Genomic DNA, 72,089 nt, shown 5'->3' with positions numbered 1-72,089 from the left:
AGGGTATGAAAAAAATCAGCCTGGTACTAGTAACGCCATATCATAAACACAGCACTAATTATGGTAACAGATGATCTGAGATATGCCGAAGACAACCAACAGAAAAGAATATTGAAACTACTGGACATGAGTAATATCAGATGCTGCTCAGGAAATTACGACAGCTGGTTGTGAATGATGCTGGAACTGTCGTCCGAATGTGGGAATGAAAATTCGTCCTAAAAGTATATTCTCTCTGAGTGCCACAGGGATCATTTCTGCCCCCCCCCCTCCCCTACCCCTAGTGTTCTCCATGTATGTGAGTGACATATCTTCGGTTCTGTCCTGTTTATTTCTATGGCGACATCCAATATTTTTACTTTAAGACCGTACTTTAAGATGTCAATAATTCATCGTCAAGATAAATTCTGATTGCATACAGCGTTCAAATGACCAAAAAAAATGAGTGTTGTTTTCTTCAGTGCTAAATGCTGGTTTCGTGCATCTCTCCACGCTAGCCCACCCTGTGCAAGCCACTTCATCTTTGGATAAGTACTGCAGCCGACAACCATTTGAAATCACTTGCTGGCTGCTATGGCCCGCGTTGACTGACGCTGCAATCAGCAGAGCTGTTCAGTCGCTACTGGAGTACTCATTATTCTTCGTGTTTTAATTTCACTGTAAATAAACATCGATAAAATGAATATCACACTGCACTAATTTTGGACGACTGTATCGAATAAGCACGTAAAATTCTTCTTTAAAAATCATTTTGTATGTAACAGGAAACAATCCGACGCTTTCCGTCGACGCTGGGCGTCACGTGAAAGGCATGATGAGCAGTACTTGTTTGCGCTGTCTCCAGGTACACACTGCAAACGCGAAATGGCAAATGTCTATCGAAACACCAGCGTAAACGCACCAGACGAATCTTTGTATAGCTGGATAAAACATCGTTACGTTGTTTCATAAATTATTACCATACGTTGCAGCTTGCATATTTCCATTAGTGCTTTTGAGGAAATACACTCCTGGAAATTGAAATAAGAACACCGTGAATTCATTGTCCCAGGAAGGGGAAACTTTATTGACACATTCCTGGGGTCAGATACATCACATGATCACACTGACAGAACCACAGGCACATAGACACAGGCAACAGAGCATGCACAATGTCGGCACTAGTACAGTGTATATCCACCTTTCGCAGCAATGCAGGCTGCTATTCTCCCATGGAGACGATCGTAGAGATGCTGGATGTAGTCCTGTGGAACGGCTTGCCATGCCATTTCCACCTGGCGCCTCAGTTGGACCAGCGTTCGTGCTGGACGTGCAGACCGCGTGAGACGACGCTTCTTCCAGTCCCAAACATGCTCAATGGGGGACAGATCCGGAGATCTTGCTGGCCAGGGTAGTTGACTTACACCTTCTAGAGCACGTTGGGTGGCACATGATACATGCTGACGTGCATTGTCCTGTTGGAACAGCAAGTTCCCTTGCCGGTCTAGGAATGGTAGAACGATGGGTTCGATGACGGTTTGGATGTACCGTGCACTATTCAGTGTCCCCTCGACGAACACCAGTGGTGTACGGCCAGTGTAGGAGATCGCTCCCCACACCATGATGCCGGGTGTTGGCCCTGTGTGCCTCGGTCCTATGCAGTCCTGATTGTGGCGCTCACCTGCACGGCGCCAAACACGCATACGACCATCATTGGCACCAAGGCAGCAGCGACTCTCATCGCTGAAGACGACACGTCTCCATTCGTCCCTCCATTCACGCCTGTCGCGACACCACTGGAGGCAGGCTGCACGATGTTGGGGCGTGAGCGGAAGACGGCCTAACGGTGTGCGGGACCGTAGCCCAGCTTCATGGAGACGGTTGCGAATGGTCCTCGCCGATACCCCAGGAGCAACAGTGTCCCTAATTTGCTGGGAAGTGGCGGTGCGGTCCCCTACGGCACTGCGTAGGATCCTACGGTCTTGGCGTGCATCCGTGCGTCGCTGCGGTCCGGTCCCAGGTCGACGGGCACGTGCACCTTCCGCCGACCACTGGCGACAACATCGATGTACTGTGGAGACCGCACGCCCCACGTGTTGAGCAATTCGGCGGTACGTCCACCCGGCCTCCCGCATGCCCACTATACGCCCTCGCTCAAAGTCCGTCAACTGCACATACGGTTCACGTCCACACTGTCGCGGCATGCTACCAGTGTTAAAGACTGCGATGGAGCTCCGTATGCCACGGCAAACTGGCTGACACTGACGGCGGCGGTGCACAAATGCTGCGCAGCTAGCGCCATTCGACGGCCAACACCGCGGTTCCTGGTGTGTCCGCTGTGTCGTGCGTGTGATCATTGCTTGTACAGCCCTCTCGCAGTGTCCGGAGCAAGTATGGTGGGTCTGACACACCGGTGTCAATGTGTTCTTTTTTCCATTTCCAGGAGTGTAAAATCTGATGGACATTTACACGCCTGACAAGTTTATTTTATTTTATTTATTTATTTATTTATTTATTTATTTATTTTTTTTTTTTTTTTTTTGCCCTATGTTCTCGACACTTCAGTAATGTTTGATCACAAAGTCACAGAAAATTTTCTTACATTTAATTCCGTCTTACAAAATTATATACGAACACTTATCATAAAAACTACCACTAACGAGAAGAGAGTCGCGACACCAAAATAAATTAATGTAGAGGAATATCATTTCGGAATACTTTTCTCAAGGAAACATATTTAAGTGATTAAAATTGCAAAATCACAGCGCGAGATAAGCCATTGTACATGTGAACTGCTGTTTCAATAACAACCGGTGTAACCGCCATCATGCTCAATGCAAGCTCGCAAACGCGCATTAATTGTGTCGTATAGCTGCCGGATGTCAGTTTCTGGGATGGAGTTGCGCGCCTGTTGCACTTGGTCGGTCAGTACACGCATAGTTAATGGTGCTTGTAAACGACGCTGGAGTTGTCGTCCGATCATGTCCCACATGTGCTCGATAGGAAAATGTCTTGTAAACGAGCAGGCCAGGGCAGCGTATCGATACTCTGTGGAGCATGCTGGGTTACAACAGCGGTATGTGAGTAACCGTTATCCTGCTGGAAAACGCTCTCTCAAATGACGTTCATGTATGGCAGCACAATCACGTACAGTTTTGCAATCAGGCTGCGATGGATAACCACGAAAGTGCTCCTGCTGCCATACGACGTCAGCCCCAGAATCATAACTCCAGGTGTGGATCCATTGTGTTTAGTACGTAGGATGGGTGCAGGTTCTCAACTGGACCCCTATCCAAAATACGGCCATCACTGGCAACGAGGTAGAACCAACTTCCGCCAGAAAACACAACGACCTTCCAACCTGGTCTCCATAAAGCTCTCCCTTGTCTCGCTTGACACCAATGGTGCTGGTTTGGTGTCAATAGAGTGCACGCTGGATTTGAGCTGCCCTTCAAGTAACCGGTTTGTAACAGTTCTTCGTGTTAATGTGGCGTTAGCTGCAGCTCAAATTGCTGCTGCAGATGCAGTACGATGTGCCAGAGCCACAAGGGACCACAACGATCTTCCCTCTCGGCAGCGTCACGTAGCAGTCCGAAGCCCAGTCTTCCTGCGACCGTGTATTCTCGCCATCACCGCTGCCAAGTCTTTCTGCAGAATCGCTGCGTTCCCCTATCAGACAACACCATTCAGACTCAGTAATGTGTTGATAACGCAGTTTTTGTCGCCTCAAAGGCATTCTTGACTAACATTAACACACAATCTCCAATGTCCGGGGCAGATAACACTCACGACCGATAAAGAGCGTATTTAACGCAAACTTTATTTGTGCCACTCTTATGCGAGTGCCACGAAATTTTAATAGACATCATCTTTCAGATGTAGAAACACGCCTGCCAACAATATGTCGTATAACTCCGTCTTTCTGTTGCGACTTTATTTCGTCAGTGTCTAAAATCTACTTTTAGAGTGACCAGCCTTTATAATATGCGCCATTTATTAACTAGAATTCTAAATCTATGTTACAGTGATTTTATCATAGAACTGTGTTAATTTACTAATGAGCCGGAATACATTGTAAGAGACACGACAAATTGGATGGATCTTTCCACAATCTGCGTTTGGTAGTTTTCCTCCAAAAGCGATGCTCAATTTACTGTCAACAATTTTCGCCATTGTTGTGTTCTTAAAAAGCATTCCAATCACCGGTGGCGCTATATGCCCCAACTTTATCAGCTTAGCCCACAACACACATCGAAAATTATGGTCCGAAGTGCTCTTGCGGCTTTGTGCATATGAAGTTGCCATAAATTGCACCATCTGCATGAGAAAAACAATTTCACTGAAAATGCTGATCAGTAGTTGCGGTTTGTCTTCTTCCGTAGCTGACACATAAAAATTCTTTCCAGCATTTCACAAACTTGAGATAGACAGCTTCTCAAACTCTCTTGCGCTAATTCCTAAAAAAAAACTTAAATTACAGTACATTGAGGATAATATACGACAGAAACAGCAAAAATTATATGGAAATTATTAATTTTGCTACGGGTTATGTGAGCGTACTCGTAAAGAAAAGGAGTGAATTTGATTACCGCTGTTTTTGGCACCCTCTATGGTGCAGGGATAGTATGATGGGACATGCACTGATGAGCCAAAGAAACTGGTACACCTGCCTAATATCGGTTGGTTGGTTGTTTCGGGGAAGGAGACCAGACAGCGAGGTCATCGGTCTCATCGGATTAGGGAAGGATGGGGAAGGAAGTCGGCCGTGCCCTTTCAAAGGAACCATCCCGGCATTTGCCTGGAGCGATTTAGGGAAATCACGGAAAACCTAAATCAGGATGGCCGGACGCGGGATTGAACCGTCGTCCTCCCGAATGCGAGTCCAGTGTGCTAGCCACTGCGCCACCTCGCTCGGTGCCTAATATCGTGTAGGGCCCCCGCGAGCAAGCAGAAGTGCCGCAACATGCCGTGGCATGGACTCGACTGATGTCTGAAGTAGTGCTAGAGAAAACTGAGACCATGAATCCTGCAGGGCTGTCCACAAATCCGTAATAGTACGAGGGGTTGGAGATCTCTTCTGAACAGCATGTTGCACGGCATCCTAAATGGGCCCAATAATGTCGGGAGTTTGCTGGCCAGCGGAAGGGTTTAAACTCGGAAGAGTGCTCCTGGAGCCACTCTGTAGCAATTTTAGACGTTTGGGGTGTTGTAACGTCCTTCTGGAATTTCCCAAGTCCATCGGAATGCACAATGGACATGAATGGATGCAGGTGATCGGACAGGATACTTACGTACGTGTCACCTGTCAGGGTCGTATCTAGACGTATTAGGGGTCCTATATCACTCCAGCTGCTCACGCCCCACACCATTACAGAGCCTCCACCAGCTTGAACAGTCCTCTGCTGACATCCAGGATCCATACTCGTACACGTCTGTCCGTTCGATACAATTTTAAACGAGACTCATCCGACCAGGGATCATGTTTCCAGTCATCAAAACGCCAATTTCGGTGTTGATGGGCTCAGATGAGGCGTAAAGCTTCGTCAAAGGTACACGAGTGGGCCTTCGGCTCCTAAGGCCCATATCGATGATGTTTACTTGAATGATTCATACGCTGACACTTTTTGATGGCCCAGCATCCAGATCTGTAGCAATCTGCGGAAGGGTTGCACTTCTGTCACGTTGAACAATTCTCATCAGCCTCGTTCTTGTAGGATCTTTTTTCGGCTGCAGAGGTGTCGGAGACCTGATGTTCTTCCGGATTCCTGCTATTCACGATGCCCTCGCGAAATGGCTTTACGGCAGAATCCCTATCCACCTCGGGGATGCTGTTTCCCATCGCTCGTGCGCCGACTATAGCACCACGTTCAAGCTGACTTAAATCTTGATAACGTGGCATTGTAGCAGCCGTGACCGATCTAACAACCGCGCCAGACACTTGTCTTATATAGGCGTTCCCGACCGCGGCGCCGTATTCTGCTTCCTCTGTATTTGAATACGCTGGTGGAGGCTTTATAATGGTGTGGGGCGCGAGCAGTTGGATTGATACGGGACCCCTGATACATCTAGATAAGACTCTGACAGGTGACACGTACGTAAGCATCCTGTCTAGTCACCTGCATCCATTCATGTCCACTGTGCATTGCTTTTGCGCTTCAGGGTATTAAGCCGTCATGGAATATCTTCCTCCATACTGGAGGGAGCTGTTGAGGCTAAAAACTGTAGTGTAAAACATAAATTGTAATATATCCGACTAATAATCGAGGAAGGGAGGAAGGTGTTTCGATATGCTGCTCTGAGTCTAAGAGGTCGGCTCACGAGAGGAATTCATGGCTGGGCGCATCAGACCAGTCATAAGACTGATAAGATGAAAAAAAAATGGCTCACAGATGAAAGTAAAATGTGGGTGTGATGAATAAATTCATATCAAGGGACCGAACAAGGACACCTTTTAGTGAGAGAGCAGCAATAATGAAAAATTCCGCGACAGCTTACAGACTTCCAAGAATATTTCGACGAGGATAAGGCTTTCCCTCTTTCCATAATTCCTAAATTAAAATGTGATGCAGCGCGACAAGATAAAATTGAAATTCTTCAAATACGATAAAAAATAAGTGTTGGCAGTATAACAGTTATTTCAGGGAAGTATCATAAACAATTAATAGGATGTTTCAAAATTGAATTAAAAATAGTATTAAGCGCAATAAAATATTTGTTGGCTATAGTTGACGTTCGTAGACCCACTGTCCATTGCCACCGTCTCACATCATGGTGTACATGCTCTGGAGATGCTCACATTTTGACTGAAACTGGTTACCGTTGCCAATTAATATTTTTTGCTATTAAGACTGTTCAATTTTAAAAATCAAACTAAGAACAGCCGACCAGTTGCAAAGGATAAAGCAATCTTTACCTAGGTTTCAATAGATATAAATCTATCTTCTTCAGAAGATGCCTGGGGACAATGAACATCGTAATATATATTAAGGTATGAAACATGAGTCAAGAATAAAGTTTAACATATATTAGGAAAATATTGTATTACAAGATGTGAGAAAGATTCTTGGTACTTACAGTATTATAACAACATGAAGTGATATGTCCTTATCGTTTAGGCAAACATCTGCATAGTTACATTAATCATATAAAATATAGCCCTGACAACAGGGTTTGTCAAACAAATAAAATAGGTACATAGAAGTTGCAGAGCGCCTAAGCGACTGAGTAAAGTCGGCCAGCGTAGTAGCACAGCGGCCAGGGCAGGTGGCGCTCATGTCGCGAACTATGTGCCGATAGGCGTACTGAAGTAACATTTGAAACATCAATTTTAAATGCGTTCTTAAATAGAGTGATAATAAATAAATTGGCAAGCATTTGACACTCCCGTTATGACATTGTGGGAGGTATAGGAACAATAACGTAGATACATACATCAAAAAGACAGGTGGCGCTTCCGCCGTGAGTTACATGCAGTGGTCTATATAGCCAAAATATAAAGTTATATTACCATATTAGTGAAGCCCATAGAACGTATATAAGTCAAACCATCAAGAACAATCAGTAATGGCTTTTAAGAAAATTACGAGACCTGGTCTACAATCCAGTTACTACGTAATATAGAATAAGAGAAAATTACATGGGGGCCGCTGTAGTGGCAGCCATATATCGTGAAAAGAACACATTATATAAACGATAGTAAACTGGAGGATTTGAAAGTGCATTATAGCTTCCTGAGGAAATAGACTACTGAGGTTACTAACATTAATGTTATACATTACACAGTACGGGTTTAAAGCCTTCAAAAAATTGTTTACAAGCAAGGTTCAACTGATCATTCAGAATATTGCCGTCTTTGAGCTCTAGATGTTTAAAAATAAATAGCTCTTCCCACAGATCTAGTCTCCGTCCTTTGACCTGTCTATGTAGGATAACCGTGTCTTCTAACTGTTTAGGCGTATGGCCGGTTATCAAGAGGTGTTCAGCAAAGGTAGAGTTGCGAATATTCGTTCCTTTTTTACCTAACAGATGTTCTTTATATCGTGTTTTCACAGCTCTGCCGGTTTGACCAATATAATAAGAGGGGCAGTTATTACAGGTTAGCTTGTAAATACCTGAATTAGAAAACCAATCGCTGGCAATCTCTACTGACTGTACAAGATTTCTTTTTAAACTGTTATCTGTAGAAAAGGAGACGTTACAGTTATATTTTTTATTCAGAAGACGTTTAATCCTATACGATAAGTTACCCAGGAAAGGGATGGAAATAAATTTTTTAGTTTCTGTGGTATCCGTGGGGAGAGTATTTCTCAAAGTCGAACATTTTTGGGAGATTTTCTTATTGAGCAGGTAATCAATCATATTCTGGTTATACCCATTATTAACCGCAATCGCTTTGATGACATTCAATTCCTTTTTTTGATCCGCAGGTGATAAAGGAGTGGTTACCATTCGGTGAATGGCGGAATGAAAAAATGCCAATTTATGAGCTTTTGGATGGGTTGAGTCAGCAGGAATGACATTATCAGAATATGTTTCCTTGCGGAAGATATTAAAATGGAAGGAATTATCTTCTATAGAAATTGTTAAATCGAGAAAATTAAGTTCACGTTTATCATTTTGAAGTTCTTTTGTGAAGGAAATTTTTTCATGTAAACCGTTGAAAGTGTTAAAGAGATGCTCTAACTCATGATCAGTGCCATCAAAAGCAATGAAAATGTCATCAACATACCGTGCATAATAGCGGATTTTGTGGCGTAATTCTGAACTTGAATTGAAGAACGTTGTTTCTAGGGCGTTAATGAAAACCTCTGCTAGAATACCGGCGAGGGGGCTACCCATTGCTAGACCATCTGGTTGTACATACATTTTCCCGTTAAATGTGAAGTAATTGTATTTTAAAATGACCTTGAGCAAACCAATGAGTTCGGCAATCTGAGTTTCACTTAATTTTTTGTGTTTAAGAAGATTCTCTTTTACAAGGTCTATGGTTTCATCAACCGGAACATTTGTGTAAAGGCTGACGATGTCAAAGGACACCAGTCTAGTGTCAGGTGTACAACTTATAGATTGAATATTGTTAATTAATTCCTTACTGTTTTTTACAGCGCCACCTGTCTTTTTGATGTATGTATCTACGTTATTGTTCCTATACCTCCCACAATGTCATAACGGGAGTGTCAAATGCTTGCCAATTTATTTATTATCACTCTATTTAAGAACGCATTTAAAATTGATGTTTCAAATGTTACTTCAGTACGCCTATCGGCACATAGTTCGCGACATGAGCGCCACCTGCCCTGGCCGCTGTGCTACTACGCTGGCCGACTTTACTCAGTCGCTTAGGCGCTCTGCAACTTCTATGTACCTATTTTATTTGTTTGACAAACCCTGTTGTCAGGGCTATATTTTATATGATTAATGTAACTATGCAGATGTTTGCCTAAACGATAAGGACATATCACTTCATGTTGTTATAATACTGTAAGTACCAAGAATCTTTCTCACATCTTGTAATACAATATTTTCCTAATATATGTTAAACTTTATTCTTGACTCATGCATCTCCGGCGGTACACCGCAAGGTTACCGCCCTTCGATAGTGCCATTTTCGCGCTAATCGAAGTGCTAGGGGTGCCAGCCAGCCAGCCAGCCAGCCAGCCAGCCAGCCAGCCAGCCAGCCAGCCAGCCAGCCAGCCAGCAGTTCCCGGTCCCGGCCTGCAGCAGTGGTCCCGCAGCCAGCCAGCCAGCCAGCCAGCCAGCCAGCCCTCCGGTGGCAGCAGCAGTCCAGCCAGCAGCAGCAGCAGCAGCAGCAGCAGCAGCAGCCGCCGCCGCCGCCGCCGCCGCCGCCGCCCCGGCCCCGTCCGCGGCAGCAGCGTCCCTGCCTGTCGCCGTCGCCGTCGCCGTCGCCGTCCGTCGTCTCCCAGTGTGTGTCCTGTCCTTTTAGTGCTGTGTTTTTCTTTCTTCTTCTTGTCGTCATGTCCGCCCCCACCACCACCGTCACTACTACCACCACCGCCATCGTGTATACGTCCCCTTCCGCCGCCTCCACCACTATCACTTGGTGTGCCCAGTCCCACCCCCCTCCTTCCATCCCTCCCCTCCTCACTATCCCTTCGCCCTCGCTCTTTGTCGCCCCCTCTCCCGCCTCTTCCTCTCGTTCTGATCCTTTCCCCCCACTCCCCCAGCCTGTCACTGCAGCTCCGGCTAGGGTGGTGGCCCGTCGGGCCACTGCCCACGCCCAGCTCTCCCCGTCGCCGTCGCCGTCGCCGTCGCCGTCGCCGTCGCCGTCGCCGTCGCCGTCGCCGTCGCCGTCGCCGTCGCCGTCGCCGTCGCCGTCGCCGTCGCCGTCGCCGTCGCCGTCGCCGTCGCCGTCGCCGTCGCCGTCGCCGTCGCCGTCGCCGTCGCCGTCGCCGTCGCCGTCGCCGTCGCCGTCGCCGTCGCCGTCGCCGTCGCCGTCGCCGTCGCCGTCGCCGTCGCCGTCGCCGTCGCCGTCGCCGTCGCCGTCGCCGTCGCCGTCGCCGTCGCCGTCGCCGTCGCCGTCGCCGTCGCCGTCGCCGTCGCCGTCGCCGTCGCCGTCGCCGTCGCCGTCGCCGTCGCCGTCGCCGTCGCCGTCGCCGTCGCCGTCGCCGTCGCCGTCGCCGTCGCCGTCGCCGTCGCCGTCGCCGTCGCCGTCGCCGTCGCCGTCGCCGTCGCCGTCGCCGTCACTGCCACATTCGCCTGCACCGTCACAGTCACTATCTCCGGCGCCGACTGCTGCGTCCGTGCCGGGACCTGTCCCTTCCCGCCACCTCCCCATCGTTCCTGTCCCTCATGTCACCACCCGCCCATCTGCCGCTGTCAAACGCCCTAGTGGCGCCTCCACTTCCTCTGCTCCTAAAAAGGCTCCACCCCGCCCCCCATCCCCACCCCAAAATGCCATGGACATCTCCCCACCAGGCCCCGCTCCCTCCTCCTCCTCCTCCTCCCCACCCGGTCTCTACAAATATCTCCTGTCCCGTCCCGATCCTTCCTTCCTCGAGGCCCGGAATCTCTCCCTCCTCCTCCGCCAACATTTCCCTGGCGCCCCCATCTCTCTCCTTACTCCCAGACGGGATTCTGTTCTTATCTCCTCCCCCAGCCCGACCCTCCATACTGACATCCTCTCCCGCCTCCCCATCACCCGTTTTGGTCCTCACGCCACCCTCACCCCTGCTCCCTCCCCATCTCCTACCCGCCAACCCCAACCCCCGCGTCGCCCGCCGACCCTCACCGCCGTGATCACTCGGCTTAGCCCGTCGATCACGGAGGAGGAGGTGCTGGCGGAGCTGAAGGCCCATCCCACCCTGGAGGTGCGGGCAGTCCGCCGCATTTTCAACGCGACCGGCCCCACCCGCCTTATGCGGGTTTTCTCTGAGGACGCCCCCTCCATTGACCGTCTCCTGAAGGAGGGTGCCCTCCTCTTCAATCAGCGGTTCAAGGTCGACCCCTCCCGTTCCCCCCCTCAATCCCTGCACTGCCAGAGATGTCTGCGCTACAATGCACATCCAACAGCAGAGTGCCGCGAGGCCCCCACCTGCCCGCATTGTCGGCAAGCGCACTTCCTCCGGCAGTGCCCCAACCTCCAATCCCCTCCCTCCTGTAATACCTGCAGCCTCCCCCACCCCACCTACTCCCAAAAGTGTAAAGCCCGACCCCCTCCCACCACTCCTGAACTCACCGTACCTGTCCGTCCCCTGGACGCCCCCACCCCTCCTGGCAATTCCCTTCGTCCCCCTCCCACTGCTGAGGACATCATCAGGTTCCTCACCATTGTCCTCCAAAACGTCCATCCCTTTCAGCGCCCCCACACCTTACAACAGATCTCCCTCGCCGCCCGTTCCATATTCCACCTTAAAATGTACGCCACCTTTTCCAATAACCAGGCCCATTTCACCTTCTCCCGCCTTGACACTCTCGTATAAGTCCTTATCATGGCGCGACAGCATCGTATCCTTTTCAACAATATCCGCTCCCTTCCCGCCAACAAGAACCTCTTCCTGCACACCCTTGCTACCCACCGTGTGGATGCCTTCCTCCTCAATGAAACCTTCCTCCAACCCCACCACTCCATCCACACCTCCCCCTATCTCCTCCACCGCTCCGATAATCCCCTCCCAGTTGCGCGTGGCGGAGTTGCCATTGGCCACCACCGCCAGATCCCCGTTCGGCTCCAGCCTCTCCTTCCCGACCCCACCGACCACCTGATCCTTAGTCTCTTCTTCCCTGGCCTTACCATTACCTGTGCCACCATCTATGTCCGCCCCAACGCCCCTCTTCCTTTCGACTTCCTCTCCCACATCGACCGTACCTTCTCCTCCTATGTGATCGCTGCCGACCTCAACATCCATAGTCGCTCCGCTGCCCAGTTACGGCGGTGGCATCAGTTCCTCTCCTCCCTTCAGGGCGACCTCATCCCCATCCCCCAGCACACCCGTCCCGAATCCAACTCCACTCCCGATGTTATCCTCTCCTCCCCCAACCTCCTTGGTCGCATTACGGTGGATGTCCTGGAGCCTATTGGTAGCGACCATCTCCCTGTCCTCCTCACCGTTTCAGACGGCCGTCGCCCCCGCCCCGACCCTCGTCATGACCCTCCCCCTAAGTACATCCATGACTATTCCCGTGCCAACTGGAATGCCTACCGGGATACCCTCTCCACTCAGGTCGATGGCCACCCTCTCGCCTACCGCCGTCCCGATGATGTCACCCATGCCGCCTCCTTTCTCCAGCAGACCTTGTCTGAGGCCGTGGAGGCCCACGTCCCTACTGTTGCCATCCACCCCCACCGTCCTACCTTACCACCACAGGCCGTCCTCCTCCTCCGTGAATCCCGTCGTCTCTACCGTGCCTTCCTCCGCACGCGTGACCCGGACACCCTACGACGCCACCGGCAACTACAGCGACACATTCGAAATTTGCTCGCGGCCAAGAAACGCCGGGACTGGCGACAGACATGCACCCGTTTAAATGCTACCCTCCCTATAAACTCGTCCAAGTTCTGGACCGCCTTCCGTCGCCTTACCGGAACTAAACCCTCCCCCTACTATCCTCTTCTCCACGATGATCACCCCTTCCCTGACGCCATTAGTAAGGCCAATCACTTTGCCTCCTACCTGTCCGATGTGTTTTCCATCCCTGATGATCCCCAGTTCGATTACTCCCTCTTCCCAGATATCCGCGATCGAACTGACACCTCTGTCCCTCCCCTCGCTCCTGGTTTCCAGTACTTGGACAACATTCCACACACGGCCCTTAATGCCCCCATCACCACACAGGATCTCATCAATACACTCCGCACCAAACGCAACACCGCTCCTGGTCACGATCGTGTTACCTACCGTCACCTTCGTGAAGCTCCTGTCTCTTTTCTCTCCACCCTGACCAGGCTCTACAATGTAGTCCTGTCCACCGGTTACTACCCCGACCTGTGGAAAACCTCCCGTATCCTCATGTTCCTCAAACCTGGCAAACCGCCGTCCGCCGTCTCCTCCTACCATCCCATCAGCCTTACCTCGGTCTTCAGCAAGGTCCTGAAATCTATCCTCACCCGCCGCATCCACCAGCATCTCCGCCAGCACCGCCTCCTCCCCGTTACCCAGTGTGGCTTTCGGCCGTCCTTCTCTTCCGACGATCTTCTCCTTCACCTCACTCATCTCCTTTCCGAACAGCTCAATTCCCGTCGCTCCGCAATCTTCCTCTCTCTTGACCTCGAACGCGCATATGACCGCGTATGGCATTCCGGTCTCCTCTTCAAGCTCCAAACCTTCGCCCTTCCCATTAACTACGTTCGTCTGATCGGTTCCTTTCTCTCCCGCCGTCCTTCCCATGTCACCATCCATAATACCGATTCCTACACCTTTTTCCCCTCCGCCGGTGTGCCCCAAGGCTCCGTCCTCTCCCCCCTTCTGTACCTTTTGTACACGGCGGATATGCCGCCGCCGTCACCCCCCGTCCACCTTCTCCAGTTTGCCGATGACACCGCCTTCCTTGCCCTTGCCCCCACCCTGCAACGCTCTCAACGCCTTCTCCAATCCCATCTTGACCGGTTCACCGCTTGGTGCAACCAGTGGTTGCTCAAGGTCAATCCTTCCAAAACCCAGGCGATCATTGTAGGCAAAACCACTCCCTCCTTCCGCCTCCTTGATTTCTATCTCACCGTTTATGGCCGTCCCATCGCTCTCACCCCCACCCTTAAGTACCTTGGCGTCACCCTCGACCGTCGCCTCTCCTGGACTCCCCATCTCCAGACAATCCAAGCCAAGGCACGTTCCCGACTCCGTCTCCTCAAACTCCTTTCCGGCCGAACGTGGGGTCTGGACCCCTCCACCATCCTCCACACCTATAAGTCCCTTATCCGCCCTATCCTCTGTTACGCCCTTCCAGCCTGGATCTCCGCCCCCCCCTTCCTTTTATAAATCCCTCCAAATCCTTGAACGCCATGCTCTCCGCCTTGCCTATCGCATCCGTCTCCCTTCCCCCACGCGGATCCTGTATGACCTTATCCCCTTCCCCCACCTCCTCCTCTTCCTCGAAAGGATACGAATCCTATACACCTCCCGTAAACTCGATCCACCTCACCCGCTCGTCTCCCCGGTCCTCTCCCACCCCCGCCCGCTGCCGCGCCTGTACTCCCATGTCCCACCCGGTCTCCATCTCTCCACCCTCCTTACCCTCTCCCAAGGTGGCTTCCGCCAGCTCCCCCTCCCTGATGATGTCCTCCTCCCCTGCATCTACCCCTCCTATCCACTTTGATCCTCCCCCCCCTCCTGTGTCCTTTCCTTCAGGCACCCTCCCTCCCCCCCCCCTTTTCCCTTCCCTTCTCTTTCCTTTCCCCCCTCCCTCCTACCCTCTCCTCCGGGCTTCACTCCCCCTTCCTCCCTCCCCCTCTCTCCTTTGCCCATGGCATCTCTGCTCTCCCCTCTCCCATTTCCCCTTCCTCCTCCTCCACCTCCTCTCTTGGCAGGTCCCCGGACTCGTACACGCTGAGTGGACATTCGCGCGCCGGAGATCATCGCCATCAGTGTCTCGTGAGTGCCGTCGTGTTTCGTGTTCAGTGTTCCCGTCATACTCCATCGTTCACCTGTGCCATCGCCATCTTCAGTGTTAGTGCGTCGTGACAACAGTTTGTAGTGAATTTTCGTCAAGTGTGAACAGCTCCGTGTTTGTCTTTATGTGTCTGCTGTTTTATTACCCACCGTTATGTCACATTTGTGTATTCTTTCTGTTCTATCTTTCTCTCCTCTACGGCTGAAGAGCGGCGTACCATGCTGCTGACAGCCTGCCTGTTTGTACGGGTTTGAAAATAACAATAAAAAAAAAAAAAAAAAAAAAAACTTGACTCATGTTTCATACCTTAATATATATTACGATGTTCATTGTCCCCAGGCATCTTCTGAAGAAGATAGATTTATATCTATTGAAACCTAGGTAAAGATTGCTTTATCCTTTGCAACTGGTCGGCTGTTCTTAGTTTGATTTACGTGGAACCATTGCTGTAGCGCAGCTATGTTTAAAGTACTGTTCAATTTTAAATATTTTATCCAACCGGTTAAAATTCTCGACGAGAAATGTTCTCAAAAATTACATTTAGCTTGTAAAAGCTACTTCTGAGCATACCTAGTTTTCCTACATTCATCAAAATTCAAATGGTTCAAAAGGCTCTGACCACTATGGGACTTAACATCTGTGGTCATCAGTCCCCTAGAACTTAGAACTACTTAAACCTAACTAACCTAAGTACATCACACACATCCATGCCCGAGGCAGGATTCGAACCTGCGACCGTAGCAGTCACATGGTTCCAGACTGAAGCGCCTAGAACCGCATGCCCACACCGGCCGGCTACATTCATCATCTTCGTGTTTTTATAGCTCCGAATTATATGTAACATGGGCTAGTTAGGGAAATGGGGGATCCCACTGCTTCGCCAGAAAGTGGTAAACTTGATTTTTAAATATTTTTGATGTGTCTAATCAGTAAATTGTTATTGGAAATGATTGTTTTTATAGTCTTACTCGTTGATTGTTTTTATAGTGTTACTCATGCTGTCCTTCCAATAGTACTTAATCTTTCATCTTTTGAACCGCAGATCTTCCACGATGAATAGAAAAAGAGGTTAATTCGATATACAGCAAAGAATGATAACGTAAATTCACTTTGCGATTACAGGCCGATCAGCATACTGTCAGTGGTGAAAGCTTCGGAGTGCTTCTTTAGACGCTGACGGTCTACTTGAACACTTCCAACATCCGCGATATACGCTCTAAGACAATACAAACGCATTCGGGAGGACGAGGGTTCGAACCCGCTTCCGTCCACCCTAGCTTAGATGTTCCTTGATTTCCCTAAATCGCTTCAGGCAAATGCCGGGATGGTTTCTTTGAAAGGGCACAGCCGACTTCCCTCCCCTAGCCCGATGGGACCTATGACTTGGCTGTTGGGTCCCCTACTCCAAATCAACCAACCAACCAAGAGAACCACTTAGGAATTATTCGAAAGAGGCAGGTCACTGCATGTGATGTACATCTGCAGACAAAGGAAACTATTACAGTTTCACAAAAATTGGATGATTTATTCTAGAGAATGAGCTTCACAAAACGAGCAAGTAAAGTTGATCCACCTCTCGCCCTTATGAAAGCAGTTATTCGGCTTTGCATTTTGACTGAAAGAGTTGTTGGATGTCCATACTCAGTTCGTGTTCTAAAAGGTGTGTGCCCGCTAGGTTCTCCGCCGCGTAGCACAAAACTTCAATCTGCTTGGCCCAATGTATGCACTGCGCTGGAAGCAGCATGTGGATTAGGCAAGGTTACTGGTGGAGCAAGACGTTGGCCCAGACGTCGAACAGTAGAGTAGTTCTCTGTGGGCATATGGGCCCTCACAGTAAGGTGGCCCACGGCCGCCACATTGAACGGAGATGATGTTGAAGAATAGGATTTTGTGGCCAGAAGAGTAGACAATAATATGGTGGATTGTAGTCCTGAATAAAACCAATGTTCTTTCAGAAAAAAAAGTGTGTTGCATTACTTACCGAACGCCCGTCGAATTATAAGGTACTGTGCAACATGCGCAGCTTTTCTTACGTAGTACTTCGCAGTGTCATCATCTGCAAAAAGTCTGATGTGATGCTGTCGGCACAGGTCATTAATACACGACATGAACAACAAGGGTGACAACACAAATCTCTGGAGCACGCCTGGTGTTACTGACGGTTCCTTCCATGACTCCCTATCAGTGATAACATGTTTCGTTCTCGCTACCAATGAATCCTCTCCCCACTCACAAATTTTCTTTTATGCTCTACATAATTGCACATTTTTTAACAAACCATTATTTGGACCCGAGTCAATTCTTTCGGATGTCAAGAAATACTGCATCCACCTGATAGGCTTGATCTACGGCTTTCAGGATGTCATGAGAAAATAAACTGTGTTTCGCATGATGATCGACTTTTCCAGGAATCCACTGCGAGGACATGACATTGTGTTTGAGATTCGCACAGGCGCAGTGCCGGTTTTTTGACGACACGCAGTCTGCTTGTGAGTTGTCGATAGCTCTGTTTCCAGTAGGCTATGATTCAGCTTATACTAACGCGCCGCACACCATTGTGTTTTCGACCATACTACTGCCAACGGTGCAGTTGAGACGTGAGTATCTTGCATCAGGTATGACCCACTAAACTATGGATTGCAGCAAATGTCATCTTGTGTTCTAGTGCTCGCGCACACAGAAAAGTAGGTCGCAATTCCTCTTATAACATTTGAAACGTCCGCTTAGAAAAATTATACATGACTGTGCTCAAACTGACACACAATATTTTTTAGCGCAACGCAATCTGACTTTCAACAATCCCAACAAAAGAATGGCCCTGACTAACAATAACCTATACCTTTCACAAATCACTTACCTCACAAAATTCTTCATTACTCGAACTACTGCAATACAGCGAGCGCTAATACTGCCAACTAAATAAAAGATTCTAACTACTAAAGTCACTAACTACTGATCGGCATAGTTAGCAAAAGAAAGATTTTGATAGAGAACAAACAATGTATTTACCTTAATAGTGCTCAAAAGTCGTAATATATATATCAGTCCATGATATCCAATATTACAAATTTACTCTTTCTGATGGACACACGTCCAGATCGTCCGCTCTCAAAATTCCGCCATCTCACTCCCCACATCCAACACTGCTGGCGGCTCACCTCCAACTGCGCAACGCTACGCGCTGTTAACAGCCATCTGCCCAACACTACAATAGCGGCTATTGCAACAATGCCGACCAGCCTCCGACTGCACACAGCACAGTCAGTGATTTTCAAATAGAGCGCTACGTGGCGTTACCAATAAAAAAACCTAAACAGCCTACTTACACATTATGCATACAAACTAAGTTCCTGGTCATTCACCACGCTCCTTCTCTTTCAAGATATATCAGAGTAGCAACACCACAGCATAGACAAAAATACAACAGAATTAAATAGACTCTTTTGTTCGACTCCATAGTATAAGACTAGTTGCGCACTCCGGCCCTTTACAATTCCTACTGGCCGAGCCACCGCTCACCACCGTAGTTGAGCCCAGAGCAGAGACTCTACAGATACTGACCAGCTGACAAAGATTATGGCGGCAAATTCTTTTTACGAGTTCATGGAAGCGTAAAACTTGAGAAATTGGAAGAAGACAAATTTAACTGACCACTCCATTTCAGTTTCAGTATGTTTTAACAAAGCGCCACTTACTAGTGCGGCTACTTCATTAAACCTTTGTGGTACTTAGCCAACCGATGGAAACCATTGATGTACAGGGGACACGAAAAATAATGTGAACACCTGCACTTACTTGGGAATGGTTTATTAATAAGGAACTGGATCCCCATTTGCCCGTAATACAGCTGCGATTCTTCTTGGAATACTGCCATATAATGACTGTATAGTCTCCAGTGGAGTTTTATGCCACTCTTCGGTCAGAACCTCTTCTAACTCCTTTAGTGACGAGGGAGGCGGAAATCTTCTCCGGAGTCTGCGCTCCAGTACTGCCCACAAGGGCTCGATAATGTTCAAGTTCAGGGACTGTGCTGGCCAGGGAAGACGCTGCAGTTCAGTTTCATGCACGATTGAACTGTCCCGGCTGTGTGATTGGGTGAATTATCATCCTGAAATATGGTATCATTGTTGGGGAACAACATTTGAATCGTGGGGTGCACCTGGGTCACCTAAAATGTTCACATAATCGTTGCCTGTAACATGACCTTTGAGAGAAATGATGGGACCAGTGGAATGCCATAATAGGGCTGCCCACACCATAAGACTTCCACCTCCATGCATAACCGTTGGAATCAAGCAATCGGGATTGTAGGTTTCTTTTGGCGTTCTCCAGATGCAAACCCGGCCCGATGTTGGAAATAACAAAAATGTTGACTCGTCGGACCATATGGCGTGTTTCCAGTGATCAGCCGTCCACCGTTTACGCTCCTAATACCATGTCTGATGCACCTTTGCGTTGGCTGTCGTCACTCATGGTCTCCGTATAGCAACTCGTCCATGAATATTCTCTTTATGAAGTTCTCGGCGGACAGTGTCGATAGATACGGGGTCACGAAAATGGCTATTGAGCCCTGCAGTCACTTTAGCTGCCGACGATATCTGTCATTTAGTTTTGATTTTACTCGCTATTACTTTTACACGACGATGTCTTTCCATGTTTCGTGTAGGCTGTCATGAATGTTGAAACAGTTGCTCTTGAAACATTCAGTAAGTTGGCTGTCTCGGTTACTGATGTTCCAGCTAATCGGGCCCCCACATTCTGCCCTCTGTTAGGTCTTTCACTGCACGTCGATCTCGGTATCTAAATGCAAATACGAAATGTGCACTGATACCTAGTCCGTACTGAACACGCACAGTCCAGCGCGACACGAGCCTTACCTGCGTTGTTGATCTTCAAACACAACCATTCCATTACTACCACTGTTCACGTAATTTCGCCTATACCCTGTATTTCGATTTGCTTCTACAGCGACAACAGCTATTCGTGAGCTGCTGCTAATAATAAAATGTATAAGACCAATACAAATAAGTGTAATATCAAACCGGCATTCTCAGCTCAAAAATATAAACAAATGGCTTCATACCAGCGTCACGTGACTATTTCGGTTTGTTATTGTCTAAATGTGCAGAACGCTATTTCTCTCCATAAAGGAATACGCTAAATTTCGGTTACACGATAAATTACACAAATCTAAAAACTGTGAATTCCAGTAAATACTTTGGGATTACAATTACGAATGACTTAAATTGGAACGGTCACATAAATGATGTTGTGGGGAATGCGAACGAAAGACTGCGACTTAATGGCAGAACGGTTAGTAAATGCAACAGGTGTAGTAAAGAGACACTATGCTTGTCTTTCCTCTTCTGGAGTATTGCTGCGCGGTATGGGAGCGAAATAATGTAGGATTGATGAAAGACTTCGAAATAGAGGAGAGGGAGTCACTTACATGATATACGAATTGGGTTGCCAATCATTCGTTGCGACAGCGTCTTCTCGTGAAATTTCAATCACCAACTTTCTTCTCCAAACGCAAAAATATTTTTTGGCGCCCACCTGCATGGAGAGAAATGCTCACCACAATAAAGTAAGAGAAATCAGAGCTCGCAGGGAGAGATTTAAGTGTCGCTTTTCCCGTGCATTGTTCTGAATTGGAACAGGAGAGAAACGAGTTGAAGGTGGTTCGGTGGATCCTCGGCCAGTCACTTAATTGTAAATTGCAGAGTAATTGTGTAGATGTAGGTGCAGGCAGGCATTCCTAGTCTATGATAATTGGGGCACAGAGACAATAAGGATTCTTAATTACACGTTTAAAAGCTGTAGGAACTGATTAAGTTACTGTTGTAAGACGTATGATTCCAGTATGTTAAAACTTTTTCTTGAATACAAATGAAAGTAATAAAACTAAACAAATGATTTTATCTCCCCATTTTCATCTGAGATGTTTCTTATAAACTAAAGCGAAATATTTCAAAGCTGTTGAATTTCCATTGTTAACAAATTAAGGAAAATAATTTTCTTGGAGCCTGAGAAGTAACAGACTATTTCGATTACTGTACATTGAAGACCTTAATGTATGTATCTGGCACGTGTCAGCGAACCACACACTTGTGAAGAGTCGGGATCGTGAAGTTAACTCGATCAGTTCGATCGAGGCCACGTCGAGTACCAAGTACAGAGAAAGGAATGTACGTTCCAGGCGAATGCAGTAGCGGGAATCTCCGAGAGTCTTTGAAAGCTGTTCTTGTTGGTTTAACACGAGAATCCACTAAAGACTTCAGCCAGAAGTCTCTCTCTTTTTTTTTTCACAGAAGAGGGAAACCAATTAACTTGTCTTCGTGCCGTCCTGCATTCTCTTTTTAGTTCCTGGTGTAGTTCTCTCCATTCCCCTCAATAGCTTTCCCGTTCTTTCAATGAAGAAGTGCGCAAGTTCCCTCCGCCACTAATCGTCTTGGTCGGCACTCGTTAGTAGCTCCAGGCTGAAGCACTGGATTCTAAGGAATTCTCGAAAAGCGTGACTATTAGCGTCAGCAAGAAATTCTTCTCCGAGTACACATTATTGTGAGAATATTCCCGAACTCTTGTCCGTTTTCTATATGTGATTCCCGGACCACGTCGACAATCTTGTTTTTCTATTATGTCTTTTCTTTTAATTTTATTGGTCGGGCATCTGCAACAGGTACTCATAGAAGTTCAAGTAGCGAAATGAAATTTGGCATTAGTTCTTAGAATAATAGTACACGTATGATAAAACACACGAAGACACACAATGCATAGCACACACAACACATGTGAATAATAATCCTCTTTCACATAGTATGCAAACACCTTAAAGAATGTATAGCCTAGTGTGGTCAGTTATTGTACGAGGCGCCGTGCTAAACCTGTAAAACACTAACCTAGTACTGATTAGAGTAGAATATTAACGGACCTCAGTAAGTAGCCTTTATCATGCGCTGCACAGGGATGTCTAGCTGGTGGTCACATTCAGAATTGGTTCAAATGGCTCTGAGCACTATGGGACTTAACATCTGAGATCATCAGTCCCCTAGACTTAGAACTCCTTAAACCTAAGGACATCGCACACATCCATGCAGCAGCGCGGTTCCGGACTGAAGCGCCTAGAACCACTCGGCCACAACGGCCGGCTCACATTCAGAGACCACCTTTCTCGGCAGCGCAGGTGAGGGGATACCTGCTGCCCAATCCATCGTATTTTCTTATATCGTTCTCCATAAATCAATTTTCTTTTCTTTTATAATTTCCTATTTCCAGTTTCATCTATAATACAAAATATTTGATCAGGCGAACATCAACAACTGAATGATACATTAAAAACTCCGCTTTAGTTTCCAGTAATCTTATCGTTGGCCATAAATGAGCTTTTTATTTTATAATTTTATATCTCCAGTTTCATCTATAATACAAAATATTTCATCAGGCAAACATCCACAACTGGAGAAAATATTAAAAACTCCGCTTCAGTTGCCAGTCATTTCTTATTCATTACAGGACCGGTTTCGAAGTATAAAGTTTCCTCGGGAGGTTATAACGACAGTATTCCTCCAGGCCCGCTATATTAGGTCGCAGCCTCTCCTTACTTTTCCGAAAAGCTTTCCATACGCTAATATCATTAAATAATCCCTACAGGCATACTACGATGACTGAAGTGAGAACATCGATTATTAAGGAGTCACGTATTATAATATACTCAAGAACTCAGTAAACATTGACACTTCTGATAACATTTAGAATTTCAAGCTATTCGGCACTTAGAAGCTAGGTTAAGAAAAGGCAAACCTACGTTTCTAGCATTTGTAGCCTTAGAGAAATCTTTTGACAATATTGACTGGAATACTCTCTTTCAAATTCTGATGGTGGCAGGGGTAAAATACAGGGAGCGAAAGGCTATTTACAATGTGTACAGATACCAGATGGCTGTTATAAGAATCGAGGGACATGAAAGAGAAGCAGTGGTTGGGAAGGGAGAAGGGAGTGAGACAGGGTTGTAGCCTCTCCCCGATGTTATTCAATCTGTATATTGAGCAAGCAGTAAAGGAAACAAAAGAAAAATCCGGAGTAGGTATTAAAATCCATGGAGAAGAAATAAAAGCTTTGAGGTTCGCCGATGACCTTGTAATTACATCAGAGACAGCAAAGGACTTGGAAGAGCAGTTGAACTGAATGGACAGTGTCTTGAAAGGAGGATATAAGATGAACATCGACAAAAGCAAAACGAGGATAATGGAAGAATTTAGTCGGGCGATGCTGAGGGTATTAGATTAGGAAATGAGACAATTAAAGTAGTAAAGGAGTTTTGTTATTTGGGGAGCAAAATAACTTATGATGGTCGAAGTAGAGAGGATATAAAATGTATAGTGGCAATGGCAAGGAAAGCGTTTCTGAAGAAGAGAAATTTGTAACATCGAGTATAGATTTAAGTGTCAGGAAGTCGTTTCTGAAAGTATTTGTGTGGAGTGTAGCCATGTATGGAAATGAAACATGGACGATAAATAATTTGGACAAGAAGAGAATAGAAGCATTCGAAATGTGGTGCTACAGAAGAATGCTGAAGATTAGATGAGTAGATCACATAACTAATGAGGAGGTACTGAGTAGAATTGGGGAGAAGAGGAGTTTGTGGCACAACTTGACTAGAAGAAGGGATCGGTTGGTAGTACATGTTCTGAGGCATCAAGGGATCACCAATTTAGTATTGGAGGGCAGCGTGGAGGGTAAAAATCGTAGAGGGAGACCAAGAGATGAATACACTAATCAGGTTCAGAAGGATGTAGGCTGCAGTACGTACTAGGAGATGAAGCAGCTTGCACAGGATAGAGTAGCATGGAGAGCTGCATCAAACTAGTCTCAGGACTGAAGACCACAACAACAACAACAACGGCACAATTTGCTACCGATCGCTTCCACACTGAAACTTAAACAACTACCGCAACAAAAGCATTAAGCTACCGAGCAGTGCCAGAGAATGCGCCCTCCAAGCTCAGCTCACTCACACCTGGCCGAGAGCCCAACAGCAACAAACTCGCACCGCAGTAATAACTGGTTCCCAGCGTATTTTCAACAAGCAAAGATCAACTCACACTGGTAGCCACGGCTACAGCACTTTCAGTGGAGAACTTCATAGGTAACTGTACATATTCCTTCAAGGGTTTATTTTTTTAGAAGAACTATATATACACAGGGTGGAGAAAAATTGTGTCACGAAATTTTAACCCTGGAAAGCTGATGCCAGTAGGAACCAAAATTACTAATGTTGTGTAGGTCGACGACGCACCATTTTTAAACTACGGAAAAGTGGTGCCACGCCCTCCGATTGGTCGCGGGATTGCCCTGTTGCCGGATTCCCTGGACAACGCATGACCGCGAATGATTTGCCTGCCGGAAGTAGCATGTACGAGGGCAGTTCAATAAGTAATGCAACACATTTTGTTTCTGAAACAGGGGTTGTTTTATTCAGCATTGAAATACACCAGGTTATTCCCCAATCTTTTAGCTACACAACACTATTTTTCAACGTAATCTCCATTCAATGCTACGGCCTTACGCCACCTTGAAATGAGGGCCTGTATGCCTGCACGGTACCATTCCACTGGTCGATGTCGGAGCCAACGTCGTACTGCATCAATAACTTCTTCATCATCCGCGTAGTGCCTCCCACGGATTGCATCCTTCATTGGGCCAAACATATGGAAATCCGACGGTGCGAGATCGGGGCTGTAGGGTGCATGAGAAAGAACAGTCCACTGAAGTTTTGTGAGCTCCTCTCGGGTGCGAAGACTTGTGTGAGGTCTTGCGTTGTCATGAAGAAGGAGAACTTCGTTCAGATTTTTGTGCCTACGAACACGCTGAAGTCGTTTCTTCAATTTCTGAAGAGTAGCACAATACACTTCAGAGTTGATCGTTTGCCCATGGGGAAGGACATCGAACAGAATAGCCCCTTCAGCGTCCCAGAAGACTGTAACCATGACTTTACCGGCTGAGGGTATGGCTTTAAACTTTTTCTTGGTAGGGGAGTGGGTGTGGCGCCACTCCATTGATTGCCGTTTTGTTTCAGGTTCGAAGTGATGAACCCATGTTTCATCGCCTGTAACAATCTTTGACAAGAAATTGTCACCCTCAGCCACATGACGAGCAAGCAATTCCGCACAGATGGTTCTCCTTTGCTCTTTATGGTGTTCGGTTAGACAACGAGGGACCCAGCGGGAACAAACCTTTGAATATCCCAACTGGTGAACAATTGTGACAGCACTACCAACAGAGATGTCAAGTTGAGCACTGAGTTGTTTGATGGTGATCCGTCGATCATCTCGAACGAGTGTGTTCGCACGCTCCGCCATTGCAGGAGTCACAGCTGTGCACGGCCGGTCCGCACGCGGGAGATCAGTCTTGCTTGACCTTGCGGCGATGATGACACACGCTTTGCCCAACGACTCACCGTGCTTTTGTCCACTGCCAGATCACCGTAGATCCAAGGCGGTCCCCACGTTCGGTGGTAGCGCGCCAGCCTTCCACTCTGGGGGCCTGGTGGCGAATCCGCCGGGACCCCGACACATCCATTACAGTTTCATGATAAGACGCACCGGGAACAAACCCGTCCACAGCTGTTAGTTCGCGTACAGAAAGACTTTTACAATCTGTGTCTGCCCTGAAAAGGGCCTTTTCTGTAGCTAGGACATTGTTTACTTAAAGCAGGTGCTCGAGCTGGCGACCATCTGACGCAACACAAGCTTGGTAACGTCGAACGGCGTTTTGCCTAACTCTTTCAAAGATTCCTGGCATTGCCCTGATGTGACTAGTGGCATGCTGAATGCGATCCATTAATTCGTTTCTAGGTGGTTCGCGTCCTGGGGGTGGGGGGGGTGGGGGGGTGGGGGGGGGGGGGTGAACTAGAACCTTGACGATCACCACAGGAAAAAGTCCGGTGGCGTGAGGTCTGGTGATCGCCTCTACCAATTACCCGTCCGTCGAAGAGTCCATTTAAATATCCGTGCACAGCACGACTGTTATGTGCGGGCGCCTCATCATGCTGCAATCACATGCGTAGCCATATGTCCAGGGGGAACACCTTCCAGCAGGCCAGGTAGAGTTACCTGCAAAAAAGTGAAGGTAACTGGAGGAGGCCAGCCAAACAAATGGTCACCCCCAGTGTCTGCCCAAGTTTCCGTAGTTTAAAAATGGTGCGTCGTCGACCTACACAACATTAGTAATTTTGGTTCTTACTGGAATCAGATGCAAATTACAAAATGTTTCAAGTAAATGTTCTTTAGCCTTCAGAGGGACATCAGTCAGCATGATGTTTTCGTTGTAGCTTTGTTTTCTACGAAGATACGAACAGCGGTATGACTTTTTTAAATGGCACCCCGTATTTTTTTTTATTTGGTAATTCATTTCCTCTCCTAAAGACCTATTCAAAAATGTATCACATTGTACTATTCACTGAAGCACAACGTTATTAATTACATAACACAACATTGATGTTGACGCTCCCAGCGCTTAGTGCAGATACTCGGGGTAATGGATCACATCCACGTGCTGAGGTTGACAGAGGACAAATGTAAACATAAGTAGAATGCACACCCATCATTCCGTCAACCATCGTAAGTTGAAGAGTTGTGTGAGTAGAATGTACACCAACGGAGAGAAAGTAGAAATGCTACTCGTCTATGGGGAATGTATGTTAGCAGAATAGTAATTGCAATACTGTTTTCTTATGTATCGTTATATCTAGTTCAGTCCTTTTAAATATTGTTGTGTAGAGTAAGCATACAGTAAAGGCTGTCCTTCCCCGAACTGCATCGACATAACGTTGTTGTTGTTGTTGTTGTTGTTGAAGTTAGGCGAAATGCTACGCAGGCAGCGGAACTGTACAGAGAGCGGAATCATGACAAGAACCCATCTCCCCGACGGACGTTTGCTCGTCTTGTTGCGACGCTTCAGGAAACGGGAAGTTTCAACCCACGACAACGCAATCGTCGTAGCACTCGCACAGACGAAGCTGCCGAAGTTACTGTTCTCGCTTTCGTTGCTATGAATTCACATGTGAGCACACGACAGCTTGAATATGAGATAGGAATTCCTAACTCCATTGTACATCGTATTCTTACACATCATCGGTTCCATCCTTACCATGTACACCTACATCAAGAACTGCATGGGAATGATTTCCAGAATCGTGTTCAGTTATGTCGGTGGGCACAAAAGCAAATCCTCGCCAACTCGAACTTCTTTTCCAGTGTTCTATTTACCAAGGATAGGTAAATACAAGGAACACGAACTCTTATTAGTCCAGTGACAACCCACGATGGCTTAGACAGGTGGAACATCAGCGTCAATGTACAGTTAAGGTCTGGTGTGGGATGCTTGTTACTACAATGATTGGCCCTTATTTCATCAATGGTAGTCTAAACGGCACAGCGTATGCCAACTTCCTCAGACGAATTCTGCCTTCTCTTCTGGATGAAGTGCCGCTAAGGACCAGAATGCTTATGTGGTATCAAAACGATGGATGTTCAGCACATAATGCCTTGCGTGCGCGTCGTGTTCTGAACCAAAGGTACCCTGCCAGATGGATTGGTCGAGGAGGAACAGTTACTTGGCCTACTAGGTCTCCTGATGTAAATCCTCTGGACATTTTTTTTTGGGGGGGGGGAGCATTAAAAACGTTGTCTATCACGATATTCCAATAACTCCAGAGGACATGCAGGAACGTATCGTGGAAGCAGTAAATAATTCTTTCATTCAACAAGTGCACCAGTGTATCCGTGTCCAGGGTCACCACTTCTACTCCTGGGCAATGGTACAGGAGAGTCAAAGCCAATTTTGTGTTATGTTCTTACTTGATTTTCATTTGTTTTATGACAACTCCAGCAAGTGGACGAGTTTGTGATCCCAGGCCCAAAGTCAGTGTTGTGTTATGTAATTAATAACGTTGTGTTTCAGTGATTGGTAAATCGTGATACATTTGTGAATAGGTCTTTAGGAGAGGAAATGAATTAACGAATAAAAAATCAGGGTGCCATTTAAAAAAGTCATACCGCTGTTCATATCTTTATGAAAAACAAAGCTACAACGAAGGCAACCATGCTGTTTGATGTCCCCCAGACGGCTAAAGAACATTTGCTTGAAACATTTTGTAGTCAGCATATGGACAAACAGTTATTTAGCGTGGTCAAGAAATGGGATACCATATATATATTGAAACGTCCCCTTAATACATTTTCATGTGAAGACACTCTGCCTTCACCAGATGCAACCAAACAACTATGGAAACATTAGCGTCGTGCTGTAGACGGGCGGGCCAAGGTTGCTGGTCTTACGCTCCCATGTGTTTCTTTATCTGACGTAAGGTGTGACCTCCACATCCCATGACTGACTGGCACAACCATCCCTCATTTTTATACGGTATTGCAGTGCTTTGTTATTCCAAAGTACGGCAAAGAACATTGGAACAGCATAGGCACTGCAGTATCGTATTTATCTCCCAACATCGGGCAAGCGACTTTCAGCTAACATGTCTTCCTGCATGGGAACAGACATAGTGGATGTACGAGGGCAGGTTGTAGACACCCGTGAGTCGTGTTCGTAAAGCCTAACGGTAAGGCGACCGATCACGATAAGCGGGAAATTCGGGTCCAAGCACCCAAATGGCACAAATTTTCACTGTCGTCATTCCGTTATGCAGCTGATGGTTTTCGATATCCGCAACTGCGAATACATTACATGTATACCATACTTCTATTTTTCCATAATTATTTGGTGGAACCTGAAGGTGAAGCTTGTAACGGAACCTATTAAAGGCTTTATTGTAAAGAAGTATGCGATACCCTCCTAATTCAACCAGTTTAACTAGCAATTATGATAATAGAAAAGTAATTGTGTATGTTAGCAATGATTGCATAACATGTCTATATAAACAGTCAACCCATTAAAATATAATTAATAACTGACCTACACAAAAGTTAACATCACTTGAACACTGATACAGCAGATGTCATTGTGTAAAACGCTATATTCAACTGAAATTATTAATATGAAATACGAATAATAGCCGGCCGGGGTGGCCGAACGGTTCTAGGCGCTACAGTCTGGAACCGCGCGACCGCTACGGTCGCTGGTTCAAATCCTGCCTCGGACATGGATGTGTGTGATGTCCTTAGGTTAGTTAGGTTTAAGTAGTTCTAAGTTCTAAGGGACTGATGACCTCAGAAGTTAAGTCCAATAGTGCTCAGAGCCATTTGAACCATTTTTTACGAATAATATTGGTCAACTTACGTATTTTGGATCTCCTTAAATAAAAATTACCCAGTGGAACCTATTTATTCACTAGGACTGTTTTCACTCACTATTCACGTAAACACATATATTTTAAACGAGAACCACTGTAATTTTTAATAATTCTCGTTATTTACTTCTGTATGCAAATGAGAGAAGTCAATAGATGTACCTTTGAATAACAGCCTTTTTGCAACAAAGAATTGTTCTGACAAGTTGGCAGATCTGTCTGTCATTTTAATGACCTGTTAAATTATGTCACTTGATGTAAATTAATAACTTTTTTGCATAAATTACGATAACAGATGGATGCCTGACTTATAAACCACATCGCTTCTTAGTAGTTCTTTGACGAGGTTATAAATACAAGCAGCAAGAACCTCGTCAGCTCAGTCTTGATAGAACTTTTGTATAGTGTGTATGTTATTGTCTTCTGTGCAAAAACAATGCAAAGGTATTGTAAAAGAAGTGTTACTCTGTACTGTGACGACGACCTCTGTGGGTAGTCAGCGGAGTTAAGATGGCTACCATGCCAATAAATAGTTGAAGTTCACTTATGCTGTCGTTCATTATTTAACAACACGCACATCAACAACACGGGACCTCATCTTTTTACCCCTAGACGAACACATATAGAGCCAACATTAACATTAAGATGCAGCAGTGAACCAGCCAGCAGCAGCAGCAGCTACTACTACAATACAATTTAATAGCACCAACCCAATTCTCTACATCAAGTGCTAACAAGCTTCCTATATTGGAGTGATATAGTGCGAATATAGGAACATCAACGATTGGGCGACCATTATAAGTTTTAGGGTTCGAAACCGATCATGCAATAAATATAACATTACTGGCAATTGAAGCGGATTTTTATTCTATTATTCATCTATAAAACTTTAATAAGGATAATGCAGCTGTTGCTTACGCAACTAAAGGGGACGAAAGATCTCCATGGGGCCCGACGTGTACATGGTGCAGAATGGGAAACGGAACCTGCAGCCTCAGTCGCTTAGCATAAGAGCTGCATGGTGAGGTTTCCCAGTTTCGCCTGAAACATCTGATCGGGACACGATGTGACGCATAAAACGTGTTGGATGGCTACCCTTGTAGTGAAAATGCAGCGTGAAAGGAAAAAGAAACTCATCTTTGAACGCGAGACATTTTTTTCCCAATGATGGTGGATGACTTAGTGGAAGACCTTGGTTGTAGAAGTCAGTATTTTGGCTGTGCAAGAAATGTTCCACCACGAAAATCACCTTGTTGCCATTGTGGGAATACCTACCACATCGTGGCATCGTCGAGAGATCGGGGCGCCACATCAAAGTCGGTGACAGACATCGATACCACAGACGTCAGCCATGTCTCGTTGCAATCCGCAACGATGTATCGGAGGCGCTCCTGAACACCACGTCTCCCGTCTCAGCGTTACAGAGGCCTCGTACTGAGGTCAGTATAGAGCCGAGCTAGGAAGGGCTCGTCTCCAGTCTGTGATGTCAGCTTCAGCAGTCAACATCAACTGGTAGAACAGTGTTAGTCGAAGTCTCAGAAGAAAATGTACTTGCGTTAATATTGAATGTTGTACTCCAGGAGATGAGTTTGTGATTGTAAGCATCAAGTGATGCATTCATAGTCAGTGACAGTTGTAAAAATTCTACGCTCTCCTGTGGCAAAGAACTGTCTCAAGTTAAATAAAAGTTTTTACTCATTCATATAGTAAAGTGAAATAGTACACTACTGGCCATTAAAATTGCTACACCAAGAAGAAATGCAGATGATAAACGGGTATTCATTGGAAAAATATATTATACTAGAACTGACGTGTGATTACGTTTTCACGCAACTTGGTGCATAGATCCTGAGAAATCAGTACCCAGAACAACCACCTCTGGCCGTAATAACGGCCATGATACGCCTGGGCATTGGGTCAAACAGAGCTTGGATGGCGTGTACAGTTACAACTGCCCATGCAGCTTCAGCACGATACCACAGATCATCAAGAGTAGTGACTGGCGTATTGTGACGAGCCAGTTGCTCGGCCACCATTGACACACGTTTTCAATTGGTGAGAGATCTGGAGAATGTGCTGGCCAGGGCAACAGTCGAACATTTTCTGTATCCAGAAAGTCCCACACAGGACCTGCAACATGCGGTCGTGCATTATCCTGCTGAAACGTAGGGTTTTGTAGGGATCGAATGAAGGGTAGAGCCACGGGTCGTAACACAGCTGAAATGCAACGTCCACTGTTCAAAGTGACGTCAATGCGAACAAGAGGTGACCGAGACTTGTAACCAATGGCACCCCATACCATCACGCTGGGTGATACGCCAGTATGGCGATGACGAATACACGCTTCCAATGTGCGTTCACCGCGATGTCGCCAAACACGGATGCGACCATCATGATGCCGTAAACAGAACCTGGATTCATCCGAAAAAAGGACGTTTTGCCATTCGTGCACCCAGGTTCGTCGTTGAGTACACCATCGCAGGCGCTCCTGTCCGTGATGCAGCGTCAAGGGTAACCGCAGCCATGGTCTCCGAGCTGATAGTCCATGCTGCTGGAAACGTCGTCGAACTATTCGTGCAGATGGTTGTTGTCTTGCAAACGTCCCCATCTGTTGACTCAGGGATCGAGACGTGGCTGCACGATCCGTTACAGCCATCGGATAAAATGGCTGTCATCTCGACTGCTAGTGATACGAGGCCGTTGGGATCCAGCACGGCGTTCCGTATTACCCTCCTGAACCCACCGATTCCATAGTCTGCTAACAGTCATTGAATCTCTAACAACGCTAGCAGCAATGTCGCGATACGATAACCCGCAATCGCGATAGGCTACTATCCGATCTTTATCAAAGTCGGAAACGTCATGGTACGCATGTCTCCTCCTTACACGAGGCATCACAACAACGTTTCACCAAGCAACGCCGGTCAACTGCTGTTTGTGTATGAGAAATCGGTTGGAAACTATCCTCAAGTCAGCACGTTGTAGGTGTCGCCACCGGCGCCAACCTTGTGTGAATGCTCTGAAAAGCTAATCATTTGCATATCACAGCATCTTCTTTCTGTCGGTTAAATTTAGCGTCTGTAGCACGTCATCTTCGTGGTGTAGCAATTTTAATGGCCAGCCGTGTATTTCATCTGTTGTAGTAAAAATGAAGCATCTCCCGGAGCACTCAGAGTAGTGGCTGCATGATTGTAGTTTTGTCTGGTCACAATACATATACCGAGCAAAGAGGTGCCATGCCAGGATAATACGGCTCTCAGACAAAATTTTATAGCCCAAAGAATCGGCTCGTGTGTTCGTGTCCCTCGCAGAGTGAGCTGGGGCGTTGTCGTGCAGCAAACGCAGCCCCTCAGATAGGTTCAGGTGTTACTTCGTTTTGACAACTTCCCACAGCCTCGTCAGGAGAATTCAGTAGTACCCCATGTGACGGCTGACGCGTTACAAGCGTTAACCGTTAGAACCTCACCGTTCCAGTCTCGAAAACCAGCATCGCCTTGCCCAACGATCACTGGCTTTTCACCGTTTTCGACTTTAGTGAATCCGTAAGTTTGCTCCTGGCTTCATGAAGAACAATGTGTCTGACAAACTTAAACCCAGCTCTTCCACTCACTAGAACTTGAAAGATGGTAAGTTTTACAGAAGGAGAGATTGAAAATACCGTTTCAGTTGAAAGGATTTTTTTTATTTTTCAGTGCTTAGACCACGGCCTGTTCCGGGTTATCACACGCTCATTATCAGGTGTTCAAAACTGGTTCAAATGGCTCTGAGCACTATGGGACTTAACATCTGAGGTCATCAGTCCCCTAGACTTAGAACTACTTAAACCTGACTAACCTAAGGACATCACACACATGCATGCCCGAGGCAGGATTCGAAACTACGACCGTAGCAGCCCCGTGGTTCCGGACTAAAGCGCCTAGAACCACTCGGTCACAGCGGCTGGCATACCAGGTGTGATTCAGAAAATAAACAAGAGGCCGAAGTTCATAATAAATTTTACACGTAGTAGCACACTTGAAAAAAACAAAAAAGATGTACGATACAACATTTTTAGGAAACAGCGGCCGGGCTCGACGCGGTAAAACATGTCAAGGCAAAAGCGACACCAGACAATGCAACGGATGACTGCCTGAGTAAAGAAGTACAGAAAGAACACCAGGAAACTTAAATTTTGTGCTGAGACCCCGAGCGCCGCGATCGAGACTATAGGATGCAGTGTACCACCATCATCCACGGAGCAAGGAGTGGCGAACACAATGGAGAAAGTAAACTGAGTACAGTGGAGAAATAAAACTGGTGAACTAGACTGGTAAGAGTACTGCCATCTATTGAGGGGCAAAATAACTCGGTAACAACTAGAAGTTGCATCAAAAGCGTTCTGAGTACATCATGAGTGGTAAAGGAACAAACTGAAACAGGGGCAACGTAGTAAAACTGGTAGATGGCAGCCGGAAACTTACAGCTTACGCACAAACCGTAAAATACAACGAATATTTCTCTTTTCAGTTAGTGGCATGGAAATTTAAATTTAATGGGGACGCATATGGTGACGTAGAATAACGTATCATAATCATGACGTAAAAGAAAATACACATGTTCTATTGCTATTAGAAAACACCAGTTTCTCCTAACGAAGACGATGGTGAAAATCGTCCAAAACTCGAGGTTTTACCCTGCATTGATGCAAGAAGTCCGAGAACAGTCTCGTTGCGAGAGACTTTGTTCTCATCTTGTTACTAAGGAAAATGGAAGGTAGCTAAACTTTTAAGGTCCTCTTCGTCAAAAACCCCAGTACTATTTGACAGCTAACAGCATTAACAGTAAAGGGACACACTGAAATCAGGGACAATACAACAAGGTAATAAAGCTGCTAAGCAAAAACTGGCGACTCAATAAGACTCACATAAGCTAACACGTGAATAATTAAATTTTATATCACGAATGACAGACAAATTTTAATTTTTAATAGAGTGAGGATGCAGATAATGATGCTCAATAACGCCGTATTCATAGGCTAATAATCAAAAATACGCATCTAGTTATTATATGCCCATCCCCGTGAACGATGATTCGTGGGGCTTAGGCTGCTCATCTACGTAATAAAATAAAACACATACAGCCGCCGTTTTGATGCCATTTTGTTAGATGGCAACCTGTTTCGGTGACTCAATACACCAGCTGACACTGAGGGGGGAATTCCGTGAATATCAGGAATTCGGTAAATCCGGTAAATCTCTGACATCGCTGTGGGCGGAAAAAGGTTCTGCAAGAACGGCACCACCGACGACTGAAGAGAATCGTTCTTCCACAAATTGTTGCAGATTTCAATACTGGGCCATCAATAAGTATCAGCGAGCGAACCATTCAACGAAACCTCATCGATATGGGCTTTCGGAGCGGAAGGCCCACTCGTGTACCCTCTATGACTGCACGACACAAAGCTGTATGCCCCGCCTGGGTGCGTCAACACCGGCATTGGACTGTTGATGACTGGAAACATGTTGCCTTGTCTGGTGAGTCTTGTTTCAAATTGTATCGAGCGGACGGTCGTGTAATGATATGGAGACGACCTCATGAATCCATGGACCGCATATGTTAACATGGAGGCTCTGTAATGGTGTGGTTCCGGCCGGGGTGGCCGAGCGGTTCTAGGCGCTACAGCCTGGAACCTCGCGACTGCTACGGTCGCTGGTTCGAATCCTGCCTCGGGCGTGGATGTGTGTGATGTCCTTAGATTAGTTAGGTTTAAGTAGTTCTAAGGGACTGATAACCTCAGCAGTTGCGTCCCATAGTGCTCAGAGCCATTTGAACCAATTTTTTAATGGTGTGGTGAGTGCGCAGCTGGAGTGATATGGGACCTCTGATACGTCTAGATGTGACAGGTGACACAGACGTAAGCATCCTGTCTGATCACCTGTATCCATTCCATTGTGCATTCCGACGGACTCGGGCAATTCCAGCAGGACAATGCGACATCCAACACGTCCGGAATTGCTACAGAGTGGCTCTAGGAACATTCCTCTGAGTTTAAACACTTCCGCTGGCCTCCAAACTCTTAAGACATGAACATTATTGAGCATACAGTATGCCTTGCAACGTGCTGTTCAGAAGAGATCTCCAACCCCTCAACCCCTCGTACCCTTACAAATTTAAGGACAGCCCTGCAGGATTCATGGTGTCAATTCTCTCCAGCGCTACTTCAGATATTAGCCAAGTCCTTGCCACGTCGTGCTGAGGCACTTCTGCGTACTCACGGAGTCCCTACACAATATTACGCAGGTGCCACAGTTTCTTTGGCTGTTGAGTGTAGTTCTGGCCCTTATTCAGTAGCATAGTGACGGTAAGTAGTAAGCACAGTTGAGAGTCGAATTCCACGTAGGAATACCAGTCTTTGGAGCACACAGTCCACGGGAGAGAAGGCGCAGTTTTGCTGCGGTGCGGCATCCTCCAGATCGGGCTGGTACCGGAGCCATGATGCGTAAGACCCTGTGGTTGTTATGCTTCGAAACTGCTTTTGGTGGAACAGCGGACTGAACTAGTGGAGAGCAGTCAGGCGCCGTCCTAAGCACACGCCCAGCGCAGAGATATCTGCTTAGTACTCGAATGGCAAAGTAGTGTTTCTGATTGTGGTGCTATAGTGCAGGATGCACGCTGGCGCCTCTCACAGCGAAGCTAGCGTCGAGTGTTTCCGTGGTGCCAGATAAAGTTCCACTTCATAACAGGTCAGTGCATTCTGGACACAGTTCATCTTGTTACGGTTGATACGCTATGACTGCCATACTGTTGCTGTCTAAGTGTTTCGGAGGCGTGTCTCCTGCGTATGAGCAACTTGCAGGCCACCTGTGTAATGCGGGTAGCCGTTATCGTAGGTGAAGGCCTGCGAGACAGCGTTATCAGCCGCCTATATGTTTCTGTTTTGGCTCCTGCAGAAGCGATGCTCTGCATAAAAACTACAGTTCGGTAGTATTTTCTGGGTACACCTTAGAATCCAGAATCTGACTGCGGAATCTCTCTTCGACCAGGATGTAATCTAACTGGAATTTTCGCGTATCATCTTGTCTTTTACGAATATACCAATTTCTCTTGTGATTCTTGAATAGAATATTCCCAATTACCAGCTGAAATTTATTAGCCTTTAGTCTTTCCCCTCTCTCATTCCTTGTCCCGAGCGCATATTCTCCTGTAACCTTTTTTTCTACTCCCCCTACAACTGCATCCCCTATGACTATAAGACTTTCATCGCCCTTTATGTACTATATTACTCTTTCAAGATCCTCATATACTGTCATTATCTCTTCATCTTCAGCTTGCGATGTCTGCATGTATACCTGAACTATCGTTGTCTGTGTTGGTTTCCTATCTATTCCGATAAGAACAACCGCATCACTGAACAGTTCATTGTAACACACTCTTTGCCCTACCTTTCTATTCATAATGAATCCTACTCTCGTTATACCAATTTCTGCTCCTGTTAATATTACTCTATACTTATCTGACCATAAATCTTTGTCTTCTTTCCATTTCACTTTACTGACCCCTACTATATCTAGATTTAGCCTCTGCATTTCCTTTTCCAATTTTCTAGTTTCCCTACCACATTGAAGCTTCTGACATCCCACGCACCGACTCGTAGAACATTATCCTTTTGTTGATTATTCAATCTTTTTCTCACGATCGCCTCTCTCTTGACAGTCCCCTCCCAGAGGTCAGAATGAGGGACTATTCTGGCATCTTTTGCCAATGGAGAGAACATCATGACCTTTTTCAATTACAGGCCCTGTCCCATTGATACACGCTATGAGTCTTTAATGCAGTGGTTTCCATTGCCTTCTACAACATCATGCCGTTGATCATTACTCATTCTTTAGCTTTTACGGGCCGTTCCCCAACCTCTAAGACAAGAGAGCCCGCTCCTCCACCCTTTGACAAGGCCTTTGGCAGAATAAGGTTAATTTCGTATGCCGAAAGTCTCCGGCCACCAATGGTGATTATTAATTAAAATTTAAGCAGTGGTGAGTTTCTAACCGGGGAGCGAGGACGTTTTCATTACTAATCAAAGACGCTACCCCTAAACCCCGGGTGCACTAGTGTTATATGATAAACCTGATTTTTCTTTTTTTTACTGCAACATTCCTCTTCTTCACGTCACGAATCAACATTTTCGAAGTAAACCCGAATTACATATTGAAAATTTCAGTTTTGATATAAATACTGCTTTTTAAGAACGAAAAGGAGGATAAAACTTAAAGGTTCCTTAGGTTATGGGGCCCTTTATATTTTCTCACTCAGTTTCTAGTCGGTTCACAGCTTCTGGTTTCTAGGGAAACGTAGTAAGACACTAATCGCATACGCGATCAAAGTGAAGTAACCCCTGAGAGGTGCTCCACACACCTAGCCTACAGGTAATGCTGTTACGATCTGAACTGGCCAAGTTTACTAGGAAAAGCATCGTAGTCTACGGTAGCCTGTGATAATTTATAACTCTAAGCGGCTTGCCGAAGTACTGTGACCGTGGGGATTTCTGCGTGTACCAGTGCTTCAGTCACATACTTGCAAACAAACAAATAATTAATGATGCAACCCTTGTATAAGAGGCCATGACGAGATTTTTTGTTTAAATTTCTTTAATGCAGATATTTGGTATGTGGACAGCACGTTGATCATCCCTTCATTTCGCCCTAGCTTCCCATTTCTCATCTTAGTAAGGTGCAAACGTCGTTATATAAGTCCTGAAAATTTATCAGTTTTGTTCGTCTTCTGGCTGCATGCGGAGTCTCTTAGGACCTTCCTTAACGTCCACGTATAACAGTATTTTTTTTATATACTGTAACATGACGCTTGCGGTGTCAGAACAAAATGGCACAGCCAACCAACGAAGCTGACTTTTTTTTTAAGAAATACATCGCCCTTTGGCTGTGTATTTCTATTTACGGGTATTTCCTGTGCACAATCTAGATTCAGCTTTCATGCCATTATCGAGTGCAATGATCTTAGTCCAGTAACGTATTTTGCTGTGTATTGAGCAGTATGACACAGTTCAACACATTTGCTTAACTTTTGGACTGTGTATATGTTCTCCTGTCCCCTGCACATAGCCAAATGCTTATAATGGTACAAGAAAATTGCAGTCCGTACTGACGTGAAATAACGTGTCGTCCTGCTCAGTAGACCCAAAATGTATAAATGACCTAAGAGTGTTGTACTCGGTAATGGTGTAAAAGCCGAAATCCAGACAGTACACATTAAATATACAGAAATATACAGTGAAATGGCTGTGTATTCTTTCAAGAAATGCTCTGTGATTCAGGCTCGGCACCCTCGAATAGTTGATTATCGTGAGATAACTCGTTTTCAACAGCAGCGGAATAGCTTCTGCTGTGTCAGGCCTATCCAAGCCGCTAAAGAACCTCATCCATTTTTCTGTTGAACATGAAGGTATCCGAATTTCAGTGAGTGATTTTGGGAGCGCCATTACCTCGCAAAATGTTCTAGACACGATTCGTTTAGCATTCCAGGGCAATGCAGGTGTACCTCACTACACCGATGTACACTGCTAGCGCTACATCTCCTTTCCGTTCGCAGCTCCACTTCATTCTTAAAATTTTACGAGTAGACATTTTCTTCTTTTTCTTCTTAGTATATTCTTCCTGGATAAAAAAAGTAAAATAAAAATAAAAACAGGATAAAGTAAAATGCCAAGTAATATATAGGAACGTTAGAAACAGTCTGAAAAGCTTGGAGGATTTCGCAGGGTAGGCAGTGCTGAGAAATTATTGTTTAAAAACATATTCGATACGTTGCACAGTTTCCGAGTTAATTAGCAATGAAGTTAGCGAATCAGGCCGTTTCGTGCCTAAATTCAAGCGGCTCGCCAGATACAGTTAGTGTCAGTTGCTCTCACAGTGTCCTCAGAGTTTGGCTTGGGTTCGATACTTACTACCGCCCCACTTGTCCAATTTTTCTATCGCTCTCTTGTTCGGTTTTAGGGAACCAAACGAAAAACATGTTTGGCGACGCCGTCTCTGACGGGCCACATCAGTTTGCCCGCGCGACAACCTGGTTGACTAACTTCTGTGGTAATTAGGGGTGTAAACTAGCTCGCGTCCGTGGAAGAAGTCCACACGTGCACCCTGGGTAATGCTAAATCACCTAGAACGATATCTGGCACCAGACTTATCTTCTCTAGAGGATCTCCTAGCCTTGCGCACATGGAAGCAAGCCTGTCAGATAATGGCTCCTGCAGGAGCTGCATGACAAGAAATATCGGACCTAGCCTCCGAATTTTCCAACTAAATACTGAAGGACTAAGCAGATCCAAATGCGAAACTCTCTCTCGAATTCTCCGTGAGAGGAACATTGATGTTGTTGCTATGCAAGAGACATGTAACTAGTGTGGCCGATCTTAAGACAAGAGGCAGAATACCAGGATACGAGATACTAGGTGCGACATACCATCAGTCACACGGCTGTGCTACTTGTATCCGCAGCAACATAGAAAATGCCCAAGTATTGCACTGTGGCGATGACAGTGGAATCCACACTGTCACTACAAAAGTGGAAGAAGTTTCAATAACTATTTTTTACAAACCTCCACTCGTCCAGTGTCCTCCAGAGGTACTACCCCCACTCCCCCATCCAGCTCTGTACATGAGAGATTTCAATAGTCACCATATAATGTGGAAATACAACATCAGTGACCAGAATGGCGTTACACTCACAGACTGGATGGACGAAAACAGCTTAAGTCTCATATTCGATGCAAAAGATAAGGAAACTTTCAGATCAGCAGTATGGGGAAGAGACTCAAATCTAGATCTATGTTTCTCCACCCATAATCACAGTGGCCATTCGATTAGCATAACCAGAACGATCCTATCAGATTTCCCACGCAGCCAACATAGTCCAGTCATATATGAAATAGTTATACAAATCCCGGTGATCCGATCTATACCAAGACCTAGATAGAATTTCCAAAAGGCAAACTGGGAACTGTTCTCCCAAGAACTTGACAAGGTCGTAAGATGGATCCCAGCAACACCTAAAAATTACAACAGATTTGTAGGAGCAGTGATTGCAACAACTAAAATATGTATCCCACGTGGATACCGCGAGGATTCGGGCTGGAACAAATTTTGTGAGAAACGTTTCGAAACATACGTAAAACATGGTGATACAGACGTAGCCGATGAAGAGCAACAGACACTGGATGAGGCTCGAAGGAATAGATGGATTAAGACAACTGCTGAAATGGATTTTAAGAAGTCAAGCAGAAAAGCTAGGAGCTTACTAAAGAAGTTGGGGGGAAGTAAACCACCAATCAAAATGTTCAAAAATGTTCAAATCTGTGTCAAATCTTATGGGAATTAACTGCTAAGGTCATCAGTCCCTAACCTTACACACTACTTAACCTAAATTATACTAAGGATAAACACACACACCCATGCCGAGGGAGGACTCGAACCTGCGCCGGGACCAGCCGCACAGTCCATGACTGCAGCGCCTGAGACCGCTCGGCTAATCCCGAGCGGCCAATCAAAGTAGCTCGTACAGTGCTACCAGACCAGATAGCAAGTCGAATCTTATCACTATCTAGGGCACCACGAGACAAACACCACACACTAAAAGTAAAAAGGGAATGGAGAAACACAGCGAACAACACCTCAAAAAACTGAATACTCTCGGATTGAGGAACTAGAAGCTGCTCTCAGTGATGTTAAAACGGGTAAGGCGCCTGGTTATGATGGAATGCACCCTGAATTCCTGACTCGATGTGGGAAGGAAACGAAGAAATGGCTGACCAAGTTTTACTCATGCATAGTAACATCGGGCTGCCTGCCAAAAGCTTTTAAAATTACTAAAATAATTGCTGTGCTGAAACAAAAAGCCGAAAGTTACCGCCCTATCGCTCTTCCCAGCTGTTCATCGTTCATTGGGAACGTGATGTCCATGGATGGCTTGAAATGGTCTCAGTTGGATCAGCTGGAGCAGAGGTCGCAGCTCACTCCATGTAAACACAGACCACACCGTTAAGGAGCCACCACTAGCTTGCACAGTGCCTTGTTGACTACTTCGGTATAGCGCTTCGTGGGTTTAGCGCTTAGCAGCTGAAATTGGTACTCATCCACGCCCTTCTATGCCTTGTGTACGCGATACTACCGCCATCTGCATACGTGAATATCGCTGTCGCAAGACTTTTGTCACCTCGGTGCACTTTCGCATTTGGAGGAGAAAGATGATGATGAAATTTCGTGCACCTTTCTCGCCACAATGAAAAACGCCTTCGGTTGCCACCACAACTCGTTCATATTCGTGGTACCCTCTCCCCTATTTCGCGATAATACAAAACGAGCTGTCCTTCTTTGGACTTTTTCGATCTCTGTGCCAATCCTATTTGGTGAGGATCCCTTAGTCCACAGCAGTGCTGATTAGAAGCCTCTTGTGAGGTACGGTGTCAGAAGCCTTCTAGGAATCTAGAAATCTGTAATCAATTTGAGATCCGCTGTCGATAGCACTTATTACTTCCTGCGAATAAAGAGCTAGTTGCGTTTCACGAGGACGGTATTTTCTGAATCCGTGCCGCCTATGTGTCTATAAACAGAGGTAACTCGTAATGTTCGAACATAGCATATGTTCCAAAATTCAATTGCAAATAGATGTAAGTGATATGGGTCTGTAATTCAATGAATTACTCTTTATTCCCTGCTTGAGAATTGATGTGATCTGTGCAACTTCCCCCGTTTAGCTACGGAACTTTTGTCTAGTGATCTGTTGGAAATGATTGCTAAGCATATAGATATTACATATGCATACTTCCAATAAATATTGATATCGTTAAATCTTTTTTGTTTCTTCCCAGTCTTGTAACTCCTATCTTATTAACAGCGGCATTCATTTGGACTCGTTTGAAGAATGCCAACAGCGGTCTTCGTCGGACTTTTTTCTTTGTGAAGCTCCTTCTGCGATATTTAGAACGATCTGATTGTGGCTCTTTACGTGACGTATTCGGTCTTTTCATTTTCGACATTCTTTAATGTTCTCTCATCGGCAGTTCTTGGAAATCTTGTTTGTGGTTTTACCCGTCAGTTTTACGTCTAACAGGAGTGTCAGGGCCAGACATCAAGTGCGTCAGGAGATCTCACTTCATTTTTACCTCTCCTCTACAATCGTGAAGGGCTGTTTTCCAAGCGCGGCTTTTAACCTTCTTTTTTCCCAGATTCCGTATTAATTTTATTTAAGTGAAGAACATAAATACTGAAGAGAGGAAAAAAGCATGTTAAGAGCTGCGCTTGTAGCAGCATACTGTACGACTGTGAAAGGTGGACGATTAAAGTAAAGTGCAAAGTGTTTCCTACGAGTAAAACGGTATAAGAGATTCAGATGCCGCTCATCTAATCGGTCTAAATAAATAACTCCGAGCTTAACAGTTTATACATTTTCTTCCATGCTATATGGCTTAAACACAACATGACCTCTCCGTAACGTTACGCAACACCATATGATGAACGCATGCCAACATCTACTGACGAATGGATTCCTGAATTTATTACTTATCCTGTCTTTTGAGTGATTGAATGTCGAATATAACGGGTCTGGCGTGGTTACTTTGCATGTTATTTATTTATTACAATCGTCAGATCTGTATTCTTCATTAATACAATACATGAAGTTGACAAATTATCTTGGGCTCCATACATGAGGTAACTGATAGCAAAATTGTATTCAGCGTTAGGTTGTGAGTAATAATGAGAACAATAAAATAAGAATAATGATTACATAACATTGCATCGTGTATTTGTTCTAGCATAAAATGGTATAAAGGATGATCAAAAAAGTATCCATTTTGGGGCATTGTTGCAGTGTACATGCAACATAGCGCGACTCCGATGCGGATCTACAAGCACCGACATGTAGACAAGGGGTCAGTGTGGCAGTCGTGTCTTTCCAATTTGTGTGCGGTAAATGTGGAAATGTGAACTATGGTGACGGTATTACCAAATTTGTCCAATGAGGACCAACGAGCTTTTCTTGGCCGTCAAACAACGGTAGACGACCATCGGAGAGCGAAAAATGCGTATGGGTCAGAATGTCTGTCGAAAACCACCTCTGTGTGATGGTTGCCGACAGGGGGTGCCGCTGCTCCATGATGACGCACGTCTGCATATCGCGAATGTTGTTACGCAGAAGTTACGCCAACTTAAGTGGGAGACACATGAGCATCCGCCCTATAGTTCTGATGTCTCTCCATGCATCACTCCTTCGGTCCCTGTCAACGATTCCAGTCGGACGGGAATGTGTAGCAGGCAGTTACGAACTTCTTCATGCAGCAGGACACGGAGTTTCACCAAACGGGTATCATCAGCCTGATACGTAGGTGGGATGATAGCCTCAGAGCTCAAGGCGATTTTGACTGATTGGCAGACCTACTCCTGACTGTATGGCATTTGCAAACTCTTTGATCGCCCCACACTCACAGCTAGGGCTGGGAAGCTTTCCACACTTGTTTAGATTGTGTGCACATAATCCATGTCCTGTTCGGATTCTGTTTAGGCTTTCCCATAGCTGTCGTGGAAGTTCAAAGCCCTTAGGTTTCTCTGATGGACAGATAAGTTCACAGTTGTCAGGGGAGGCACTATCACTCCAGCTCTCGTGCCATACTGATGTTGGCAGGTGACAGTTATTGGGCCAGTTTAAAGGAGGGATTTCTGGAGCGGCGTCGTGTTTTTTCCCAAGTTGGGACATCGTCATGGATAGGAAGTAGGGGGGTATTCATTATTTTTGTGTATTCCTTCATCAGATCTTCCTGTCTTCGCAGGGAGTGTGGAGCTATATGACTAAGTGTTGGATGCCAATATAGTGGGGTAGTCTTTATGCATCCAGTTATGGTTCTCATAGCAGCGTTGAGCTGGGTGTCCACCTTTACATGCTTGCTGGTTAACCACGCTGGTGCACAGTACTCGGCTGCAGAGTACACTACGGCGAGTGCAGAGGTTCGTAGTGTGTCTGCTGCTGCTTCTCAGTTAGTGCTGCAGAGCCTTTGAATGAGGCTGTTCCGTGAGCTTATTGGATACATTTTCCAAGTGTCTTTTGAAGGATAATGTCCTATCTAGAGTGACTCCCAGGTACTTTGGATATGGCTGATATCGCAGTTGCCTGTTATTCATATTCAGCCCATATCCCGCCATTCTATTGTTCAAATGAAAACAGCTGACTTCAGTCATGGTGGGATTTGGTATTAGCCTCCACTTGGTGAAATACACATGCATTTTGTTTAGGTCAGTTGTGAGGATGTTTTCATTGTCTTCAAACTGCTTGCATAGCTGAACTTCCTTGGGATGGTTTCATGCAGGTCAGAGATGTAAAGATTAAAGAGCATTGGTGCTAAAACTGATCCTTGACGAAGTCCATTGTTCATTTTAATGGCAATGCGGTCAGAATGTATTCTGGCATAGCCACAAGAGCCGTAACAAAGACGAAGAACGGGAAACCAGAGATGGCAGTGAGGAAACGTCAGCCAATAGCCCGCTGACAAGGACCGAGCCGCCCCAAGAGCGCCGCCTGCAACATGTGAATATAAGCGCCCCCCTGCCAGCCTCGGCAGCTCAGATCGGCTCCGTGTACTCACATTGTTGTTGTTGTGGTCTTCAGTCCTGAGACCGGTTTGATGCAGCTCTCCATGCTACTCTATCCTGTGCAAGCTTCTTCGTCTCCTAGTACCTACTGCAACCTATATCCTTCTGAATCTTCTTAGTGTATTGATCTCTTGGTCTCCCTCTACGATTTTTACCCTCCACGCTGCCCTCCAATGCTAAATTTGTGATCCCTTGATGCCTCAAAACATGTCCTACCAACCGATCCCTTCTTCTTGTCAAGTTGTGCCACAAACTTCTCTTCTCCCCAATCCTATTCAATACCTCCTCATTAGTTACGTGATCTACCCACCTTATCTTCAGCATTCTTCTGTAGCACCACATTTCGAAAGCTTCTATTCTCTTCTTGTCCAAACTGGTTATCGTCCATGTTTCACTTCCATACATGACTACATTCCATACAAATACTTTCACAAACGACTTCCTGACACTTAAATCTATACTCGATGTTAACAAATTTCTCTTCTTCTGAAACGATTCCCTTGCCATTGCCAGTCTACATTTTAGATCCTCTCTACTTCGACCATCATCAGTTATTTTACTCCCTAAATAGCAAACCTTCTTTACTATTTTAAGTGTCTCGTTTCCTAATCTAATCCCCTCAGCATCACATGATTTAATTTGACTACATTCCATTATCCTCGTTTTGCTTTTGTTGATGTTCATCTTATATCCTCCTTTCAAGACACTGTCCATTCCGTTCTACTGCTCTTCCAAGTCCTTTGCTGTCTCTGACAGAATTACAATGTCCTCGGCGAACCTCAAAGTTTTTACTTCTTCTCCATGAATTTTAATACCTACTCCGAATTATTCTTTTGTTTCCTTTACTGCTTGCTCAATATACAGATTGAATAACATCGGGGAGAGGCTACAACCCTGTCGCACTCCCTTCCCAACCACTGCTTCCCTTTCATGCCCCTCGACTCTTATAACTGCCATCTGGTTTCTGTACAAATTGTAAATAGCCTTTCACTCCCTGTATTTTACCCCTGCCACCTTTAGAATTTGAAAGAGAGTATTCCAGTTAACGTTGTCAAAAGCTTTCTCTAAGTCTACAAATGCTAGAAACGTAGGTTTGCCTTTTCTTAATCTTTCTTCTAAGATAAGTCGTAAGGTTAGTATTGCCTCACGTGTTCCAACATTTCTACGGAATCCAAACTGATCTTCCCCGAGGTCCGCTTCTACCAGTTTTTCCATTCATCTGTAAAGAATTCGCGTTAGTATTTTGCAGCTGTGACTTATTAAACTGATAGTTCGGTAATTTTCACATCTGTCAACACCTGCTTTCTTTGGGATCGGAATTATTATATTCTTCTTGAAGTCTGAGGGTATTTCGCCTGTCTCATACATCTTGCTCACCAGATGGTAGAGTTTTGTCATGACTGGCTCTCCCAAGGCCATCAGTAGTTCTAATGGAATGTAGTCTACTCCCGGGGCCTTGTTTCGACTCAGGTCTTCCAGTGCTCTGTCAAACTCTTCACGCAGTATCTTATCTCCCATTTCATCTTCATCTACATCCTCTTCCATGTCCATAATATTGTCCTCAAGTACATCGCCCTTGTATAAACCCTCTATATACTCCTTCCACCTTTCTGCCTTCCCTTCTTTGCTTAGAACTGGGTTGCCATCTGAGCTCTTGATATTCATACAAGTGGTTCTCTTCTCTCCAAAGGTCTCTTTAATTTTTCTGTAGGCAGTATCTATCTTACCCCTAGTGAGACAAGCCTCTACATCCTTACATTTGTCCTCTAGCCATCCCTGCTTAGACATTTTGCACTTCCTGTTGATCTCATTTTTGAGACGTTTGTATTCCTTTTTGCCTGCTTCATTTACTGCATTTTTATATTTTCTCCTTTCATCAATTAAATTCAATATTTCTTCTGTTACCGAAGGATTTCTATTAGCCCTCGTCTTTTTACCTACTTGATCCTCTGCTGCCTTCACTACTTCATCCCACAGAGCTACCCATTCTTCTTCTACTGTATTTCTTTCCCCCATTCCTGTCAATTGTTCCCTTATGCTCTCCCTGAAACTCTGTACAACCTCTGGTTCTTTCAGTTTATCCAGGTCCCATCTCCTTAAATTCCCGCCTTTTTGCAGTTTCTTCAGCTTCAATCTGCAGTTCATAATCAATGGATTGTGGTCAGAATCCACATCTGCCCCTGGAAATGTCTTACAATTTAAAACCTGGTTCCTAAATCTCTGTCTTACCATTATGTAATCTATCTGATACCTTTTAGTATCTCCAGGATTCTTCCAGGTATACAACCTTCTTTCACGATTCTTGAACCAAGTGTTAGCTATGATTAAGTTATGCTCTGTGCAAAATTCTACAAGGCGGCTTCCTCTTTCATTTCTTCCCCCCAATCCATATTCACCTACTATGTTTCCTTCTCTCCCTTTTCCTACTGACGAATTCCAGTCACCCATGACTATTAAATTTTCGTCTCCCTTCACTACCTGAATAATTTCTTTTATCTCGTCATACATTTCATCAATTTCTTCATCATCTGCAGAGCTAGTTGGCATATAAACTTGTACTACTGTAGTAAACATGGGCTTTGTGTCTATCTTGGCCACGATAATGCGTTCACTATTCTGTTTGTAGTAGCTAACCCGCACTCCTATTTTTTTATTCATTATTTAACCTACTCCTGCATTACCCCTATTTGATTTTGTATTTATAACCCTGTATTCACCTGACCAAAAGTCTTGTTCCTCCTGCCACCGAACTTCACTAATTCCCACTATATCTAACTTTAACCTATCCATTTCCCTTTTTAAATTTTCTAACCTACCTGCCCGATTAAGGGATCTGACATTCCATGCCCCGATCCGTAGAATGCCAGTTTTCTTTCTCCTGACAACGACGTCCTCTTGAGTAGTCCCCGCCCGGAGATCCGCTTGGGGGACTATTTTACCTCCAGAATATTTTACCCAAGAGGACGCCATCATCATTTAATCATACAGTAAAGCTGCATGTCCTCGGGAGAAATTACGGCTGTAGTTTCCCCTTGCTTTCAGCCGTTCGCAGTACCAGCACAGCAAGGCCGTTTTGGTTAATGTTACAAGGCCAGATCAGTCAATCATCCAGACTGTTGCCCCTGCAACTACTGAAAAGGCTGCTGCCCCTCTTCAGGAACCACATGTTTGTCTGGCCTCTCAACAGATACCCCTCCGTTGTGGTTGCACCTACGGTACGGCCATCTGTATCGCTGAGGCACGCAAGCCTCCCCACCAACGGCAAGGTCCATGGTTCATGGTACTCACATTAGTGGAACGTATTTTCGGAGCGTGCTACAAGAACAAAGAGTTATCCTTATCAGTTACTTGTATGGACTTTGTATACAGCGAAGACTGTTATTGTTTGCACGTCACTTGCGCCACCGGTGTTAACTCCAAAGTTAACTGTTGTCAATTTGCTTTATAGAAATATAACTACTAATGTTATTTTCTTGAATTGTTGTAAAGCATTCCGAGAACGCCGCATCTCTTAGGCACCCTATAAGTGACGAGTGGGCAATAACCAACACAATGAATAAGACTTGGTTTTGTGATTCACTTTCACAACATCAAAGATTACAAAAAACACAAATTCCCAGTATTATTCAATTATTTTTGGCTCACTCATGACGTAATTTAATTTTTATCTGGTACAGACTGTCATCGTATGGACATCTACAGACAATTTCACTAAGGTTGTCACGTAATCGTGACTTATTTAGCTTTATAATCAAAATATGTGGCTCAAGATATTGAGACTTGAGGAGCGTATCAGAGGAAATAAATGTAGGCGTTTCGGACAGTTTTACCCCTAAAGGGATTTGTTAATAAAATTTTCTCGGGCTTCCAGCCGCGTTAGGTGGTTAAAATCCCACGAGCTTTCGACCGAGCTCTCCCCGGTCATTGTCAAGTGGTAAGACTGATTGCTGTGTTGCCGTGTCCGCGTCGTTATATAGCCGCACTGGTGGCTGTGACGTTACTGGTGCTCTCTTCCTCGCCATCCAGCGTCGGTCGCGCCCGTTTTAACATCGCGATGGCCGGGTCCCAGGCTGTGCTGAGCTGCATACCTGCGTCCTTGTTGATGGTGTTTTCAGAGGTTTTTATTTCAATAGCTTCTTTTATGACGCTATTCCAAAATCCCTTCGTCGTCAAAACGACAGACGTTTCGTCGAAAAGAATTCGGTGTCCATTTTCTAAGGCGTGTTCTGCCACGGCTGATTTTTCTGGATAGTGTATGCGTAAGCACCTCTCGTGTTCCGTCCGGCGTTGCTCCACAGGGCGTACTGTTTGGCCGACGTAGTAATAGCCACACTGACATGGTATCTTGTACACTCCAGGCGTTCTAAACCCTAGATCGTCCTTCACAGGCCTCATGAGCTGACGAATTTTTGCTGGGTGCCTGAACACCGATGAAATGTTGTATCTCTTCAGGAGCCGGCTAATCTTTCCCGACACTGTACCACGGAAAGGCAAAAACACAAGTTTCTTGCTTTCTTCTTCGGTGGTGTTCTCTCCTCTGTTGGTGTGTTTCTTGCGTGTCATACCAGATATAGCCTGTGACACCTGTCCGTGGCTGTACCCGTTTTCCCGGAAGACTTTTCGAAGGTGGTTCAGTTCTAGTGGCAGACTTCCTGCGTCTGAGACGACTTTAGCACGATGGACGACTGTATTCAGAACGCCACGTTTTTCTGCCGGATTATGGTTGCTGAGAGCGTGCAGATACCGATCTGTGTGTGTCGGTTTCCTGTAGACACTGTGGCTGAGGTGCCCATTGCTTTTCCGTTGAACAAGGGCGTCAAGGAAGGGCAATGCACCATCTGTCTCGACTTTTTAGAGCCCCTGAAACAGCATTCACGGCCACGTCAAGTTTACGATGGGAGTCGAGACAGATGGTGCATTGGCCTTCCTTGACGTCGTGGGATTTTAGCAACCTGACGCGGCTGGAAGCCCGAGAAAATTAATTTATATCGCCGCGAAACCATGCATTCAAAGGGATTTGTGTTCAAAAGGGGAATTAACTTGCAGATAAGTCAGTTACATCTGGACATGCACAGGTGTGCTTCCAGATGATATGGCAAATGAAAGAAGCTCGAAAACAGATGTAAGACTGGAACTGTCCTCAAAACATTTAGGGAACTATCCCTGTCATTCTTTCAAGGCCACAATGAATTCCTCAAAATGGCAGTGAGCTTAAGAAACTGGGCTATGTTTGTCAGAAAATGTCCCTTCTATAACGTGATTTCCTTTTTAATTGCATCGCCGTCAAATTAGAATGAAGTTGTTCCTCAGCTTGCAAAGCCTTAGTGTGGACAGTGGTCAGTAAAGTCCACTTAAAATGCGATGTTTTCATTACACTCCCGACGTTTTAATTTTCGTTCCTGCACTCCTTTTTCCTTTATACATTCAACAATAGGTGACATTCAAATCGAAAAATCATTTCAGGCAGGCCCCTTGACTTAATTAACGTACTTTGCAGTAATACATACAGTCTCCATACTCTTCGTTTAGTTCCATCGAAAACAGTTGTAATCATTTATATACTAGTGTTGGAACTTAAATAGTGGCAACTATTTATCCACAACCGATACAAAAGAGTTACATGTTTGCACCTGTTACTGTCCTTCTAAGTAGTCACCAGCGTTGAGTAGAACCCGTTGCCAGCGATATGGAAGGCGTAGTATGCCGTCAGCAGAGCCTGTTCTGTTGATGGTGCGAAAGGAACGGTCTACTGCCTGTCGAATCTCTGGAACAATTCTGAAGCGATGCCACGAAGCCGAAACTGAAACACCAATCCAACGAAAGTACGTGAGAGCCCGAGTATGGTGAAAGTTATAATGATTCTCGTGTACGACTGTGATAGTGTTATCCTAACGCATTACGTTCCTCCACGGCAGACCGTCAATCCACAGTATTACTGTTCGTTTTTGGAGCATCACCTGCGACCAGCTTTGCTAAAGTCGCGGCGACACTTTCTGCGCAACCCACCCATCATTTTGCACGACAATGCCCAGGCGCATACAGCGCAAGCTGTGGCTGCTCTGTTCCGTCGATGGGACTGGGAAGTACGGTACCATCCACCATACTCCCCGGACTTAAGTCCTTGTGACTTTGATTTGATTCCGAAGATGAAGAAACCACTTCGTGGCATTCGCTTGAAGACTGTTCCAGAGATTCGACAGGCAGTAGACCGCTCCATTCGCACCAACAACAGAACAGGCTCTGCTAACGGTATACTACGCCTTCCACATCGCTGGAAACGGGTTCTACTTAACGCTGGTGACTACTCTGGAGGACGGTAACAGGTGCAAACATGTAACTCTTTTGCATCAGTTGTGAATAAATAGTTGCCACCATTTAAGTTACAACCCTCATATTTGAGTGGCGTCCGTTGTGTTGGATATGTACGACAGAATAGACACCACTCGTGATAACGCTGCTCATGAACACGTCTATATGAGTGGGGAAAGAAAGGGAAGCGCATTGAGATAATGTAATGGCGAAAGTGGAAATATGTGCTGGGCCGGGACTCGATTTAGTGCTATTCCACCAGGTCGTTCAACAATGTCGTGAAGTGCGCATCTTAGCATTTCTCTACACTAAAATCAAGTTATAGGCCTATTCCAGACTTGGTATTTTATGGAGATCTAACTGGGCACTGCTGCATTCAGATACTGGATTTTAAGGCGTACCCAGGAGCATATATATATATATATATATATATATATATATATATATATATATATATAGTAGTGATGCAGAGTCAGCTGCGCAAAGAAGTAGGCTATCGACGTACTAAGGAATGACGTGATACGCTTGAAGTTCTCTAAAGCTATAGACAGCAATAAGGAATAGTTCAGTAGTCAGTACAGTTGAAGTAAAATGGACATCTGTTAAAAGGGCCATCACAGTTGTTGGACAGAAAAAGATTGGTACAAAGAAGGTAACTGTGAAGAAACCATGGGTAACAGAAGAAATACTTCAGTCGAATGCTGAAAGAAGGAAGTAAAAATGTTCAGGCAAATCCAGAGACACAGAAATACAAGTCGCTGAGGAATGAAATAAATCGGAAGTACAGGGAAGCTAAGACGAAATGGCTGCATGAAAAATGGAAATAAATCGAAAACGGAATGAGAAATGGACATCTGTTAAAAGGGACATCACAGTTGTTGGACAGAAAAAGATTCGTACAAAGAAGGTAACTGTGAAGAAACCATGGGTAACAGAAGAAATACTTCAGTCGAATGCTGAAAGAAGGAAGTAAAAATGTTCAGGCAAATCCAGAGACACAGAAATACAAGTCGCTGAGGAATGAAATAAATAGGAAGTACAGGGAAGCTAAGACGAAATGGCTGCATGAAAAATGGAAATAAATCGAAAACGGAATGAGAAATGGCCATCTGTTAAAAGGGACATCACAGTTGTTGGACAGAAAAAGATTCGTACAAAGAAGGTAACTGTGAAGAAACCATGGGTAACAGAAGAAATACTTCAGTCGAATGCTGAAAGAAGGAAGTAAAAATGTTCAGGCAAATCCAGAGACACAGAAATACAAGTCGCTGAGGAATGAAATAAATAGGAAGTATAGGGAAGCTAAGACGAAATGGCTGCATGAAAAATGGAAAGAAATCGAAAACGGAATGATTGCCAGAAGGACAGACTCAGCATACAGAAAAGTCAAAACAAACTTCGGTAACATTGAAAGCAAGGGTGGTAACATTAAGAGTGCAACGAGAATTCCACCGTTAAATGCACATAAGAGAGCGGATAGGTGGAAAGAATATGTTGAAAGTCTCTATGAGGGGGAAGATATGTCTCACGTGATAGAAGAAGAGTCGATTTAGAAGAGATAGGGCATACAGTATTAGAATCAGAATTTAAGAGACTTTGGATGACTTAGGATCAAATAAGGCAGAAGGGATAGATAACATTCCATAAGAATTTCTGAAATCATTGGGGGGTGGGGGGGGGGGGATGTGGCAACAAAACGACTATTCTCGTTGATGTGTAGAATGTATGAGTCTGGCGACATATCATTTGAATTTCGGAAAAATATGATCCACGGAATTCTGAAGAGTGCAAGAGCTGACATATACGAGAATTAACGCACAATCCGCTGATACATCCAAGTGCTGACAAAAATAAAATACAGAAGAATGGTAAAGGAAATTGAGGATGTGCTAGATGCCGATCTGTTTGGCTTTAGAAAAGCTAAAGGCACGAGTGAGGCAATTCTGACGTTGCGGTTTATAATGAATCAAGACTAAATATAAATCTAGACACGTTCATAGGATCTGTCGACCTAGTAAAAGCTTTCGACAATGTAAAAAGGTGCAAGATGTTGGGAATTTTGAGCAAACTAGGGATGAGCTATACGGAGAGACGAGTAATACGCGATATATACAAGAACCAAGAGGGAATAACAAGAGTGACCGACCAAGGAAGAAGTGCTCGGATTAAAAAGGGTGTAGACAGGGACGTATTCTTTCATCCCTACTGCTCAGTCTGTACATCGAAGAAGCAATGATGGAAGTAAAAGAAAGGTTCAGGAGTGGAAATAAAATTCATGGTGAAAAGGTATTAATGTTTCGATTCGCAGATGACAGTCCTACCCTGAATGAAAACGAAGAAGAATTACATGTTCTGCTGAATGGATTGGACAGTCTAATGAGTACAGAATATGAATTGAGATTATATTGAAGAACGACAAATGAAATGAGAAGTGGCAGAAATGAGAACAGCGAGAAACTTAATCAGTATTGATAATCACAGAGTAGATGAAGTTAAGGAATACTGCTACATAGTCAGTAAAATAACCAAAGATGGACAGAGCAAGGAGGACATCAAAAGCAGACTAGCAATGGCAAAAAGGGCATTCCTGGTCAAGAGAAATCTACTAGTATCAAACATGGGCCTTAATCTGTGGTGGAAATTTCTGAGAATGTATGTCTGGAGTACAGCACTGTATGGTAGTGAAACATGGACTGAGGGAAAACCGGAACAAAAGAGAATCGAAGCATTTGAAACGTTTTGCTACATACGAATGTTGAAAATTAGGTGGACTGATAAAGTAAGTAATGAGGAGGTTCTGCACAGAATCGGAGGGGAAAGGAATATGTGGAAGGCAGTGGTGAGGAGAACGGACAGAATGATAGGACATCTGTTAAGATATGAGTGAATGACTTCAATGGTGGTAGAGGGAGCTGTAGTGGGCAAAACTGTAGAGGAGGACAGAGGTTGGAATATATCCAGCAAATAACTGAGGATGTATGGTGCAAGATGAAGAGAGGAATTCCTGGGTGGGGGGTGGGGGGGGGGGGGGGGCTCATCAAACCAGTCATAAGACAGGTGACGCCAGGAAAAAAAAAAACTGCTGCAGGTAAAGGAGTTGTCAGAGGAAGTGCTGACCCCAACTTCGTATGTATTACTGTGGTGTGCATACTGTAAGACCTTCGGTACACACACCATCAGATTATTTGACTTGTCGCTCTAAACGAAGTAGGCGAGTGTCAGCAATATGTCTCGTGGTCTTATCGTGGCGTGTTTATCTTCTGCTGTTAGGTCAGACGATAGAAATGCCACTTGCGCGCTTAGAGTAGCAGATTGATGGTGACCAACTTTAAACAGAACTTGATTAATTTTCACACACATTTATTAAAATAATAAAAAGCATAGACTTCACGTAACTTGATTCTGGGTGCTATTTACAATTGACAATCTGAAGTTCCTTTGGTCTTGGTACGTTAATATTATTCTCACATATACATTTATCTTCATGGCTGTATATAGGAATATGGTAATCTTACTAGGTGCAGACTGAAAATTGACTACAGACTGATGCAGACTAATGCAGACTGGTACAGACTGGTGCAGACAAATGCAGACTGAATAATCGGAGGTCTGTACACTCATAATACCTCGAGCGTTCAGGTATCACTGCACGAGTCTGATCCATGAGGAGAAAAGCTTCTACATTAGCAGCAATCTCATTGGCTGCGTTACATATTAATACGCGGATCGGCGGAAGCAGAATTTGGTCCGTCTCTAAGACAGCGCCATCTCGTAGTGCGGAGACAGACGAGCGCTGCGCCTGTGCTGTTGTGCTTAGCGGAGCGCGCTCTAATGGGAAAGTTGTGTACGCGCTGACTACGCGGAACTATGTACACAACAATTACACGGACATATTTTCGAATGCAGTACATTCTGGTGACAAGTATTACCATACGTAATGCTGCAAAACGCTAACTACCATTTAAATAGTTTTACCTTATTGTAATTTTGTTTTTGTCCTTGAATGTAACCAAAGTATTAATACGCAATATCTCAAAATACGCTGTTATGGGTTAGCACCTTCCTCCGACGACAAAGTTCATTCGATAGAATTCTTTCATGGATAACATCAACATATGCTAAAAGGCTCGAAACTGCATCTGTCTGTTAGGTTGTTAACGTATAACATGAACAACTTCAGGCCTGTCATACGTAGCAAACACTAGATGTTAGTTCTGTATCTGAAGATGGCCCCCCATGCAGTATGACACACTTTCCCATCTCTCTCCAACCCGTCTGTAATGACAGAATTATCGACAGCGTGTTACACCCAAACCCTTCGTCCACTCATTCCCGGTAGCACTTCTTCCAGATCTGTTGTGGTAGTCATAGAGATAGGCCTTACCCTTCTGAATGCACGCAGTGCCGCCCTGCAACACACACGCACACAGGTACAAACGCATACACGCAACACAGACACGTACATCTTCATGCGCACAAATCCGCACGGAGCGAAGTAGAGCAGGGAAATATTCATGAAGAGCACACACAGACAGCAAAGAGGTGGGGGTGCAGTAGCGCACCATGAAAATTTAACAGGACACGGCTCATTAAAAAGGCAGTCAGCCGGCTAGAGTGCAGAGTGGGAGCAAGTGGGTCTCTGCCTCCTGCCTGCTGGCTCCTCGGCTGCGAAATGAAAAAAGCTTTTGCCGGCCGGCGGTGCGAGAGCTGGGCAGGCATGCGGGCGCACCGTGTGGCCGCCGCCAACTGCTTGGGGGCTCCCCGCCGCGGATGCCTCTGCTGCTCGGGGGTTCCCCTGCACTCCGACGCGGGCGTGGCCGGTCTCGCCGCTCAACACATGTACTGCCACTACAGTGTGTTTCAAAAAGATTTACAAGATGACACGGAGAGATGGAAAAACGGACTGATACAACTTCTTCTGCATCTACACCTTCACGATTACTCTGCAATCTTCAATTAAGTGCCTGGCAGAGGGCTCATCGAACCGCCTGTAAGCTACTTCTCTAGCGTCCCACTCTAGAACAGTGCGTAGGAAAAACGAACATTTAAATATTTTCTTGCGACCTCTGACTGCTCTTATTTTATCATGGTGATCATCTATCCCCGTGTAGGTGAGTGTCAACAAAATAATTTCACACTCTGAGAATTAAAATTTCATGATAAAGTCCTGCCACAGCGAAGAACGTCATTTTTTTTAAATGACTGCCATCTCAATTCGTGTATCATGTCCGTGGCACTCTCTCCATTGATTCACGATAATACATAACGTGCTGGCATTCTTTAAACTTTTTTGATGTCCTCCGTCAGTCCTATCAGATGCAGATCCCACACTGCATGGCAATACTCGGACGAAGACAGACGAGCGAAGTGTAAGCACTTCCTTTTGTAGACCTGTTACGTTTTCTAAGTGTTCTGCCAATAAATCGTAGTCTTTGGTTTGTTTTCCCCACAATATGATCGTTCCAATTTAAGTGGTTCATAACTGTAATCCCCAAGTACTTCATTGCGTTTACTGCCTTTAGATTTTCGTGATTTATTGTGTAACTGACGTCAAGCGAATTCTTTTCAATGCTCATGTCGATGAGTTCACATTACTCATGATTTAGAGTCAACTGTCGCTTTTTGAACCGTACAGATATCTTCTCTAAAACATCAGTTTTGCTCATCTGGTGACTTTACATGATGATAAATAACAGTATCATATGCAAACAATCCAAGGCATCTGCTCAGATTGTCTCTTAAATCGTTTATGTAGATCAGGAGCAACAGAACGCCTACAGCACTTCCTTGGGGAGCGTCAGAATATACTTCTGTGTTACTCGATGACTTTCCGTCAGTTATTAGGAACTGTGACCTTCACGAAAGGAAATCACGAATCCAGTCACACAACTGAGACGATACTCCACACACACGCAATTTGATTAGAAGACAATTGTGGGAAACAGTGTCAAAAGCTACTGGAGATCTGAAAATATGGAATCAATTTGACATCCACTGTCGATATCACTCATTATACTTCATGAGAATAAAGAGCTCCTTGTGTATTACGAGAACTGTGTTTTCTGAATCCGTTTTGGCTATTTTTCAAATGGCTCTGAGCACTATGGGACTTAACATCTCAGGTCTTCAGTCCCCTAGAACTTAGAACTACTTAAACCGAACTAACCTCAGGACATCACACACATCCATGTCCGAGGCAGGATTCGAACCTGCGACCGTAGCGATCGCGCGGTTCCGGATTGAAGCGCCTAGAACCGCTCGGCCACAGCGGCTGGCTGACTGTTTTTCAATAAATCGTTTCCTTCAATGTGATTCTTAATGTTCGAGCACAACATATATTCGACATTTCTACTGCAAATCGATGTCAATGATATGGGTCTGTAATTCAGCACATCACTCCTATTTCCTTTACTGTCTGTTGGTGTGACTTGTGCAAATTTCCACTCTTTCAGTACGAATTGCCGCGTGGGATTAGCCGAGCGGTCTGGGCGCTGCAGTCATGGACTGTGCGGCTGGTCCCGGAGGACGTTCGAGTCCTCCCACGGGCATGGGTGTCTGTGTTTGTCTTTAGAATCATTTAGGTTAAGTAGTGTGTAAGCTTAGGGACTGATGACCTTAGCAGTTAAGTCCCATAAAATTTCACACACATTTGAATATTTGAGTACGAATCTTTCTACGAACGAGCGGTTGTATACAATTGCTAAGTATGTAGCTATTGTATCAGCGTACTCTCAGAGGAACCTGCCTGGTATACAGTCTGGACCGCAACCCTTCGTTAACTGCTTTAAGCTACTTCGGTACATCGGCGATATCTACTTCTAAGTTACTCATATTGGCAGTTCTTCTTGATTCGAATTCTCGAGTACTTACTTTGTCTTCTTTTGTGAATCAATTTCAGAAAACCGTATTTAGAAAATTTGCCTTAGCAGCACTGTCCTCAATTACATCATCATTGTTTACGCACAGTGAAGGTATTGATTTCGTCTTGCCACTAGTGTACTTTTATCTACGACCAGACTCCCTTTGAGTTTTCTGCCAGATTTCGAGACAGATTTTTCGTTGTAGAAACTACACTACTGGCCATTAAAATTGCTATTCCAAGAAATATTATACTAGAACTGACATGTGATTACATTTTCACGCAATTTGGGTGCATAGATCCTGAGAAATCAGTACCCAGAACAACCACCTCTGGCCGTAATAACGGCTTTGATACACCTCGGCACTTAGTCAAACAGAGCTTGGATGGAGTGTACAGGTACAGCTGCCCATACAGCTTCAGCACGATACCACAGATCATCAAGAGTAGTGACTGGCGCATTGTGACGAGCCAGTTGCTCGGCCACCATTGACCAGACGTTTTCAATTGGTGAAAGATCTGGAGAAAGTGCTGGCCAGGGCAGCAGTCGAACATTTTCTGTATCCAGAAAGGCCCGTACAAGACCTGCAACATGCGGTCGTGCATTATCCTGCTGAAATGTAGGGTTTTGCAGGGATCGAATGAAGGGAAGAGCCACGGGTCGTAACACATCTGAACTGTAACGTCCACTGTTCAAAGTGACGTCAATGCGAACAAGAGGTGACCGAGACGTGTAACCAATGGCACCCCATACCATCACGCCGGATGATACGCCAGTAAGGCGATCACGAATACACGGTTCCAATGTGCGTTCACCGCGATGTCGCCAAACACGGGTGCGACCATCATGATGCTGTAAACAGAACCTGGATTCATCCGAAAAACTGACGTTTTGCCATTCGTGCACCCACGTTCGTCGCTGAGTACACCATCGTAGGCGCTCCTGTCTGTGTTGCAGCGTCAAGGGTAACCGCAGCCGTGTTCTCCGAGCTGATAGACCATGCTGCTGCAAACATCAAACTGTTCGTGCAGATGGTTGTTGTCTTGCAAACGTCCCCATCTGTTGACTCAGGGATCGAGACGTGGCTGCACGATCCGTTACAGCCGTGCGGATAAGATACCTGTCATCTCGAGGCCGTTGGGATCCTGCACGGCGTTCCTTATTACCCTCTTGAACCCACCGATTCCATATTCTGCTAACAGTCATTGGATCTCGACCAACGCGAGCAGCAATGTCGCGATACGATAAACCGCAATCGCGATAGGCTACAATCCGACCTTTATCAAAGACAGAAACGTGATGGTACGCATTTCTCCTCCTTACACGAGGCATCACAACAACGTTTCACCAGGCAACGTCGGTCAAGTGCTGTTTGTGTATGAGAAATCGGTCGGAAACTTTCCTCATGTCAGCACGTTGTAGGTGTCGCCACCGGCGCCAACCTTACGTAAATGCTCTGAAAAGCTAATCATTTGCATATCACGGCATCTTCTTCCTTTCGGTTACATTTCGCGTCTGTAGCACGTCATCTAAGTGGTGTAGCAATTTTAATGGCCAGTAGTGTATTAAAAGCATCATGCATTGGAGTTCGCGCGAAATTTCGTGCTTTTGTAAAACTTCGCCATTCTTGGGGATTTTGCATTCTTTTAAATTTAGCGTGCTTTTTGTGTTGCTTGAGCATAATGTTCTGACTTGTTGAAACGGTACAGTAGTTTCCGCTCTATAAGCAGCAGGTTTCGCTGCTCGCTCGCACCGGGAAATAGAAACAGAGGCGGATCCGCTGCCAATTTTATTACACGACGCGGCCGGCCGCGGGTGCAACGGGTGGAAAGAAATGTGTCAGGCTTCATAATACGTATTCATATGTTTCGTGTATTATGCCTTTCTTGTACGTGGATATGAATCTGCACATGAACTTTCATAATCCTCCTCACACCTTTCCGTAAAGCGTGGCCAAACCTTTGTTGGGAAGTAGTTCTATAGTATAGTAGTGCCAACCTTACTCCTGGCTAGGGGATCAGAGAGACAGCACAGGCAGGTAAAAGTCAAAGACTTTCCAGTGTCACAAGATTTGGGGTGGAGAGGTTGGTCACGGCCAAGTGGTTCGACCACCCCCTCCACCGGGGCCCAGGAAGACCTCCGGGTGCCCGCCATATTCTCGGAGTGTTACAGAAGACGGGTAAGTGAGCAGACGTGCCCTCAGTGCGTCGGTGTCAATGTTCACGCATGGAAGAGAGGTATTTGAATATTTGTACTAATTCTTTTATTTTCAGCTTAGGATTGTGTAAGGAAATGAATGATCTCGTTAATTTAGGAAATTTGACCCCCTGTGTTAATGTATCTGGTCCCCAGTTTGCCCGTTATCCGCCTCACATAGTGGATGTCCAATGTAAAATATTGGGAGACTTTGTTGGTATACATTTGGCCAACGCAATTCCGTCTTACCCGTAGAAATGTGCGTGCAGATTAGTATATAATATACCCGAGCTATAAGTTGTAAAATTGTAATATCTGTAAGCCGAAACAATTGCTGCTATCGCTGTAAAGTCGAGTGATAGTGTTTAAAATAAATAGGAAATCGAGTGTCATCAATCTTTAACATACCTTAAAAATCACAAAGAGGTCAAGTTAGAGGAATTTATTTAAAATAAAAGCTATAGAATGCAGGGACCCACACATCAGCGTGTGAGCCCTCCAGCCCCTTGCCTAGTATCGTACAGAAAGGACACGCTCTCTAGGTAGCGCTCTCAAGCTCCTCTCCCCAGTTATCCGTTGCGCAATTTTGATTCAGGGCTTGATGACTGTGGTGTCACCGCCAGACACCACACTTGCTAGGTAGTAGACTTTAAATCGGCCGCTGTCCGCTAGTGTACGTCGGACCCGCGTGTCGCCACTGTCAGTGATTGCAGACCGAGCGCCGCCACACGGCAGGTCTAGAGAGACTTCCTAGCACTCGCCCAGTTGTACAGCAGACTTTGCTAGCGATGATATACTGACAAATACGCTCTCATTTGCCGAGACGATAGTTAGCATAGCCTTCAGCTACGTCATTTGCTACGACCTAGCAAGGCGCCATTACCAGTTTATATTGAGATTGTTTTATGTATCATCAAGAGCGATGTTCTCCAATTATAGATTAAATTTAAGTATTCCAGAAGCTATGTACTATTTTTGGCTACTATAATTACTTTACCTTGTTCCACACCTCACGCCAGTCTGCGTGAGCTTAAAAGCGTGCATTTCGGCCTCCTCTAGCAACACGGTGTTGGCTCTTCTGCCAACACATCAATGACATCAACTTTCATCTGGCGTCTCTAGGCAAGGAGGTAAGACGGGAAACTTTCACCTGGCGAATCCTGCCAGGATAGATTATTTAATCGCCGAATCCTAGGCACTTCTGTAAAACAGCCAGATAAAATAATTATCCTTCTTGTTTCAGGAATTCGTGTAGATTAGCATAATTAATCATTTTATTTTCAGGAACTGTTCTATGTTGCTTTGTTGAAGATTGATCAGCGCTGTTTTGCTCGTACTCAGCGTTGTCCGAAACGAGTGTGTAGAGATTTTCAATACTGTTGATTTTTATTTGTCATTGATTTTGTGAATGTTATAAGGGAGACATTAGAAAGGTAGAGCAAGTTTTGGTGGCTAATTTTGTGGTTGTTATAAGGTAATGAGTGTAATAACTAGGTCACGGGCAAAGAGTAACGCGAACATGGAGGCAGAAAATTTAGTCGAGTTACGTGATGTAGGCGAACAGGAAATGGCCGCCTGCGGCGACGTTCCCTCCCTGAGCGCAGGTCGTTGTCCCAACGCTGGCAGCGATACGGTTTGTGCTGGGGAGGGTGGACAATGGCCTCAGAGGGGTCGGTCGAGTTTACCGTTAGGCGAAGCCGCTGCCGAAGAACGCGAGACAGGGGGACGCGCCTCGCCAGGCTCAGAAGCAACAAATCGTGATGTTCCAAGTGAGGCTCATGTCAGTGATGTGCCAGCTTGGATGAGCGTTCTTCTGAAAGAAATAGGACAGAGGTTTGAAGAGATAGATAAGAAGTCTGGCCAGAGATTTGAAGAAATAGGACAGAGGTTTGAAGATATAGGCAAGCGGTTTGACGATTTGAGGGAAGAACGTAATAGGCAATTTCAGGAACAAAAAATTATAATAGATTCACTAAAAGAGAGGGTCGAGGGGAATGAAAGGACAGCTAACGAAAGATTCGAGGCAGTGAACGAACGCATGGAAGGCGTGATTGCAGAGGGCGTTGTAACGACGACTAGTGTCGAAAAGAAAATTAACGAATTTGGTAAGCGACTAGATGTCCTCCAGGCGCATACTGTAGTAAAAGATAGTGAGGAAGTGCAGTCGTTAATGAGTTTCCGTCAGGCGCAAGAAGATATCAATCGCCAGAACAGGGAGGCAATAGCGAAACTGTTGGGAGATGAGACGGCACAGCGAAATGAAGAGGCAAATTCGATGAATGCCGATGATTCAATGGGCGCGTATAGGCGACGCCGCACTGAATCGGAGGAGATAAAAGAATTGGAGGAGCGTCTTTGCGAAATAAGAGAGCCAGCAGCAGGCCCCACTGTGGGAGCCCGTTCACGAGAAGTCGATCAAGATGAGGAGGAATTCCGCAGGCACTTTGTGTCAGTACTAAATTATTCGGTATATCCTGACTCGAATAATCCACAACACCCGCGTGTGTGGTTGGGGCAATTTCAAGATACGATGCCGACTTCGTGGGGTGATAAAATGAAGATACGCTTTGTATGTACTCACCTTCGTGACGAAGCAAGTGCCAAGATGCAATTAGCGATAAGAGACTGTGTGACGTGTCAAGATTTTTGTAAAGCTTTTCTGAATGAGTTCTGGTTGAAGAGCATACAGGATAGGATAAAATTGAACATTTTAATGAAAGAAAATTGCCAGAACCATACTGAGAAGAATCCTGTACGATACTTCCAGGAAATGGTCAAAGATAACCAATACCTGGATGTGCCGTATGGAGACGCGGAGTTGATCAGAATATGCCTGACGAAACTACCGTATAGACTACGTAGGGAGATAACAATCGCGGGAAGGAGAATGCATGAGGTGGCTGCCTTCCAGCAATTGTTACAAGAATTAAGGGAAGAAAGTGTCCCGAACAAAGCGCAAGAAGTGCGGAGAAACGAGCACGAACGCCATGAGCATAACGGCTGTCAGCAAAGATACAGGAACGTACATTATGTGTCATACCCGCAAAATGGTAACGGACGTGGGAGAGGTTCTGGCCCTTCAAATAACCGGGGACGAAATCAACGGAGGCGGAACTATTATGGTAATGGAGCGAGCCATACTGGCTACTCGGACTCCCCTGATGTCGAAATAAGGCCAGCAGATCCACGACAGGATATTAGGGAGAACGATGCGGCAGTAGTGGCGAGGGAAACAATTTGACAGGCAAGCGCGGCTCCTGTGTCTGATGATAAATGGGATAATAAGTTAGATTTGTACATATATTATGGTGAGATGAGGGAAGTTCTTTTGGAATAACCGGAGGAGTTTTCGGGATTTAAATTACCAATTGTCAGCGTGGATGTAAATAACGTAATAATTCCTTGTATCTTAGCGAGTCAAGCGTCTGTTATAAGGGAAGACGTAGTTAATTGTTGCGGGGGCGATGTGAGGTGGCCGACGTTGCCACTACAGCGTACGAAGGTGCGAGGTGCTGTGCCTTGGAAAAGCATCGAAGTGAAAAAGCAAAGTCAAGCTGAGTGTGTGTATATAGAGAAAACTATTAGTGTTGTGTTTTTGGTTGTAGAAAGAATGACGGTTGAGGCCATATTAGCGATTGATTTTCTCGGCCGGTACCAAGCCATCTTGGATCTGAAACGTGGATTTGCCACCATAAAAATTGGTGACGAAGAAATTAGGATGGAATTTGATGACGCTATAAAAGTAGACGCGCATATAGTCGAGTCTCTTAGACTGTCAGTGGACACAGGATGTGTCCACTGCTGGTCTTGAAGACTAGAGCACTTCCGGATAGAATAAGAGAGCTGGTAAATTTTCCACCCACTGGTAAGGAGAGGCATCGAGCGATTGTCAACGCTGCGCTCAGAATGATTCAAAGGGAAGCGCTGAGCCGCCAAAGGAGGCAGAAAGGGAATGTACGGCGTCTGACGTTGAAACCTAGTGACAAGGTTCTTGTAAGAGGACATCGATTGTCCAAGAAACACAAGTTTCTAGCTAGTAAATTCTTTAATGTTTATGTTGGACCATACCGCGTTAAGAGGAAAGTTCATGAGAACAGCTATGAGATAGAGACTCTGAGATCTAGGAAGAGTCGCGGATTACACCATATATCTAATTTAAAACTTTTCCGTGGAAAATTATCCCGGTGGAAGTAGCCTCTTGTTTTTCATGGATGACGTACTGAATATGTTTATGTTAAGAATTTTCATGTACACTGTTTATGTAGTTGTTGACGGTAGGGATTGATCCTTTAGATGTGCGGGGACGAGACAAGGTCATACTCGAAGGCTTCTGGTTAATATGTACAAGAATGAAGTTAAGTTTGGTGTAGGAGTTAACGCGAATATTGCGCATTTGTTCGTAATTTATGTCTAATAATTGGATGTGTTTCAGGAGATAAGGATGTGGCGCCAGAAAGAGCGCTGATTTGTGGGCCGTGGGAGCCTGGGGTTTAATTCTTGAAGTTTCCAGAGTGAGTATCAGAGGTAGTACCCGCAAGGACTAGGAGAAGCCATGAATGCAAATGGATGCGCGACTCAGTCGATGAAAAGCAGTGAGGAGGCTGCGGAGATTTGTACGTCATTCCAAGATGACTTAAGACGATGTTACCTGTAATGTTTTATCAATATAGATTCTTTGGTGTGTCCTGAAATTTGAAACCATGTGGTGCACATGTTGATGTAAGTGAATTTCTTTTGTTAGCAGGTTCTCATGTCATTTTGTAGGTGGTACCAATTTAGTACAAGTAAAGAGAGATTAAAGAATGACAACCAGGCAATGTTTGGTAAGGTGGAAGGAAGTCGTGTTTGCAGATCGAATGGCAAGAAGCAGTGAAAGAATGATCTAGACGCAGTTCGAAAAAAAAAAAAGGGGGGGGGGGGGGGAAGGAGAAGTATTTACTGCCTGACAGTTGTGTTGCCAGTAGCAATGGATGTAATGTTGTACTATTTTGGTGTGTTGTCTTCTGAGGGGTTAGAACAGATTTCTCATGTTTTGTAATTTGATTTCATTGGTGGAGGGTTACTCTTCTTGTAAATTTTGGTGTAAGGACTGGAAGTAGTTAGTGGAATAATTTATCCAAGCAGCCTAATTTCTTTCATGATTGTAAACAAAGTTGTGGAAACGGTATCACAATGTAGTGATTTGCGGTTGCGGTGTAGGATGAGGGACAACCACAATCCCATTCCATTCCTATGAAACCTCAATACCTTCATCGGTTGATGACTCAGTCATCAACCCTGATCAGGCAAACGTGTGTTTAGAAAATAGGCCTAGATAACTTAAGTCTAACTGGCACCTCAATTTAATTGTAAAAGCTGTGAGGTAAGTCGGTGTATGTCAAATTGCTGTAAATAGGTTTAGATTTAATATCTGTTTAGGCTCTAACTGGTACCTCAATTTTATTGTAGACTTATGAGGTGGTCCACAGGACTGCCATTGTAGTTTGTAACAGTTTGATTCTTTTATCTTGATATTATTGTTTTTGTCACCTCCAATTCTATAAAATCAGGGTCGATTTAATTTTTGTAATAGGAATACTTTTAATTTTACTGTAAATAAAACCCTGTGGATAAGTTGTGATGAGCAATGAGAAAGTTGTACTTCGTAAAATCTTATTTACAAAAGTGTGTTTGTCTGTGTGCAAGTCGCTCCGAGTGGTGAAGCGGACGGAGAGTGGCTGGGGCTGCGTGGAGAGGGAGAGACATAACTGGACTACCTACCTGGAGCTGGCGCGTGTCTCGCTCCCTCCTGGCCCTGTCTCTGTCGCACTCTCCCACCACCCGGCGGGACGGAGACGGCGAAGCGATCAGCTGAGGGCAGCTACGGGCCCTCCTCGCGTGAAAGGGAAAGTTGCATGGGGGTGCCTCTGCTGGCGTTACTCACCCCAGCTGAGCCTACGGCCAGTCTCAAGGGGCCACGCCGCGCTAGCCGACAGCTGCGTCATCAGACACGCCTCTCAGCAGGCATCACAGTGGTAGCCGCTGCTGACGTCACTCGCCCCAGATGAGCGGGCTGGCCACCTCCTTAGCCACGGCGCGCCAGTCAACAGCTGTGCCATCTGACACACCCCCACGGCAAGTATTGGCGGACACCGCTCGCCTTAAGTTGGGTAACCCCTGAGGTGAAGCAGCGGACTATGGCGCTGAAGCACCTATATGCAGCGGGGAATGACGACCGGATGACTGTCACCCTGGTCTCCGGTAGCTCTTGCTGTCATCATTATAGTTGTCGACGAGACATTATGGGACTGATGAATGATGATGTGTTTCAAACTGCTCTGTCGTGAAGAAGGAGAGAAAGGAACTGTTTACGAGATATGATTGCTGCCAAGACTAAGGTATCTACGAACAATTATTTACTCTGTGGATCGCTAAGCAGGCATAAAGTAAAGAAGGACTGAGACAGGCGCCATTGTTAATGGTTCGACAAAGGAAGAAATGAACTCTCAGGCAATACGATTGTAATGACCAAGTGAAAAAGTACAGCATGATGAACTCGCCTAGTTTATCGGTGATCCACAGCTCAGGTCATAGTAATACTGAAAGTTTACTGACAAAAGTTAACTGGGGAGGTTTGTTCAGAGATAATCTGGTTGGTGATAGGCACAGGTGGCGGAGCTGATGAACAGATGTAAGAGGAGTGGGCCATGCTGTTACGTCGTGTTTCGCGAGGTACATGATCACATAAACAGACGGCATACGGAGTCACCGGTACTTGGATGTGAAGTTAGGTTGTCCTCCAAGTATCTTTGGAAGAATGCCCTCCCCATCGCCCCTAGGCTGTGGTACATTGTCGATTGGCGTGTGACGATATGAAAGTAGGCAAAGTGCATTTTGTGTTTGTTTATTTTCAGGTCCATCGATTTTTGTAACAACTTTTCTCTGTTCTAATCTTTGCTACTATTTTGTACGTTTGTTTTCGTGCTATGTAGCACAGTGTTGTATTTGAATAATTCATCTTTATGATAGTTCACTTGAAGTTTTTTGTTGACTTTTTTATCATGTTCATTTGGAATCTATCAACAGGTTAGGTTATTGGTTCTTTAATTTTATTATGTAGCTGAAGTATGTGGCTTTTGTTGTTGTTTCTGTACTATGCACAGTGTTTTTACCATTGCAGATAACTTTAGTGTTATTTTCTTTGTGTATCTAGGTTATGAACTTAGTTGTGACGTCCACAATGTGGGCGTTGTCCCATGTAGTTTAGAGCCTTTTGTCTTTGTTTGTGTCATAAGGTAACATTTAATTTTAGTATCAAATAACTTGGGTTCTTATAATTGTCATCGTTTCTTGATGTTCCTTTATGTGAATTAGAATAGTTCTATTGTAACTTGTTGATGTGTGTCTGGACACGCCGATGTTGGTAAGGATTTAATGAACATAACTTTATTGAAAGGTGTTCATCTAATTCGTGATGTTTGTGATATTACCTGGAAAAAAACTTTTGTCTCCATTATAGAAGTACAATTTTCACGAATAACTTGATATTTCACATGAATTTTTTACTTTTGCACTTACATCATAGCTAGATAAGTAAAATTAGTTGCCTTTAAGGTGTGTTTGAGAAATCCTTTGATAATTGATTGCTAAGACACGGACGTCTTGATGTGGTATAGTATTGTGTCGTTCCATAACAATATTTTGTTTTGGTTTGCCCTTAGTGTAAAACGGGCGCCCACTGAATTTTATGCCTAATTTATTTCTTAATTTTGCACTTTTCACTCAGATTTTTAAGTGTATGTCAGCATCATTTGATTTTGCAAATGACATTTCTTTGGCTCATCTTAATGTAAATTCTTTCATTAATTATTTTATCATTATTGGATTTGTTTGTTGATTTTGCACTTTTCACTTAGAATTTTACATGCGCTTGGCAGCACCATCTGATTTTACAAATGACATTTCTGTGGTTCATTTCAATTTAAATTTTCATCACGAAATGAATGATTTTCAATGGTCATCACTTGTTTGCCTAGGAGGTTAATTTAGACATTTCCTAAGTTATTCAATTGCTATGTCGTTTAAATGCCAGTGCCTTATGGCAAGTGGCCGCATATTTGATCCGCTCATAGCGGAAATATTCATTCATGCCAGAGAGCAGGATGTTGCAATTTGTTTTTTTTGTCCTTTTCTATAGCACAAACTACTGTTTGCAATTGTATCCATTTTTCTGTTACGTAAGAATAGAACATAAGATTGGTAAAAGAAATGTACCAGAATGAGAAGAACATTCCGGATCATTTCTTTCCATCCACTCATGGGGTGATGAAACGGTACAGTAGTTTCCGCTCTATAAGCAGCAGGTTTCGCTTCTCGCTCGCACCGGGAAATAGAAACAGAAGCGGCTCCGCAGCCAATTTTATTACACGACGCGGCCGGCCGCGGGTGCAACAGAACCCATGTGGACGGGTGGAAAGAAATGTGTCAGGCTTCATAATACGTATTTATATGTGCCGTGTATTATGCCTTTCTTGTACGTGGATGTGAATCTGCACATGAACATTCCTAATCCTCCTCACACCTTTCCGTAAAGCGTGGCCAAACCTTTGTTGGGAAGTAGTTCTGCAGTATAGTAGTGCCAACCTTACTCCTGGCTAGGGGATCAGAGAGACAGCACAGGCAGGTAAAAGTCAAAGACTTTCCAGTGTCACAAGATTTGGGGTGGAGAGGTTGGTCACGGCCAAGTGGTTCGACCACCCCCTCCACTGGGGCCCAGGAAGACCTCCGGGTGCCCGCCATATTCTAGGGGGAGTGTTACAGAAGACGGGTAAGTGAGCAGACGTGTCCTCAGTGCGTCTGTCTCAATGTTCACGCATGGAAGAGAGGTATTTGAATATTTGTACTAATTCTTTTATTTTCAGCTTCGGATTGTGTAAGGAAATGAATGATCTCGTTAATTTAGGAAATTTGACCCCCTGTGTTAATGTATCTGGTCCCCAGTTTGCCCGTTATCCGCCTCACATAGTGGATGTCCTATGTAAAATATTGGGAGACTTTGTTGGTGTACATTTGACCAACGCAATTCCGTCTTACCCGTAGAAATGTGCGTGCAGATTAGTATATAATAAAAATGGTTCAAATGGCTCTGAGCACTATGGGACTCAACATCATTGGTCATCAGTCCCCTAGAACTTAGAACTACTTAAACCTAACTAACCTAAGGACATCACACACATCCATGCCCGAGGCAGGATTCGAACCTGCGACCGTAGCAGCTGCGCGGTTCCAGACTGAAGCGCCTAGAATCGCTCGGCCACTCCGGCCGGCTAGTATATAATATACCCGAGCTATAAGTTGTAAAATTGTAATATCTGTAAGCCGAAACAATTGCTGCTATCGCTGTAAAGTCGAGTGATGATGTTTAAAATAAATAGGAAATCAAGTGTCATCAATCTTTAACATACCTTAAAAATCACAAAGAAGTCAAGTTAAAGGAATTTATTTAAAATAAAAGCTATAGAATGCAGGGACCCACACATCAGCGTGTGAGCCCTCCAGCCCCTTGCCTAGTAACGTACAGAAAGGACACGCTCTCTAGGTAGCACTCTCAAGCTCCCCTTCCCAGTTATCAGTTGCGCAATTTTGATTCAGGGCTTGACGACATCAACTTTCATCTGGCGTCCCTAGGCAAGGAGGTAAGACGGTAAACTTTCACTGTTTTGTGTACCTTAGGCGGTCAGTACCATCTCTTTCTTATTTGTTGTAATCTCTCAACTGCCATCGATACTATTTCCTTGAATTTAAATCACATTTGGTCTCCGCTTACGTAATCAGATTGGAAGCACTGAAGACTGTCTCTTATGGAGGTGTTAAATGAAGTTATATCTGCATTTTTACATAGATGTAGTTTCCGTTTATTTTTGATGGGCTTGGGTGTTACGGTATTCAATCTAGCTACAACAACCTGGTAGCCACAAATCCCTGTATCTGTCATGACGCTGCTTATTTGGTCAGGATCATTTGATGCTAAGACAACAAGTATGTTCTCACAAACATTTATATTTCGAGTGGGCCCCTGAACGGGTTCTTCAAAATAATTTTCTGAGAGGCATTCAGTACTGTTATGGACAGCCTTAAATATTTATTTCCGCCAAGATATCAGGGTAGATTTAAATCAACAACAGTGTAATTTTTCTTCGAACTATCAACAACTTTATAATCTGAGTTAAGAATACAGTAAAAGGAACAATTTATTAATTTATTCCGGTTGTCAAGTTTAAACTCAACCTGTATTAATTCACAGAAAATATCTACTTCAATTTCACTGCAAGACTACATCCCTGTCTTACACCCTTTCTAATTCGAACACTTCAATCTTGGTCGTCCACTTTTATTATTCCCTCTTGGCTTGTACATATTGTTTATTACCCGTCCCTCCCTATAGCTTACACCCATTTTTCTCAGAAATTCGACAACTTGCACCATTTTACATTGTCCAATGTTTTTTTCAGCTCGACAACTCCTATGAATATGTCTTGATTTTTCTTCAGTCTTGCTTTCATTATCAACTGTAACGTCAGAATTGCATCTCTGGTGACTTTCTCGTTCCTAAAGCCAAAGTGATCGTCATCTAACACATCCTCAGCTTTCTTTTCTATTCTTCTGTATACTATGCTTGACAGGAACTTGGATGCATGAGCTGGTAACCTGATTCTTCGACAATTCGGGATTAGCCGATCGGTCTAAGGCGCTGCAGTCATGGACTGTGCGGCTGATCCCGGCGGAGGTTCGAGTCCTCCCTCGGGCATGGGTGTGTGTGTTTGTCCTTTGGATAATTTAGGTTAAGTAGTGTGTAAGTTTAGGGACTGATGACCTTAGCAGTTAAGTCCCATAAGATTTCACACACATTTGAACATTCTTGACAAATCTCGCGCACTTGTCAGCTCTTGCAGTCTTTGGAGTTTGGTGAATTATATTCTTCCGAAAGTCAGATGGTATGTTGCCAGACTCATACATTCTACACACCAACGTGAATAGTCGTTTGCTGGCTTGGGTGGACGAGCGGTTCTAGGCGCTTCAGTCTGGAGCCGCGCGACCGCTACGGCAGGTTCGAATCATGCCTCGGGCATGGATGTTTGTGATGTCCTTACGTTAGTTAGGTTTAAGTAGTTCTAAGTTCTAGGGGACTGATGACCTCAGATGTTAAGTCCCATAGTGCTCAGAGCCATTTTTTTTTTTTTGAATAGTCGTTTCGTTGCCGTTTCCCCTAATGACTTTAGAAATTCTGATGTGATGTTATCTATCCCTTCTTCCTTATTAGAAAGTAAGTCCTCCAAAGCACTCTTAAAATCTGATTCTAATACTTGATGTCCTATCTCTTCTAAATCGTCTCCTGCTTCTTATCACATTACACCAATCTTTCACCTGATAGAGGCGTTCAATGTACTCTTTCCACTTATCTGCTCTCTCCTGTGCATTTAACAGTGGAATTTCCGCAGCAGTGTTAATATTATCACCCTTGCTTTTAATGTCACCGAAATGTTGTTTTGACTTTCCTGTGTGCTGAGTCTATCCTTCTGGCAATCACTCCGTTTTCGATTTCTTTCCATTTTTCATGCACCTATTTTGTCTTAGCTTCCCTGCGCTTCCTATTTACTTCATTCATTAGCGATTTGCACTTCTGTATCTCTGAATTTTCTGAACATTTTTTACTTCCTTCTTCCAGCCATCACCTGAAGTATTTCTTCTGTTACTCAGGCTTTCTTCGCAGTT

Source organism: Schistocerca americana, chromosome 9, assembly GCF_021461395.2.
Source record: "Schistocerca americana isolate TAMUIC-IGC-003095 chromosome 9, iqSchAmer2.1, whole genome shotgun sequence".
NCBI lineage: Eukaryota > Metazoa > Arthropoda > Insecta > Orthoptera > Acrididae > Schistocerca > Schistocerca americana.
The sequence above is the reverse complement of the archived record's forward strand: the minus strand, read 5'-3'. Positions refer to the sequence as shown.